Source organism: Mustelus asterias, unplaced genomic scaffold (assembly GCF_964213995.1).
Source record: "Mustelus asterias unplaced genomic scaffold, sMusAst1.hap1.1 HAP1_SCAFFOLD_782, whole genome shotgun sequence".
NCBI lineage: Eukaryota > Metazoa > Chordata > Chondrichthyes > Carcharhiniformes > Triakidae > Mustelus > Mustelus asterias.
This window is the reverse complement of record NW_027590729.1, coordinates 36,069-108,157: the sequence shown is the minus strand read 5'-3', so window position 1 is coordinate 108,157 and position 72,089 is coordinate 36,069. Positions and strand designations below refer to the sequence as shown.

Here is a 72,089-nt window from a genome sequence, read left to right as displayed (position 1 = left end):
TAACTCACTCACACAGCTCCCTCTCTCTATATTACAGTGTATAAGCTCTCTAACAGTCTGTATACAGTATATATAGTGTATCAGTGTAACTCACTCACACAGCTCCCTCTCTCTATATTACAGTGTATAAGCTCTCTAACAGTCTGTATACAGTATATATACACTGTGTATCAGTGTAACTCACTCACACAGCTCCCTCTCTCTCTATATTACAGTGTATAAGCTCTCTAACAGCCTATATACAGTATATATACACTGTGTATCAGTGTAACTCACTCACACAGCTCCCTCTCTCTCTATATTACAGTGTATAAGCTCTCTAACAGTCTATATACAGTATATATACACTGTTTATCAGTGTAACTCACTCACACAGCTCCCTCTCTCTATATTACAGTGTATAAGCTCTCTAACAGTCTGTATACAGTATATATAGTGTATCAGTGTAACTCACTCACACAGCCCCCTCTCTCTATATTACAGTGTATAAGCTCTCTAACAGTCTGTATACAGTATATATACACTGTGTATCAGTGTAACTCACTCACACAGCCCCCTCTCTCTATATTACAGTGTATAAGCTCTCTAACAGTCTATATACAGTATATATACACTGTGTATCAGTGTAACTCACTCACAGCTCCCTCTCTCTATATTACAGTGTATAAGCTCTCTAACAGCCTATATACAGTATATATACACTGTGTATCAGTGTAACTCACTCACACAGCCCCCTCTCTCTATATTACAGTGTATAAGCTCTCTAACAGTCTATATACAGTATATATACACTGTGTATCAGTGTAACTCACTCACACAGCTCCCTCTCTCTCTATATTACAGTGTATAAGCTCTCTAACAGTCTGTATACAGTATATATACACTGTGTATCAGTGTAACTCACTCACACAGCCCCCTCTCTCTATATTACAGTGTATAAGCTCTCTAACAGTCTATATACAGTATATATACACTGTTTATCAGTGTAACTCACTCACACAGCTCCCTCTCTCTCTATATTACAGTGTATAAGCTCTCTAACAGTCTGTATACAGCATATATACACTGTGTATCAGTATAACTCACTCACACAGCCCCCTCTCTCTCTATTACAGTGTATAAGCTCTCTAACAGCCTATATACAGTATATATACTGTGTATCAGTGTAACTCACTCACAGCTCCCTCTCTCTATATTACAGTGTATAAGCTCTCTAACAGTCTATATACAGTATATATACACTGTTTATCAGTGTAACTCACTCACACAGCTCCCTCTCTCTCTATATTACAGTGTATAAGCTCTCTAACAGTCTGTATACAGCATATATACACTGTGTATCAGTGTAACTCACTCACACAGCCCCTCTCTCTATATTACAGTGTATAAGCTCTCTAACAGTCTGTATACAGTATATATACACTGTGTATCAGTGTAACTCACTCACACAGCTCCCTCTCTCTATATTACAGTGTATAAGCTCTCTAACAGTCTGTATACAGTATATATACACTGTGTATCAGTGTAACCCACTCACACAGCCCCTCTCTCTATATTACAGTGTATAAGCTCTCTAACAGTCTGTATACAGTATATATACACTGTGTATCAGTGTAACTCACTCACAGCTCCCTCTCTCTCTATATTACAGTGTATAAGCTCTCTAACAGTCTGTATACAGTATATATACACTGTGTATCAGTGTAACTCACTCACAGCTCCCTCTCTCTCTATATTACAGTGTATAAGCTCTCTAACAGTCTGTATACAGTATATATACACTGTGTATCAGTGTAACTCACTCACACAGCCCCTCTCTCTATATTACAGTGTATAAGCTCTCTAACAGTCTGTATACAGTATATATACTGTGTATCAGTGTAACTCACTCACAGCTCCCTCTCTCTATATTACAGTGTATAAGCTCTCTAACAGTCTGTATACAGTATATATACTGTGTATCAGTGTAACTCACTCACACAGCCCCCTCTCTCTCTATATTAGTGTATAAGCTCTCTAACAGTCTGTATACAGTATATATACACTGTGTATCAGTGTAACTCACTCACACAGCCCTCTCTCTCTATATTACAGTGTATAAGCTCTCTAACAGTCTGTATACAGTATATATACACTGTGTATCAGTGTAACTCACTCACACAGCTCCCTCTCTCTATATTACAGTGTATAAGCTCTCTAACAGTCTATATACAGTATATATACACTGTGTATCAGTGTAACTCACTCACACAGCTCCCTCTCTCTATATTACAGTGTATAAGCTCTCTAACAGTCTATATACAGTATATATACACTGTGTATCAGTGTAACTCACTCACACAGCTCCCTCTCTCTATATTACAGTGAATAAGCTCTCTAACAGTCTGTATACAGTATATATACACTGTGTATCAGTGTAACTCACTCACACAGCTCCCTCTCTCTCTATATTACAGTGTATAAGCTCTCTAACAGTCTATATACAGTATATATACACTGTGTATCAGTGTAACTCACTCACACAGCCCCCTCCCTCTCTATATTACAGTGAATAAGCTCTCTAACAGTCTGTATACAGTATATATACACTGTGTATCAGTGTAACTCACTCACACAGCTCCCTCTCTCTATATTACAGTGAATAAGCTCTCTAACAGTCTATAATACAGTATATATACACTGTGTATCAGTGTAACTCACTCACACAGCTCCCTCTCTCTCTATTACAGTGAATAAGCTCTCTAACAGTCTATATACAGTATATATACACTGTGTATCAGTGTAACTCACTCACACAGCCCCCCTCTCTCTATATTAGTGTATAAGCTCTCTAACAGTCTATATACAGTATATATACACTGTATCAGTGTAACTCACTCACAGCTCCCTCTCTCTCTATATTACAGTGTATAAGCTCTCTAACAGCCTATATACAGTATATATACACTGTGTATCAGTGTAACTCACTCACACAGCTCCCTCTCTCTCTATATTACAGTGTATAAGCTCTCTAACAGTCTATATACAGCATATATACACTGTGTATCAGTGTAACTCACTCACACAGCTCCCCCTCTCTCTATATTACAGTGTATAAGCTCTCTAACAGTCTATATACAGTATATATACACTGTGTATCAGTGTAACTCACTCACACAGCCCTCTCTCTCTATATTACAGTGAATAAGCTCTCTAACAGTCTATATACAGTATATATACACTGTGTATCAGTGTAACTCACTCACACAGCTCCCTCTCTCTATATTACAGTGTATAAGCTCTCTAACAGTCTATATACAGTATATATACACTGTGTATCAGTGTAACTCACTCACACAGCTCCCCCTCTCTCTATATTACAGTGTATAAGCTCTCTAACAGTCTATATACAGTATATATACACTGTGTATCAGTGTAACTCACTCACACAGCCCTCTCTCTCTATATTACAGTGAATAAGCTCTCTAACAGTCTATATACAGTATATATACACTGTGTATCAGTGTAACTCACTCACACAGCTCCCTCTCTCTATATTACAGTGTATAAGCTCTCTAACAGTCTATATACAGTATATATACACTGTGTATCAGTGTAACTCACTCACACAGCTCCCTCTCTCTCTATATTACAGTGTATAAGCTCTCTAACAGTCTATATACAGTATATATACACTGTGTATCAGTGTAACTCACTCACACAGCCCTCTCTCTCTATATTACAGTGAATAAGCTCTCTAACAGTCTATATACAGTATATATACACTGTGTATCAGTGTAACTCACTCACACAGCTCCCTCTCTCTATATTACAGTGTATAAGCTCTCTAACAGTCTGTATACAGTATATATACACTGTGTATCAGTGTAACTCACGCACACAGCCCCCTCTCTCTCTATATTACAGTGCATAAGCTCTCTAACAGTCTATATACAGTATATATACACTGTGTATCAGTGTAACTCACTCACACAGCCCTCTCTCTCTATATTACAGTGAATAAGCTCTCTAACAGTCTATATACAGTATATATACACTGTGTATCAGTGTAACTCACTCACACAGCTCCCTCTCTCTATATTACAGTGTATAAGCTCTCTAACAGTCTATATACAGTATATATACACTGTGTATCAGTGTAACTCACTCACACAGCCCTCTCTCTCTATATTACAGTGAATAAGCTCTCTAACAGTCTATATACAGTATATATACACTGTGTATCAGTGTAACTCACTCACACAGCTCCCTCTCTCTATATTACAGTGTATAAGCTCTCTAACAGTCTGTATACAGTATATATACACTGTGTATCAGTGTAACTCACTCACACAGCTCCCTCTCTCTATATTAGTGAATAAGCTCTCTAACAGTCTATATACAGTATATATAGTATATCAGTGTAACTCACTCACACAGCCCTCTCTCTCTATATTACAGTGTATAAGCTCTCTAACAGTCTGTATACAGTATATATAGTGTATCAGTGTAACTCACTCACACAGCCCCCTCTCTCTCTATATTACAGTGTATAAGCTCTCTAACAGTCTGTATACAGTATATATACACTGTGTATCAGTGTAACTCACTCACACAGCCCCCTCTCTCTCTATCTTACAGTGTATAAGCTCTCTAACAGTCTATATACAGTATATATACACTGTGTATCAGTGTAACTCACTCACACAGCCCCCTCTCTCTCTATCTTACAGTGTATAAGCTCTCTCACAGCCTATATACAGTATATATACACTGTGTATCAGTGTAACTCACTCACAGCTCCCTCTCTCTATATTAGTGAATAAGCTCTCTAACAGCCTATATACAGTATATATAGTATATCAGTGTAACTCACTCACACAGCCCTCTCTCTCTATATTACAGTGTATAAGCTCTCTAACAGTCTGTATACAGTATATATACACTGTGTATCAGTGTAACTCACTCACACAGCTCCCTCTCTCTCTATATTACAGTGTATAAGCTCTCTAACAGTCTATATACAGTATATATAGTGTATCAGTGTAACTCACTCACACAGCCCCCTCTCTCTCTATATTACAGTGTATAAGCTCTCTAACAGTCTATATACAGTATATATACACTGTGTATCAGTGTAACTCACTCACAGCTCCCTCTCTCTCTATATTACAGTGTATAAGCTCTCTAACAGTCTGTATACAGTATATATACACTGTGTATCAGTGTAACTCACTCACACAGCCCCCTCTCTCTATATTACAGTGTATAAGCTCTCTAACAGTCTATATACAGTATATATACACTGTGTATCAGTGTAACTCACTCACAGCTCCCTCTCTCTCTATATTACAGTGTATAAGCTCTCTAACAGTCTATATACAGTATATATACACTGTGTATCAGTGTAACTCACTCACACAGCTCCCTCTCTCTCTATATTACAGTGTATAAGCTCTCTAACAGTCTATATACAGTATATATACACTGTATATCAGTGTAACTCACTCACACAGCTCCCTCTCTCTCTATATTACAGTGTATAAGCTCTCTAACAGTCTATATACAGTACATATACACTGTGTATCAGTGTAACTCACTCACACAGCTCCCTCTCTCTCTATATTAGTGTATAAGCTCTCTAACAGTCTATATACAGTATATATAGTGTATCAGTGTAACTCACTCACACAGCTCCCTCTCTCTATATTACAGTGTATAAGCTCTCTAACAGTCTATATACAGTATATATACACTGTGTATCAGTATAACTCACTCACACAGCTCCCTCTCTCTCTATATTACAGTGTATAAGCTCTCTAACAGTCTATATACAGTATATATACACTGTGTATCAGTGTAACTCACTCACACAGCTCCCTCTCTCTCTATATTACAGTGTATAAGCTCTCTAACAGTCTATATACAGTATATATACACTGTTTATCAGTGTAACTCACTCACACAGCTCCCTCTCTCTATATTACAGTGTATAAGCTCTCTAACAGTCTGTATACAGTATATATAGTGTATCAGTGTAACTCACTCACACAGCTCCCTCTCTCTATATTACAGTGTATAAGCTCTCTAACAGTCTGTATACAGTATATATACACTGTGTATCAGTGTAACTCACTCACACAGCCCCCTCTCTCTATATTACAGTGTATAAGCTCTCTAACAGTCTATATACAGTATATATACACTGTGTATCAGTGTAACTCACTCACAGCTCCCTCTCTCTATATTACAGTGTATAAGCTCTCTAACAGCCTATATACAGTATATATACACTGTGTATCAGTGTAACTCACTCACACAGCCCCCTCTCTCTATATTACAGTGTATAAGCTCTCTAACAGTCTATATACAGTATATATACACTGTGTATCAGTGTAACTCACTCACACAGCTCCCTCTCTCTCTATATTACAGTGTATAAGCTCTCTAACAGTCTGTATACAGTATATATACACTGTGTATCAGTGTAACTCACTCACACAGCCCCCTCTCTCTATATTACAGTGTATAAGCTCTCTAACAGTCTATATACAGTATATATACACTGTTTATCAGTGTAACTCACTCACACAGCTCCCTCTCTCTCTATATTACAGTGTATAAGCTCTCTAACAGTCTGTATACAGCATATATACACTGTGTATCAGTATAACTCACTCACACAGCCCCCTCTCTCTCTATTACAGTGTATAAGCTCTCTAACAGCCTATATACAGTATATATACTGTGTATCAGTGTAACTCACTCACAGCTCCCTCTCTCTATATTACAGTGTATAAGCTCTCTAACAGTCTATATACAGTATATATACACTGTTTATCAGTGTAACTCACTCACACAGCTCCCTCTCTCTCTATATTACAGTGTATAAGCTCTCTAACAGTCTGTATACAGTATATATACACTGTGTATCAGTGTAACCCACTCACACAGCCCCTCTCTCTATATTACAGTGTATAAGCTCTCTAACAGTCTGTATACAGTATATATACACTGTGTATCAGTGTAACTCACTCACAGCTCCCTCTCTCTCTATATTACAGTGTATAAGCTCTCTAACAGTCTGTATACAGTATATATACACTGTGTATCAGTGTAACTCACTCACAGCTCCCTCTCTCTCTATATTACAGTGTATAAGCTCTCTAACAGTCTGTATACAGTATATATACACTGTGTATCAGTGTAACCCACTCACACAGCTCCCTCTCTCTATATTACAGTGAATAAGCTCTCTAACAGTCTGTATACAGTATATATACACTGTGTATCAGTGTAACTCACTCACACAGCCCCTCTCTCTATATTACAGTGTATAAGCTCTCTAACAGTCTGTATACAGTATATATACTGTGTATCAGTGTAACTCACTCACACAGCCCCTCTCTCTATATTACAGTGTATAAGCTCTCTAACAGCCTATATACAGTATATATACTGTGTATCAGTGTAACTCACTCACAGCTCCCTCTCTCTATATTACAGTGTATAAGCTCTCTAACAGTCTATATACAGTATATATACACTGTTTATCAGTGTAACTCACTCACACAGCTCCCTCTCTCTCTATATTACAGTGTATAAGCTCTCTAACAGTCTGTATACAGTATATATACACTGTGTATCAGTGTAACCCACTCACACAGCTCCCTCTCTCTATATTACAGTGAATAAGCTCTCTAACAGTCTGTATACAGTATATATACACTGTGTATCAGTGTAACTCACTCACACAGCCCCTCTCTCTATATTACAGTGTATAAGCTCTCTAACAGTCTGTATACAGTATATATACTGTGTATCAGTGTAACTCACTCACAGCTCCCTCTCTCTCTATATTACAGTGTATAAGCTCTCTAACAGTCTGTATACAGTATATATACTGTGTATCAGTGTAACTCACTCACACAGCCCCCTCTCTCTCTCTATATTAGTGTATAAGCTCTCTAACAGTCTGTATACAGTATATATACTGTGTATCAGTGTAACTCACTCACAGCTCCCTCTCTCTATATTACAGTGTATAAGCTCTCTAACAGTCTATATACAGTATATATACACTGTGTATCAGTGTAACTCACTCACACAGCTCCCTCTCTCTATATTACAGTGTATAAGCTCTCTAACAGTCTGTATACAGTATATATACTGTGTATCAGTGTAACTCACTCACACAGCTCCCTCTCTCTATATTACAGTGTATAAGCTCTCTAACAGTCTGTATACAGTATATATACTGTGTATCAGTGTAACTCACTCACAGCTCCCTCTCTCTATATTACAGTGTATAAGCTCTCTAACAGCCTGTATACAGTATATATACACTGTGTATCAGTGTAACTCACTCACACAGCTCCCTCTCTCTCTCTATTACAGTGTATAAGCTCTCTAACAGTCTATATACAGTATATATACACTGTGTATCAGTGTAACTCACTCACACAGCTCCCTCTCTCTATATTACAGTGTATAAGCTCTCTAACAGTCTATATACAGTATATATACACTGTGTATCAGTGTAACTCACTCACACAGCTCCCTCTCTCTATATTAGTGAATAAGCTCTCTAACAGTCTATATACAGTATATATAGTATATCAGTGTAACTCACTCACACAGCCCTCTCTCTCTATATTACAGTGTATAAGCTCTCTAACAGTCTGTATACAGTATATATAGTGTATCAGTGTAACTCACTCACACAGCCCCCTCTCTCTCTATATTACAGTGTATAAGCTCTCTAACAGTCTGTATACAGTATATATACACTGTGTATCAGTGTAACTCACTCACACAGCCCCCTCTCTCTCTATCTTACAGTGTATAAGCTCTCTAACAGTCTATATACAGTATATATACACTGTGTATCAGTGTAACTCACTCACACAGCCCCCTCTCTCTCTATCTTACAGTGTATAAGCTCTCTCACAGCCTATATACAGTATATATACACTGTGTATCAGTGTAACTCACTCACAGCTCCCTCTCTCTATATTAGTGAATAAGCTCTCTAACAGCCTATATACAGTATATATAGTATATCAGTGTAACTCACTCACACAGCCCTCTCTCTCTATATTACAGTGTATAAGCTCTCTAACAGTCTGTATACAGTATATATACACTGTGTATCAGTGTAACTCACTCACACAGCTCCCTCTCTCTCTATATTACAGTGTATAAGCTCTCTAACAGTCTATATACAGTATATATAGTGTATCAGTGTAACTCACTCACACAGCCCCCTCTCTCTCTATATTACAGTGTATAAGCTCTCTAACAGTCTATATACAGTATATATACACTGTGTATCAGTGTAACTCACTCACAGCTCCCTCTCTCTCTATATTACAGTGTATAAGCTCTCTAACAGTCTGTATACAGTATATATACACTGTGTATCAGTGTAACTCACTCACACAGCTCCCTCTCTCTATATTACAGTGTATAAGCTCTCTAACAGTCTGTATACAGTATATATACACTGTGTATCAGTGTAACTCACTCACACAGCTCCCTCTCTCTCTATATTACAGTGTATAAGCTCTCTAACAGTCTATATACAGTATATATAGTGTATCAGTGTAACTCACTCACACAGCCCCCTCTCTCTATATTACAGTGTATAAGCTCTCTAACAGTCTGTATACAGTATATATACACTGTGTATCAGTGTAACTCACTCACACAGCTCCCTCTCTCTCTATATTACAGTGTATAAGCTCTCTAACAGTCTATATACAGTATATATAGTGTATCAGTGTAACTCACTCACACAGCCCCCTCTCTCTATATTACAGTGTATAAGCTCTCTAACAGTCTGTATACAGTATATATACACTGTGTATCAGTGTAACTCACTCACACAGCTCCCTCTCTCTCTATATTACAGTGTATAAGCTCTCTAACAGTCTATATACAGTATATACAGTGTATCAGTGTAACTCACTCACACAGCCCTCTCTCTCTATATTACAGTGTATAAGCTCTCTAACAGTCTGTATACAGTATATATACACTGTGTATCAGTGTAACTCACTCACACAGCTCCCTCTCTCTCTATATTACAGTGTATAAGCTCTCTAACAGTCTATATACAGTATATATAGTGTATCAGTGTAACTCACTCACACAGCCCCCTCTCTCTATATTACAGTGTATAAGCTCTCTAACAGTCTATATACAGTATATATACACTGTGTATCAGTGTAACTCACTCACAGCTCCCTCTCTCTCTATATTACAGTGTATAAGCTCTCTAACAGTCTATATACAGTATATATACACTGTGTATCAGTGTAACTCACTCACACAGCTCCCTCTCTCTCTATATTACAGTGTATAAGCTCTCTAACAGTCTATATACAGTATATATACACTGTATATCAGTGTAACTCACTCACACAGCTCCCTCTCTCTCTATATTACAGTGTATAAGCTCTCTAACAGTCTATATACAGTATATATACACTGTGTATCAGTGTAACTCACTCACACAGCTCCCTCTCTCTCTATATTAGTGTATAAGCTCTCTAACAGTCTATATACAGTATATATACACTGTATCAGTGTAACTCACTCACACAGCTCCCTCTCTCCATATTACAGTGTCTAAGCTCTCTCACAGTCTGTATACAGTATATATAGTGTATCAGTGTAACTCACTCACACAGCTCCCTCTCTCTATATTACAGTGTATAAGCTCTCTAACAGTCTATATACAGTATATATACACTGTGTATCAGTATAACTCACTCACACAGCTCCCTCTCTCTCTATATTACAGTGTATAAGCTCTCTAACAGTCTATATACAGTATATATACACTGTGTATCAGTGTAACTCACTCACACAGCTCCCTCTCTCTATATTACAGTGTATAAGCTCTCTAACAGTCTGTATACAGTATATATACACTGTGTATCAGTGTAACTCACTCACACAGCCCCCTCTCTCTATATTACAGTGTATAAGCTCTCTAACAGTCTATATACAGTATATATACACTGTGTATCAGTGTAACTCACTCACAGCTCCCTCTCTCTATATTACAGTGTATAAGCTCTCTAACAGCCTATATACAGTATATATACACTGTGTATCAGTGTAACTCACTCACACAGCCCCCTCTCTCTATATTACAGTGTATAAGCTCTCTAACAGTCTATATACAGTATATATACACTGTGTATCAGTGTAACTCACTCACACAGCTCCCTCTCTCTCTATATTACAGTGTATAAGCTCTCTAACAGTCTGTATACAGTATATATACACTGTGTATCAGTGTAACTCACTCACACAGCCCCCTCTCTCTATATTACAGTGTATAAGCTCTCTAACAGTCTATATACAGTATATATACACTGTTTATCAGTGTAACTCACTCACACAGCTCCCTCTCTCTCTATATTACAGTGTATAAGCTCTCTAACAGTCTGTATACAGCATATATACACTGTATCAGTATAACTCACTCACACAGCCCCCTCTCTCTCTATTACAGTGTATAAGCTCTCTAACAGCCTATATACAGTATATATACTGTGTATCAGTGTAACTCACTCACAGCTCCCTCTCTCTATATTACAGTGTATAAGCTCTCTAACAGTCTATATACAGTATATATACACTGTTTATCAGTGTAACTCACTCACACAGCTCCCTCTCTCTCTATATTACAGTGTATAAGCTCTCTAACAGTCTGTATACAGCATATATACACTGTGTATCAGTGTAACTCACTCACACAGCCCCTCTCTCTATATTACAGTGTATAAGCTCTCTAACAGTCTGTATACAGTATATATACACTGTGTATCAGTGTAACTCACTCACACAGCTCCCTCTCTCTATATTACAGTGTATAAGCTCTCTAACAGTCTGTATACAGTATATATACACTGTGTATCAGTGTAACCCACTCACACAGCCCCTCTCTCTATATTACAGTGTATAAGCTCTCTAACAGTCTGTATACAGTATATATACACTGTGTATCAGTGTAACTCACTCACAGCTCCCTCTCTCTCTATATTACAGTGTATAAGCTCTCTAACAGTCTGTATACAGCATATATACACTGTGTATCAGTATAACTCACTCACACAGCCCCCTCTCTCTCTATTACAGTGTATAAGCTCTCTAACAGCCTATATACAGTATATATACTGTGTATCAGTGTAACTCACTCACAGCTCCCTCTCTCTATATTACAGTGTATAAGCTCTCTAACAGTCTATATACAGTATATATACACTGTTTATCAGTGTAACTCACTCACACAGCTCCCTCTCTCTCTATATTACAGTGTATAAGCTCTCTAACAGTCTGTATACAGCATATATACACTGTGTATCAGTGTAACTCACTCACACAGCCCCTCTCTCTATATTACAGTGTATAAGCTCTCTAACAGTCTGTATACAGTATATATACACTGTGTATCAGTGTAACTCACTCACACAGCTCCCTCTCTCTATATTACAGTGTATAAGCTCTCTAACAGTCTGTATACAGTATATATACACTGTGTATCAGTGTAACCCACTCACACAGCCCCTCTCTCTATATTACAGTGTATAAGCTCTCTAACAGTCTGTATACAGTATATATACACTGTGTATCAGTGTAACTCACTCACAGCTCCCTCTCTCTCTATATTACAGTGTATAAGCTCTCTAACAGTCTGTATACAGTATATATACACTGTGTATCAGTGTAACTCACTCACAGCTCCCTCTCTCTCTATATTACAGTGTATAAGCTCTCTAACAGTCTGTATACAGTATATATACACTGTGTATCAGTGTAACTCACTCACACAGCCCCTCTCTCTATATTACAGTGTATAAGCTCTCTAACAGTCTGTATACAGTATATATACACTGTGTATCAGTGTAACTCACTCACACAGCTCCCTCTCTCTCTATATTACAGTGTATAAGCTCTCTAACAGTCTGTATACAGTATATATACTGTGTATCAGTGTAACTCACTCACAGCTCCCTCTCTCTCTATATTACAGTGTATAAGCTCTCTAACAGTCTGTATACAGTATATATACACTGTGTATCAGTGTAACTCACTCACACAGCCCCTCTCTCTCTATATTACAGTGTATAAGCTCTCTAACAGTCTGTATACAGTATATATACACTGTGTATCAGTGTAACTCACTCACACAGCTCCCTCTCTCTCTATATTACACTGTATAAGCTCTCTAACAGTCTATATACAGTATATATACACTGTGTATCAGTGTAACTCACTCACACAGCCCCTCTCTCTCTATATTACAGTGTATAAGCTCTCTAACAGTCTGTATACAGTATATATACACTGTGTATCAGTGTAACTCACTCACACAGCTCCCTCTCTCTCTATATTACTGTATAAGCTCTCTAACAGTCTATATACAGTATATATACACTGTGTATCAGTGTAACTCACTCACACAGCTCCCTCTCTCTCTATATTACACTGTATAAGCTCTCTAACAGTCTATATACAGTATATATACACTGTGTATCAGTGTAACTCACTCACACAGCTCCCTCTCTCTCTATATTACACTGTATAAGCTCTCTAACAGTCTATATACAGTATATATACACTGTGTATCAGTGTAACTCACTCACACAGCTCCCTCTCTCTCTATATTAGTGTATAAGCTCTCTCACAGCCTATATACAGTATATATGTTTATATATATATGTACACACTGTGTGTGTGTCAGTGTAACTCACACAGCTGCAGCTCCTGTCCCTCTCTGGCTCTCACCCATGACACTGGCAGCAAACTGGGGGGGAGGGGTCTTCACCCACTGCGCCTGCGCACTCTCCTCCCCAGAACGTCATTTCCCGTCTAAGGGGCGGGGCCTTCCCTTGCCAATCGCACTGGCGCCCCGCCCCCGAACGTCACGGAATACGTCACCCGATCCGCCATCTTGATCTCCCCGCTCCCCTCCCCCCCCCTTTGAGCAACGTTGTTTTAGGGGCGGAGTCCAAACGCCTGTGGCTCTCCGAGCGGGTCACGCCCCCTGAAGGCGTCAACCGTTGGGACTCTTGTCCTTGGCCCCGCCCCCCCACCCCGCAAACGTCATTCAATGGGCGGCGGCCAACGCCTGTCAGTCATAATGGTTCCCCCCCCTCGCCCACCCAACCGTCATTTAGTGGGCGGGGATAAGCGCCTGTCAGTCACCATCGCCCGCCCCGCCTCCTTATTAACGTCTTTAGTGGGCGGGGATAATCGCTTGTCGGTCACCATCGCCCGCCCCGCCCCCTCATAAACGTCATTTAGTGGGCGGGGTTAAGCGCCTGTCAGTCACAATCGCCCGCCCCCGCCTCCTTAAAAACGTCATTTAGTGGGCGGGGTTAAGCGCCTGTCAGTCACAATCGCCCGCCCCCGCCTCCTTAAAAACGTCATTTAGTGGGCGGGGTTACGCGCCTGTCAGTCACAATCGCCCGCCCCCGCCTCCTTAAAAACGTCATTTAGTGGGCTGGGTTAAGCGCCTGTCAGTCACCATCGGCCGCCCCGCCTCCTGGTAAACGTCATTTAGTGGGTGGGGATTAGCGCCTGTCAGTCACAATGATGTCCCACCCCCCCCAGCCTGCCATCTCATGGGCGTCGGCCAGCGCCTGTCAGTCAGCATGCACATTCTCCCCGTGTCTGCGTGGGTTTCCTCCCACAGTCTGAAAGACGTGCGGGTTCGGGTGGATTGGCCGTGCTAAAATTACCCCTTAGTGTCCCGGGATGTGTAGGTTCGAGGGATTAATGGGGTTACGGGGATAGAGCCTGGGTGGGATTGTGGTCGGTGCAGGCTCGATGGGCCGAATGGCCTCCTTCTGCACTGTCGGGATTCTATGAGCTTCACAACATTGTTCTCTTTCAGTTTGGCAGAAGCAGCTGGAGTCTAGACGGCCAGCCTCTCCCTGGTGTTGTAAATCCAGCTCTTGGTGGCTGGCCAGCTGGTCACGAGAGACAAGGTGATGCACCTCAATGAGCACCCGGAAACAAGGCTTTAGAACTGAAGGCTTTAATACATTAACAATGAAACTACTAACACAAATTCACCCGTTCAGACTGAAGGGGTCCTGCCGGAGCAGGGGGTCTTATACCCTGCCACCGGAGGCGGGACCCCACTGGAGTGTGCCATGATAACACTTAGGACAGGTAAACATAACACTTAGGACAGGTAAACACCCTATCCCAACAACATAGTACAACCCCCATAACAAGGATTGCCTCTGCCTCTTGCAGAGTGTTGAAAGTACCAGGGTCGGAAAGCCTCGGCGCTTTCAACTTAAGCTGCAAGATCCAGCATCACGTGAGCACACTGATTCGAACGGGGGTGTGCATTTATAGACGTTTATTTCGTTGAAACAGTACACCTCGCTGTTAAGATACATTCAATATCAAAGAACAAAGAAAATTACAGCACAGGAACAGGCCCTTTGGCCCTCCAAGCCTGCATTGACCATGCTGCCCCCGACTGAACTAAAACCCCCTACCCTTCCGGGGACCATATCCCTCTATTCCCATCCTATTCATGTATTTGTCCAGACGCCCCTTAAAAGTCACTACCGTATCTGCTTCCACTGCCTCCCCCGGCAGCGCGTTCCAGGCACCCACCACCCTCTGTGCAAAAGAATTGCCTCGTACATTTTTAAACCTTGCCCCTCACATCTTAAACCAATGCCCCCAAAAATTGACTCTTCCACCCTGGGAGAAAGCTTCTGACTATCCAATCTGTCCGTGTCCTTCAGCATCTTGTAGACTTCTATCATGGTTGTTTTATTTCTTCTTGGGTAATTGGTAGAAGTTATTGCGAATTTTCTTACGATGCATGTTAACTATATTCTTAAGTAAACTTTGTTTGGTAAAAGTTCCCTAATGGGTCATTTGAATCATACCTGGAGTGAAACATCTGATCCTTACCCACGCCAAATTCAAAGTGCAAAACGTACGATCCAGGCGGATTTCAGAAAAAACATTTGAGTTCCTGACCTGGATTCTGACCTGTGGTTAGCACTGCTGCTTCACAGCTCCAGGGTCCCGGGTTCGATTCCTGGCTCGGGTCACTGTCTGTGTGGAGTTTGCACATTCTCCTCGTGTCTGCGTGGGTTTCCTCCGGGTGCTCCGGTTTCCTCCCACAGTCCAAAGATGTGTGGGTTAGGTTGATTGGCCAGGTTAAAAAAAAAAAATTGCCCCTTAGAGTCCTGGGATGCGGAGGTTAGAGGGATTAGTGGGTAAAATATGTGGGGGTAGGGCCTGGGTGGGATTGTGGTCGGTGCAGACTCGATGGGCCGAATGGCCTCCTTCTGCACTGTAGGGTTTCTGTGATTTCTGTGATAACATCAACCCTTCCGCACAGGACAATCCTGCCATCCAGGAATCAGTCTGCTGAACCTTGCTTGCACACGCCTGCTATGGCCCCCTTCCTTAGGTCAGGAGGAAAATCTCGACATGTCGTTTCAAGATGCTAGATAACTGGGGCAGGACATCATCAGTCCCGTACTCAATGGGGCGGCACGGTGGCTAACAGGAGCACGGCAATGGGGGCAGGGCTTCAGGCTCCCAGTGACTCAGAGAGAAAATTATTGATTCATGAGCTAGGAGCATCACAGCGGGTTAGCACTGCTGCCTCACAGCGCCAGGGACCCGGGTTCGATTCCCGGCTCGGGTCACTGTCTGTGCGGAGTCTGCACCGACCACAATCCCACCCAGGCCCTGTCGCCATAACCCCACATATTTACCCTAGTAATTCCCTGACACTAAGGGGCAATTTAGCACGGCCAATCCACCTAACCTACACATCTTTGGACTTTAAGGGGCAATTTAGCATGGCCAATCCACCCAACCTGCACATCTTTGGACACTAAGGGGCAATTTAGCATGGCCAATCCACCTAACGTACGCATCTTTGGACACTAAGGGGCAATTTAGCATGGCCAATCCACCTAACCTGCACATCTTTGGACTTTAAGGGGCAATTTAGCATGGCCAATCCACCCAACCTGCACATCTTTGGACACTAAGGGGCAATTTAGCATGGCCAATCCACCTAACGTACACATCTTTGGACACTAAGGGGCAATTTAGCATGGCCAATCCACCTAACCTGCACATCTTTGGACTTTAAGGGGCAATTTGGCATGGCCAATCCACCCAACCTGCACATCTTTGGACACTAAGGGGCAATTTAGCATGGCCAATCCACCTAACGTACACATCTTTGGATACTAAGGGGCAATTTAGCATGGCAAATCCACCTAACCTACACATCTTTGGACACTAAGGGACAATTTAGCATGGCCAATCCCCCTAACCTACACATCTTTGGACACTAAGGGACAATTTAGCATGGCCAATCCACCTAACCTGCACATCTTTGGATACTAAGGGACAATTTAGCATGGCCAATCCCCCTAACCTACACATCTTTGGACACTAAGGGACAATTTAGCATGGCCAATCCACCTAACCTGCACATCTTTGGACACTAAGGGGCAATTTAGCATGGCCAATCCACCTAACGTACACATCTTTGGACACTAAGGGACAATTTAGCATGGCCAATCCCCCTAACCTACACATCTTTGGACTTTAAGGGGCAATTTAGCACGGCCAATCCACCTAACCTACACATCTTTGGACTTTAAAGGGCAATTTAGCACGGCCAATCCCCCTAACCTACACATCTTTGGACTTTAAGGGGCAATTTAGCACGGCCAATCCACCTAACCTGCCCATCTTTGGACATTAAGAGGCAATGTAGCATGGCCAATCCACCTAACCTGCACATCTTTGGACACTAAGGGGCAATTTAGCATGGCCAATCCACCTAACCTGCACATCTTTGGACACTAAGGGACAATTTAGCATGGCCAATCCCCCTAACCTACACATCTTTGGACACTAAGGGACAATTTAGCATGGCCAATCCCCCTAACCTACACATCTTTGGACACTAAGGGACAATTTAGCATGGCCAATCCACCTAACCTGCACATCTTTGGACACTAAGGGACAATTTAGCATGGCCAATCCACCTAACGTACACATCTTTGGACACTAAGGGACAATTTAGCATGGCCAATCCACCTAACCTACACATCTTTGGACTTTAAGGGGCAATTTAGCACGGCCAATCCACCTAACCTACACATCTTTGGACTTTAAAGGGCAATTTAGCACGGCCAATCCCCCTAACCTACACATCTTTGGACTTTAAGGGGCAGTTTAGCACGGCCAATCCACCTAACCTGCACATCTTTGGACACTAAGGGGTAGAGAGCACCTCTGCAGAGCTGCATTTGATTTGATTAATTATTGTCACGTGTACTGGGATGCAGTGAAAAGTATTGTTTCTTGCGCGCTAGACAGACAAAGCATACCGTTCATAGAGAAGGAAAGGAGAGGGTGCAGAATGTAGTGTTACAGTCATAGCTAGGGTGTAGAGAAAGATCAACTTAATGCGAGGTAGGTCCATTCAAAAGTCTGACGGCAGCAGGGAAGAAGCTGTTCTTGAGTCGGTCGGTGCGTGACTTCAGACTTTTGAACAAAGAACAATACAGCACAGGAACAGGCCCTTCGGCCCTCCAAGCCTGCGCTGCTCATGTGCCCAACTAGACCATTCTTTTGTATCCCTCTATTCCCAGTCTGTTCATGTGGTTATCTCGATAAGTCTTAAACGATCCCAGCGTGTCCGCCTCAATCACCTTGCTTGGCAGCGCATTCCAGGCCCCCACCACCCTCTGTGTAAAATACGTCCCCCTGAAGTATCCTTTTCCCGATGGAAGAAGGTGGAAGAGAGAATGTCCGGGGTGCGTGGGGGGGGTCCTTGATTATGCCGGCTGCTTTTCCCCGAGGCAGCGGGAAGTGTAGACAGAGTCAATGGATGGGAGGCTGGTTTGCGTGATGGGACTGGGCTACATTCACGACCCTTTTGTAGTTCCTTGCGGTCTTGGGCAGAGCAGGAGCCCCAGACCAAGCTGTGATACAACCAGAAAGGATGCTTTCTATGGGGCATCTGTAAAAGTTGGTGAGAGTCGTAGCGGACATGCCAAATTTCCTTAGTCTTCTGAGAAAGTAGAGGCGTTGGTGGGGCTTTCTTAACTATAGTGTCGGCGTGGGGGGGACCAGGACAGGTTGTTGGTGATCTGGACACCTAAAAACTTGAAGCTCTCGACCCTTTCTACTTCATCCCCGTTGATGTTCAGTAAGAAGTCTCACAACACCAGGTTAAAGTCCAACAGGTTTATTTGGTAGCAAATTCCGTTGATGTAGACAGGGGCATGTTCTCCTTTAGGCTTCCTGAAGTGGATGTCTATGGCAGAGGGATCATGGTATGAATGGTCACCTTCTGTGCTGCATTAGAGTCATAGAGCTTTTCCAGCACTGGAAGAGGCCCTTCAGCCCATCTAGTCCGTGACGGCCATCAAGTACCCTATCTATTCTAACCCTGTTTTCCAGCACTTGGTCTGTAGCCTTGTACGCTGCTGCGTTTCAAGCGCTCATCTCGATGTTGTGAAGGTTCCCGCCTCTTACCACCCATCCGGGCAGCGAGTCCCAGATTCCCACCATCCCCTGGGTGAAAAAGGTTCTCCTCAAATCCCCCCCTAAATCTCCTGCCTCTGATCTTAAATCTCTGCCCACTGGTTACTGGCCCCTGCAGAGGGTCACTGACCCCTGCAGAGGGTCACTGGCCCCTGCAGAGGGTCACTGGCCCCTGCAGAGGGTTACTGACCCCTGCAGAGGGTCACTGGCCCCTGGAGTGGGATACTGGCCCCTGCAGAGGGTCACTGGCCCCTGCAGAGGGTCACTGACCCCTGCAGAGGGTCACTGGTCCCTGCAGAGGGTCACTGGCCCTTCCAGAGGGTCACTGGCCCCTGCAGAGGGTTACTGGCCCCTGCAGAGGGTTACTGACCCCTGCAGAGGGTTACTGACCCCTGCAGAGGGTTACTGGCCCCTGCAGAGGGTCACTGACCCCTGCAGAGGGTTACTGACCCCTGCAGAGGGTCACTGGCCCCTGCAGAGGGTTACTGGCCCCTGCAGAGGGTTACTGGCCCCTGCAGAGGGTTACTGACCCCTGCAGAGGGTTACTGACCCCTGCAGAGGGTCACTGGCCCCTGGAGAGGGTCACTGACCCCTGGAGAGGGTCACTGACCCCTCTGCTCAGGGGAAAAGTTTCTTGCTATCAATTCTATGATTGGATGAGTGATCCGCCCTCCAGAACTGCCGACTGCCCTTTAATAAAGTTCGCAACAACTACTTAATTCCGTTTGGAGAGAATTTATAGACTGTTTCCGCAGTGTTTTGGCACAGATATTTACACTCTGATGACCCACTGCACAAAGACACTATTTCGAACTCTCCTTTAACTTATTTCTGTTAATTATAACACCTTCTACCATAGAACCATAGAACCATAGAAAATTACAGCTCAGAAACAGGCCTTTTGGCCCTTCTTGTCTGTGCCGAACCATTTTATGCCTAGTCCCACTGACCTGCACTTGGACCATATCCCTCCACACCCCTCTCATCCATCAACCCGTCCAAGTTTTTCTTAAATGTTAAAAGTGACCCCGCATTTACCACTTTATCCGGCAGCTCATTCCACACTCCCACCATTCTCTGCGTGAAGAAGCCCCCCCTAATATTCCCTTTAAACTTTTCTCCTTTCACCCTTAACCCATGCCCTCTGGTTTTTTTCTTCCCGAGCCTCAGCGGAAAAAGCCTGCTTGCATTCACTCTATCTATACCCATCAAAATCTTATACACCTCTATCAAATCTCCCCTCAATCTTCTACGCTCCAGGGAATAAAGTCCCAACCTATACCCTCTCATTAATGTCGCGTCTCGCTGACCAGAGCAAAAACTCCCAGCCCCATCGCAATGTCCTTCTCCCTGCCAGGCTCCTCAAGACACCCCCCCCCCCCCCCCCACCCCCCCGTTCAAATCATAGAATCCCTACAGTGCAGGAGGCGGCAGTTCGGCCCATTGAGTCTGCACCAATTCTCTGACAGAGCAGCCCACCCAGATCCTATCCCCGTGACCCCACACATTTCCCGTAGCCAATCCACCTAACCTGCACATCTTTGGACACTAAGGGGCAATTTAGCATGGCCAATCCACCTAACCTGCACATCTTTGGACACTAAGGGGCAATTTAGCATGGCCAATCCACCTAATCTGCACATCTTTGGACACTAAAGGACAATTTAGCATGGCCGATCCACCTAAGCTACACATCTTTGGACACTATCGGGCAATTTAGCACGGCCAATCCACCTAACCTACACATCTTTGGACACTAAGGGGCAATTTAGTATGGCCAATCCACCTAACCTGCACATCTTTGGACACTAAAGGACAATTTAGCATGGCCAATCCACCTAACCTACACATCTTTGTACACTAAGGGGCAATTTAGCATGGCCAATCCACTTAACCTACGCATCTTTGGACACAAAAGGACAATTGAGCATGGCAAATCCACCTAACCTGCACATCTTTGGACACTAAGGGCAATTTAGCATGGCCAGTCCACCTAACCTACACATCTTTGTACACTAAGGGGCAATTTAGCATGGCCAATCCACCTAACCTGCACATCTTTGTACACTAAGGGGCAATTTAGCATGGCCAATCCACCTAACCTACACATCTTTGTACACTAAGGGCAATTTAGCATGGCCAGTCCACCTAACCTGCACATCTTTGGACACTAAAGGACAATTTAGCATGGCCAATCCACCTAACCTACATATCTTTGTACACTAAGGGGCAATTTAGCATGGCCAATCCACCTAACCTACACATCTTTGAACACTAAGGGGCAATTTAGCATGGCCAATCCACCTAACCTACACATCTTTGTACACTAAGGGCAATTTAGCATGGCCAGTCCACCTAACCTACACATCTTTGTACACTAAGGGGCAATTTAGCATGGCCAATCCACCTAACCTGCACATCTTTGTACACTAAGGGGCAATTTAGCATGGCCAATCCACCTAACCTACACATCTTTGTACACTAAGGGCAATTTAGCATGGCCAGTCCACCGAACCTGCACATCTTTGGACACTAAAGGACAATTTAGCATGGCCAATCCACCTAACCTACATATCTTTGTACACTAAGGGGCAATTTAGCATGGCCAATCCACCTAACCTACACATCTTTGAACACTAAGGGGCAATTTAGCATGGCCAATCCACCTAACCTACACATCTTTGAACACTAAGGGCAATTTAGCATGGCCAGTCCAACTAACCTACACATCTTTGGACACTAAGGGGCAATTTAGCATGGCCAATCCACCTAACCTGCACATCTTTGGACACTAAAGGACAATTTAGCATGGCCAATCCACCTAACTGCACATCTTTGGACACTAAAGGACAATTTAGCATGGCCAATCCACCTAACTGCACATCTTTGGACACTAAAGGACAATTTAGCATGGCCAATCCACCTAACTGCACATCTTTGGACACTAAAGGACAATTTAGCATGGCCAATCCACCTAACCTACACATCTTTGGACACTAAGGGGCAATTTAGCACGGCCAATCCCCCTAACCTACACATCTTTGGACACTAAGGGGCAATTTAGCATGGCCAATCCACCTAACCTACACATCTTTGGAAACTAAGGGGCAATTTTGCACGGCCAATCCCCCTAACCTGCACATCTTTGGACACTAAGGGGCAATTTAGCACGGCCAATCCCCCTAACCTGCACATCTTTGGACACTAAGGGGCAATTTAGCACGGCCAATCCACCTAACCTGCACATCTTTGGACACTAAGGGACAATTTAGCATGGCCAATCCACCTAACCTGCACATCTTTGGAAACTAAGGGGCAATTTTGCACGGCCAATCCCCCTAACCTGCACATCTTTGGACACTAAGGGGCAATTTAGCACGGCCAATCCCCCTAACCTGCACATCTTTGGACACTAAGGGGCAATTTAGCACGGCCAATCCACCTAACCTGCACATCTTTGGACACTAAGGGACAATTTAGCATGGCCAATCCACCTAACCTGCACATCTTTGGACACTAAGGGGCAATTTAGCACGGCCAATCCACCTAACCTGCACATCTTTGGACACTAAGGGACAATGTAGCATGGCCAATCCACCTAACCTGCACATCTTTGGACACTAAGGGACAATTTAGCACGGCCAATCCCCCTAACCTGCACATCTTTGGACACTAAGGGACAATTTAGCATGGCCAATCCCCCTAACCTGCACATCTTTGGACACTAAGGGGCAATTTAGCACGGCCAATCCCCCTAACCTGCACATCTTTGGACACTAAGGGACAATTTAGCACGGCCAATCCCCCTAACCTGCACATCTTTGGACACTAAGGGGCAATTTAGCACGGCCAATCCACCTAACCTGCACATCTTTGGACACTAAGGGACAATTTAGCATGGCCAATCCACCTAACCTGCACATCTTTGGAAACTGAGGGGCAATTTAGCACGGCCAATCCACCTAACCTGCACATCTTTGGACACTAAGGGACAATTTAGCATGGCCAATCCACCTAACCTGCACATCTTTGGACACTAAGGGACAATTTAGCATGGCCAATCCACCTAACCTACACATCTTTGGACACTAAGGGACAATTTAGCATGGCCAATCCACCTAACCTACACATCTTTGGACACTAAGGGACAATTTAGCATGGCCAATCCACCTAACCTGCACATCTTTGGACACTAAGGGGCAATTTAGCACGGCCAATCCACCTAACCTGCACATCTTTGGACACTAAGGGACAATTTAGCATGGCCAATCCACCTAACCTGCACATCTTTGGACACTAAGGGACAATTTAGCATGGCCAATCCACCTAACCTACACATCTTTGGACACTAAGGGACAATTTAGCACGGCCAATCCCCCTAACCTGCACATCTTTGGACACTAAGGGACAATTTAGCATGGTCAATCCACCTAACCTGCACATCTTTGGACACTAAGGGACAATTTAGCACGGCCAATCCCCCTAACCTGCTCATCTTTGGACACTAAGGGACAATTTAGCATGGCCAATCCACCTAACCTGCACATCTTTGGACACTAAGGGACAATTTAGCATGGCCAATCCACCTAACCTGCACATCTTTGGACACTAAGGGACAATTTAGCATGGCCAATCCACCTAACCTGCACATCTTTGGACACTAAGGGACAATTTAGCACGGCCAATCCCCCTAACCTGCACATCTTTGGACACTAAGGGACAATTTAGCATGGCCAATCCACCTAACCTGCACATCTTTGGACACTAAGGGACAATTTAGCATGGCCAATCCACCTAACCTGCACATCTTTGGACACTAAGGGGCAATTTAGCACGGCCAATCCACCCTAACCTGCACATCTTTGGACACTAAGGGACAATTTAGCATGGCCAATCCACCCTAACCTGCACAGTGGCTCAGTGGGTTAGCACTGCTGCATCGCAGCACCAGGGACCCGGGTTCGATTCCCGGGCTTGGGTCACTGTCTGTGTGGAGTTTGCACATTCTCCCCATGTCTGTGTGGGTTTCCTCCGGGTGCTCCGGTTTCCTCCCACGTTCTGAACCAGCAAGTAGTCTCACAACACCAGATTAAAGTCCAGCAGGCTTATTTGGTAGCACAAGCTTTCAGAGTGTCACTCCTTCTTCAGGTGAGTGGCCCACGACTTGCCTGGGCTTGCAAAATCTCACTAACTGTCCTGTCTGGAGACAATACACATCTCTTTAACCTGTGCTTAACCCTCTCTCCACTCACATTGTCTGTACCTGTAAAGACTTTGTTATCTGTAAAGACTCGCATTCTAACCATTATTTTGTAATTGAGTTTGTGTCTTTATATGCCCTGTTTGTGAACAGAACTCCTACTCACTTGATGAAGGAACAGCGCTCCGAAAGCTCATGCTACCAAATAAACCTGTTGGGCTTTAACCTGGTGTTGTGAGACTTCTTACTGCCCAAAGTTGTGTAGGTGAGGTGGATTGGCCGTGCTAAATTGACCCTTAATGTCCAAAGATGTGTAGGTTAGGTGGATTGGCCATGCTAAATTGTCCCTTAGTGTCCAAAAATGTGTAGGTTAGGTGGATTGGTCATGCTAAATTGACCCTTAGTGTCCAAAGATGTGCAGGTTAGGTGGATTGGCCACACTAATTTGACCCTAGTTCAGAGGGGATTAGGAGGATAAATATTTGGGGTTATGGGGATAGGGTGGGATTGCTGTCAGTGCAGGCTCGATGGGCCGAATGGCCTCCTTCTGCACTGTAGGGATTCTATAATTCTTTACAGGAACCAGAACTACAGGGTTGGCCCAGGGGAGAGAGGAGGATATAAAAAATAGCTTAACGACTGAAAAATATGCACCAAGGTGGGCCAATAATTATTCACATGAGAATTAACTTTACTTAATTATTATCTCTTTTAAAAATTAGACGGTTCCAGTCTGGCTCAAAGGCTAATTTAGCACAGATTTTGGGATTGGAATCGGATCCCGGGTGTGTGATTCCATGGGGCGTTTCTTGTTTGATTTTTGAATGTTGGAACACCCTTTATTTAAAGAGTGTTTAAAAGTGGAGTTGCTGGTGGGGTGGGCTCGTACGGAACATGAGGTCATGGAAGACATCCCTTCACCTTTTTTTTGTCTAAATGTCAAAAGATAAGGCGGGAAATGCCATCAGGGCAGCTGAGGGGCAACACTCTGCTTTTCCCACCCCAGTTGTCACTGGATTGGAAAATTCGCCCTGCATAAATATTCAAAAAGGATTTTAGAACGGCCTCCTTCTGCGCTGTGGATTCTATGAAAACTTTTGAACAAAGATTTGAAAAAAGTTTTGCGAGGCTTTGAATAAACTTTGAGAAAGCAAAAAGTCTCAAACACCGTCTTCCTTCTTCAAGTTTTTAGGTGTCCAGACAACCTGTTCTGGTCCCTCCACTCTGACACTATAGTTAGGAAAGCCCCACCAACGCCTCTACTTTCTCAGAAGACTAAGGAAATTTGTCATGTCAGCTACGACTCTCACCAGCCTTTACAGATGCCCCATAGAAAGCATTCTTTCTGGTTGTATCACAGCTTGGTATGGGGCTCCTGCTCTGCCCAAGACCGCAAGGAACTACAAAAGGTCGTGAATGTAGCCCAGTCCCATCACGCAAACCAGCCTCTCATCCATTGACTCTGTCTACACTTCCCGCTGCCTCGGGGAAAAGCAGCCAGCGTAATCAAGGACCCCCACGCACCCCGGACATTCTCTCTTCCACCTTCTTCCGTCGGGAAAAAGATACAAAAGTCTGAGGTCACGTACCGACCGACTCAAGAACAGCTTCTTCCCTGCTGCCATTAGACTTAGATTTATTATTGTCACATGTATTGGGATACAGTGAAAAGTATTGTTTCTTGCGCACTACACCGACAAAGCATACCGTTCATAGAGAAGGAAAGGAGAGAGTGCAGAATGTAGTGTTACAGTCATAGCTAGGGTGGAGAGAAAGATCAGCTTAATGCGAGGTAGGTCCATTCAAAGGTCTGACAGCAGCAGGGAAGAAGCTGTTCTTGAGTCGGTCGGTACGTGACCTCAGACTTTTGTATCTTTTTCCCGACGGAAGAAGGTGGAAGAGAGAATGTCCGGGGTGCGTGGGGGGTCCTTGATTATGCCGGCTGCTTTTCCCGAGGCAGCGGGAAGTGTAGACAGAGTCAATGGATGGGAGGTTGGTTTGCGTGATGGATTGGGCTACATTCACGACCCTTTTGTAGTTCCTTGCGGTCTTGAGCAGAGCAGGAGCCATACCAAGCTGTGATACAACCAGAAAGAATGCTTTTGAATAAAAAGGAAAAAAGTCTTGTTTAAAAAGAGAGTTCAGAAGAAGTTGAACAGTTCTGACAAATTTTCAAAAAGTTTAGTAAAATGTTGAAAAAGATTCAAAAAGGTTTCGGTAAAGATTTTATAACATTGTGAATAGCTTTGAAACTTTTCTGAAGAAGTCTCAACAAAGTTTCAGAAAATGTTTTGATAAAGATTTTAAAAAGGTTCGGATAAAGCTTCGGATAAAGTTTGGCTAAAGTTTGGGAAAAGTTTGGGAAAAGTTTGGGAAATGTTTGGATAAAGTTTTTAAGTTTGGGAAAAGTTTTTAAGAAGTTTGGATAAAGTTTGGACAAAGGTTTTAAGATTGGGAAAAGTTTGGATAAAGGTTTCAAGATTGGGAAAAGTTTGGAAAAAGGTTTTAAGTTTGGGAAAAGTGTGGGAAACGTGTGGGAAATGTTTGGGAAAAGTGGGGGGAAAGTGGGGGGAAAGTGGGGGAAAGTGGGGGGAGCTTTTTAAGAAGTTTGGATAAAGTTTGGATAAAGGTTTTAAGATTGGGAAAAGTTTGGATAAAGGTTTCAAGATTGGGAAAAGTTTGGATAAAGGTTTTAAGTTTGGGAAAAGTGTGGGAAACGTGTGGGAAATGTTTGGGAAAAGTGGGGGGAAAGTGGGGGGAAAGTGGGGGGAAAGTGGGGGGAAGTGGGGAGAGCTTTTTAAGAAGTTTGGATAAAGTTTGGATAAAGGTTTTAAGATTGGGAAAAGTTTGGATAAAGGTTTCAAGATTGGGAAAAGTTTGGATAAAGGTTTTAAGTTTGGGAAAAGTTTGGGAAAAGTGTGGGAAATGTTTGGGGAAAGTGGGGGGAAAGTGGGGGGAAAGTGGGGGGTAGTTTTTAAGAAGTTTGGATAAAGTTTGGAAAAAGATTTTAGGTTTGGGAAAAGTTTGGAAAAAGATTTTAAGTTTGGGAAAAGTTTGGGGAAAGTTTTTAAGAAGTTTGGATAACGTTTGGATAAAGGCTTTAAGTTTGGGAAAAGTTTTTAAGAAGTTTGGATAAAGTTTGGATAAAGGTTTTAAGATTGGGAAAAGTTTGGATAAAGGTTTCAAGATTGGGAAAAATTTGGATAAAGGTTTTAAGTTTGGGAAAAGTGGGGGGAAACCTGGGGGGAAAAGTGGGGGAAAAGTGGGGGAAAAGTGGGGGAAAGTTTTAAAGAAGTTTGGATAAAGTTTGGGAAAAGATTTTAAGTTTGGAAAAGTTTGGGAAAAGTTTTTAAGAAGTTTGGATAAAGTTTGGATAAAGGTTTTAAGTTTGGGAAAAGTTTGGGAAAAGTGTGGGAAATGTTTGGGGAAAGTGGGGGGAAAGTGGGGGGTAGTTTTTAAGAAGATTGGATAAAGTTTGGAAAAAGATTTTAGGTTTGGGAAAAGTTTGCAAAAAGATTTTAAGTTTGGGAAAAGTTTGGGGAAAGTTTTTAAGAAGTTTGGATAAAGGTTTTAAGTTTTGGAAAAGTTTGGGAAAAGTTTTTAAGAAGTTTGGATAACGTTTGGATAAAGGCTTTAAGTTTGGGAAAAGTTTTTAAGAAGTTTGGATAAAGGTTTTAAGATTGGGAAAAATTTGGATAAAGGTTTTAAGTTTGGGAAAAGTGGGGGAAAAGTGGGGGGAAAAGTGGGGGAAAGTTTTAAAGAAGTTTGGATAAAGTTTGGGAAAAGATTTTAAGTTTGGAAAAGTTTGGGAAAAGTTTTTAAGAAGTTTGGATAAAGTTTGGATAAAGGTTTTAAGTTTGGGAAAAGTTTGGGGAAAGCGTGGGGAAAGCGGGGGAAAGTTTTTAAGAAGTTTGGATAAAGGTTTTAAGATTGGGAAAAGTTTGGATAAAGGTTTTAAGTTTGGGAAAAGTTTGGGAAAAGTTTTTAAGAAGTTTGGATAAAGGTTTTAAGATTGGGAAAAGTTTGGGAAAAGTGGGGGAAAAGTGGGAGAAAGTTTTTAAGAAGTTTGGATAAAGTTTGGGAAAAGATTTTAAGAAGTTTGGATAAAGGTTTTAAGTTTGGGAAAAGTTTTGAGATTGTTTCAAAAAAAGTTTGGAAAAGTTTGTTGATTTTGGGAAAGTTTTTGAGGGAAGGTTGCTGACACTGGAGGCAATGGGCAGCTGAGCCAATGGGAGCGAGGAGGGGACGGGCTGACCAATGGGGAGGCTTCACATACAGAGCCCCTGGCCAATAGGGGCTGGGGAAAGGGCACCAGCCAATGGGGGAGGAGGCTGGCTGGACAACAGGCCAATGGGAGCGGGGCAGTGTATAAACAGCAGCCAATGAGAGTGGAGGAGTGACGGGCTGGCGGGCCAATGGGAGCGGGAAGGGCAGCAGCCAATTGGGAGGTGGGGTGACAACTTGGCAGCCAATAGGAGCGGGTAAAGAGCGACCAATGGGAGCGCGCTGATCAGCAGCCAATGGGGGGGACGGCGGACAGGACGGTAGCCAATGGGAGCGGGACTGACAGCAGCCAATAGCGAGGTGGGATGAGCGGTTACACAGCCAATCGGAACAGGCGGTTATCAGCAGCCAATAGGCGGGCTGTGTCTCCCGGAGCCAATCAGGGGGGGGCCGAGTCTCAGCAGCCAATGGGAACGGAGGTCTCCCAGCAGCTTATAGGAGCGGGGGGGGAAGAGTGAGCAGCCAATGGGTGAGCTGCATCTCGAATGCTAAGCCAATGGAAGTGCAGGTTTCTTAGCAGCCAAAGTCTCGGGTCCTGAGCCAATTGGAGCGCAGCTCTGTCAGTAGCCAATGGGGGCGGGGTGTCAGAGTAGCCAATGGGAGAGGGAGACGGGGCAGCCAATGGGCGGGGTGTATCCCGGACCCGGGACCAATGGGCGGGCTGAGTGAGCAGCCAATGGGAGCGGGGCTGTGGGCAGCCAATGGGCGGGCCGGGTGAATGACCAGCCAATGGGGGCGGGAGGCCGCGCAGCCAATGGGCGGGCCGGGTGAGTGAGCAGCCAATGGGTGCGGGAGGCCGCGCAGCCAATGGGCGGGCCGGGTGAGTGAGCAGCCAATGGGGGCGGGAGGCCGCGCAGCCAATGGGCGGGCCGGGTGAGTGAGCAGCCAATGGGGGCGGGAGGCCGCGCAGCCAATGGGCGGGCCGGGTGAGTGAGCAGCCAATGGGCGGGCCGGGTGAGTGAGCAGCCAATGGGAGCGGGGCTGTGGGCAGCCAATGGGCGGGCCGGGTGAGTGCGCAGCCAATGGGAGCGGGGCTGTGGGCAGCCAATGGGCGGGCAGCGCGCGCGGGTTTGTCTGGAGCGGAGGCGGCGGTTGGCGCGATGGACAGAAACGAGATTTATTATTCGGAGCGATACCGGGACGGGGAGTTCGAGTACCGGTGAGAGCGGGGGTAACACAGCCCGGGGTCAGAGTCTGTCAGGCAGTGCCCTCACCCCGCCGCCGCCGCCCTGCCCGCGGCCCGCTCCGGGTTTAACCCCTCAGCCGCCGCTCCCGCCTCAAGGCAAAGCCCTGAACGCGCTGCTCCCGCCGCCGGATGTGGCTCTGGTGCCACCGGAAGTAGCACTGCTAAAACCGGAAGTAGCCCTGAACTAACCGGATGTGGACCCAGAATTGGCCCTCTATCCGGAAATGACCCTGGGGTGCCACCGGAAGTAGCCATCCTCTAATCGGAAGTGGCCCTCCCAGCGAGGGCCCCTTTCCCCATGATGCTGCCTGATGGGAGATTGAGGAGCGCCAATCCGCTCTGCCCCACCAATCAGCAAGGCTGGCCACCCAGGTGACCAGTGACCATCGCTGAATCCCCCCCGCTATCAACATCCTGGGGGTCACCATTGACCAGAAACTGAGCTGGACCCAGCCATATAAATACTGTGGCTCCCAGAGCAGGTCAGAGGCTGGGAATCCTGCGGAGAGTAACTCACCTCCTGACTCCCCCAAAGCCTGTCCACCATCTACAAGGCACAAGTCTTGGCTAACTCTTGGAGTGAGGGGGTTGTTCTATCAAGTCTGGAGATGTGCAGGTTAGGGGGATTGGCCGTGCTAAATTGCACCTTAGTGTCCAAAGATGTGCAGGCTGGGTGGATTGGCCATGCTAAATTGTCCCTTAGTGTCCAAAGATGTGCAGGCTGGGTGGATTGGCCATGTTAAATTGCACCTTAGTGTCCAAAGATGTGTAGGTTAGGTGGATTGGCCATGTTAAATTGCACCTTAGTGTCCAAAGATGTGTAGGTTAGGTGGATTGGCCATGTTAAATTGTCCCTTAGTGTCCAAAGATGTGCAGGTTAGGTGGATTGGCCATGCTAAATTGCCTCTTAGTGTCCAAAGATGTGCGGGTTAGGTGGATTGGCCGTGTTAAATTGCCCCTTAGTGTCCAAAGATGTGCAGGTTAGATGGATTGGCCGTGCTAAATTGCCCCTTAGTGTCCAAAGATATGCAGGTTAGGTGGATTGGCCATGCTAAATTGCCTCTTAGTGTCCAAAGATGTGCAGGTTAGATGGATTGGCCGTGCTAAATTGCCCCTTAGTGTCCAAAGATGTGCGGGTTAGGTGGATTGGCCATGCTAAATTGCCCCTTAGTGTCCAAAGATGTGCCATGGGAAATGTGTGGGGTTATTGGTATAGTGGGTACAGGACCTGGGTAAGATGCTCTGTCAGAGAGTTGGTGCAGGTTTGATGGATCGAATGGCCTCCTCCTGCACTGTCGGGTTTCTACGATGCATAGAAAACACGGTGTGTGAATCACAGTCACAGAATCCGTGCAGACTGGAGCAAGGGAGAGAAATCCGAGTGTTCGAATCGAAACCCCTCTCCCGGTCTTGGGCGATATGACGGCGATCGCAGTCAGGTTTCCAGCCAGACCGGGCTTTCCTCGCTCTGCAGGGTGAATGCCGTGACTCACCCCTTTTCCTTTCTCCTCTGTTTCCCCTCTTTCTGCCACCCTCCCCCACAGCCACGTCATGCTGCCAAAGAAGATCGCCAAGATGGTCCCCAAGACACACCTCATGTCCGAGACCGAATGGAGGAACCTGGGAGTCCAGCAGAGCCCCGGCTGGATTCACTACATGATTCACGAGCCAGGTAAGGCGGCCAGAGGAAGAGCGCCGCATGTTTCAGGCTTCAAAGTAGCAGCCAGCAGCGAGGGATCCATCTCCTCGCCAGAGGTCTGGGTGTCACAGTGGGTTAGCACAGCTGCCTCACAGCACCAGGAACCCGGGTTCGATTCCAACCTCGGGCCACTGTCTGTGTGGAGTTTCCACTTTCTCCCCCCATGTCTTTGTGGGTTTCCTCCGGATGCTCTGGTTTCCTCCCACAGTCTGAAAGATGTGCAGGTTAGGTGGATTGGCCGTGCTAAATTGCCCCTTAGTGTCCAAAGATGTGTAGGTTAGGTGGATTGGCCATGCTAAATTGCCCCTTAGTGTCCAAAGATGTGTAGGTTAGGTGGATTGGCCATGCTAAATTGCCCCTTAGTGTCCAAAGATGTGTAGGTTAGGTGGATTGGCCATGCTAAATTGCCCCTTAGTGTCCAACGATCTGTAGAGGAGGCAATAGCCTAGTGGTATTATCGCTAAACTATTAATCCAGAAACTCAGCTGATGTTCTGGGGGACCCGGGTTCGAATCCCGCCACGGCAGATGGTGGAATTTGAATTAAATAAAAAATACCTGGAATTAAGAATCTACTGATGACCCATTGTGGGAAAAACCCATCTGGTTCCCTTTAGGGAAGGAAATCTGCCGTCCTTACCCCGGTCTGGCCTACATGTGACTCCAGAGCCACAGCAATGTGGTTGACTCTCAACTGCCCTCCAAGGGGCAACTCGGGATGGGCAATAAATGCTGGGCCAGCCAGCGACACCCATGGCCCAGGAATGAATAAAAAATGGTTAAGTAGATTGGCCGTGCTAAATTGCCCCTTAGTGTCCAAAGATGTGCGGGTTCGGTGGATTGGCCATGCTAAATTGCCTCTTAGTGTCCAAAGATGTGTAGATTGGGTGGATTGGCCATGCTAAATTGCCCCTTAGTGTCCAAAGATGTGCAGGTTGGGTGGATTGGCCGTGCTAAATTGCCCCTTAGTGTCCAAAGATGTGCAGGTTGGGTGGATTGGCCGTGCTAAATTGCCCCTTAGTGTCCAAAGATGTGCAGGTTAGGGGGATTGGCCATGCTAAATTGCCCCTTAGTGTTTAAAGATGTGCAGGTTAAGTGGATTGGCCGTGCTAAATTGCCCCTTAGTGTCTAAAGATGTGCAGGTTAGGTGGATTGGCCGTGCTAAATTGCCCATTTGTGCAAGGGGTTTAGCAGGGTAAAAACGTGGGGTTATGGGGGTAGGGCCTGGGTGGGATTGTTGTCGGGGCAGACTCGATGGGCCGAATGGCCTCTTTCTGTACTGTAGGGATTCAGTGAAGAGCTAAGTCTCAGTCTGCACACTTGGACCCACTCTCCACAGTCACATCCTGACGTCCCGCTTGCCTCAAAAGTGCCTGGAGTTCAGCGAAGCCTTTTGTAGTTGAACGGCAAAGTGCCTCGCGAAGGTTTCGATTTTCAAACTGATGGTGACACAGCATCGCCGGGAGGACCTACCCGCTCCGCGCTGTTAGATTCACCAGCCCCACCCTCGGGTAGGCCACGTCTCCCACTCCTGGAGGCCGCAGACCCATTCCGATGGCCAGAGGTCGTGACATTGCTGCGAAGCCCTCTGCGGTCGAATAGTCCGTGGCACATCACCGCCTTGGGCTGTTACATGGGCTGGGGTCGGGAGGGCTGAGGAACTGGACTCTGGCTCGAGCTGTGAGACGGGAGAGAGGTGGACTTTATCTCGGAATAAGTCAGAGTTTGGGTTCCGCCCTCCTGATAGGTCGCGGAAACGGGGGCGGGAGGGGGTTTGTGTGGAGACGGGCTTGTAAACACAACATTCACTGCGTTCACTGACCCACACTGCCTCCCAGTCCATCTCCAATATTTCACCCATGTTTTCAACACCCCCTCCCTATCTCTGTACCCCCCCAGCCCCGACACCCCTTCCCTATCTCTGTACCCCCCCAGCCCCTACACCCCCTCCCTATCTCTGTAACCCCCTACACCCCCTCCCTATCTCTGTAACCCCCTACACCCCCTCCCTATCTCTGTAACCCCCTCCAGCCCCTACACCCCCCTCCCTATCTCTGTAACCTCCTCCAGCCCCTACACCCCCTCCCTATCTCTGTAACCCCCATCCAGCCCCTACACCCCCTCCCTATCTCTAACCTCCTCCAGTCCCTACACCCCCCTCCCTATCTCTGTAACCCCCTCCAGCCCCTACACCCCCCTCCCTATCTCTGTAACCCCCTCCAGCCCCTACACCCCCTCCCTATCTCTGTAACCTCCCCCAGCCCCTACACCTCCTCCCTATCTCTGTAACCCCCTACACCCCCTCCATATCTCTGTAACCTCCTACACCCCCTCCCTATCTCTGTAACCTCCTCCAGCCCCTACACCCCCTCCCTATCTCTGTAACCTCCTCCAGCCCCGACACCCCCTCCCTATCTCTGTAACCTCCTACACCCCCTCCATATCTCTGTAACCTCCTACATCCCCTCCCTATCTCTGTAACCTCCTCCAGCCCCTACACCCCTCTCCCTATCTCTGTAACCTCCTCCAGCCCCGACACCCCCTCCCTATCTCTGTAACCTCCTCCAGTCCCTGCACCCCCCTCCCTATCTCTGTAACCTCCTCCAGCCCCTACACCCCACTCCCTATCTCTGTAACCCCCTCCAGCCCCTACAACCCCTCCCTATCTCTGTAACCCCCTCCAGTCCCTACACCCCCTCCCTATCTCTGTAACCCCCTCCAGTCCCTACACCCCCCTCCCTATCTCTGTAACCTCCTCCAGCTCCTACACCCCCCTCCCTATCTCTGTAACCTCCTCCAGCCCCGACACCCCCTCCCTATCTCTGTAACCTCCTCCAGTCCCTGCACCCCCCTCCCTATCTCTGTAACCTCCTCCAGCCCCTACACCCCACTCCCTATCTCTGTAACCCCCTCCAGCCCCTACAACCCCTCCCTATCTCTGTAACCCCCTCCAGTCCCTACACCCCCTCCCTATCTCTGTAACCCCCTCCAGTCCCTACACCCCCCTCCCTATCTCTGTAACCTCCTCCAGCTCCTACACCCCCCTCCCTATCTCTGTAACCTCCTCCAGCTCCTACACCCCCCTCCCTATCTCTGTAACCCCCTCCTGCCCCTACACCCCCCTCCCTATCTCTGTAACCTCCTCCATCCCCTACACCCCCTCCCTATCTCTGTAACCCCCTCCAGCCCCTACACCCCCTCCCTATCTCTGTAACCTCCTCCAGTCCCTACACCCCCCTCCCTATCTCTGTAACCCCCTCCAGCCCCTACACCCCCTCCCTATCTCTGTAACCACCTCCAGTCCCTACACCCCCCTCCCTATCTTTGTAACCCCCTCCAGTCCCTACACCCCCTCCCTATCTCTGTAACCTCCTCCAGCCCCTACACCCCCTCCCTATCTCTGTAACCTCCTCCAGTCCCTACACCCCCGCCCTATCTCTGTAACCTCCTCCAGCCCCTACACCCCCTCCCTATCTCTGTAACCTCCTCCAGCCCCTACACCCCCTCCCTATCTCTGTAACCCCCTCCAGCCCCTACACCCCCTCCCTATCTCTGTAACCTCCTCCAACCCCGACACCCCCTCCCTATCTCTGTAACCTCCTCCAGCCCCTACACCCCCGCCCTATCTCTGTAACCTCCTCCAGCCCCTACACCCTCTCCCTATCTCTGTAACCTCCTCCAGCCCCGACACCCCCTCCCTATCTCTGTAACCTCCTCCAGTCCCTGCACCCCCCTCCCTATCTCTGTAACCTCCTCCAGCCCCTACATCCCACTCCCTATCTCTGTAACCCCCTCCAGCCCCTACAACCCCTCCCTATCTCTGTAACCCCCTCCAGTCCCTACACCCCCTCCCTATCTCTGTAACCCCCTCCAGTCCCTACACCCCCCTCCCTATCTCTGTAACCTCCTCCAGCTCCTACACCCCCCTCCCTATCTCTGTAACCTCCTCCAGCCCCGACACCCCCTCCCTATCTCTGTAACCTCCTCCAGTCCCTGCACCCCCCTCCCTATCTCTGTAACCTCCTCCAGCCCCTACACCCCACTCCCTATCTCTGTAACCCCCTCCAGCCCCTACAACCCCTCCCTATCTCTGTAACCCCCTCCAGTCCCTACACCCCCTCCCTATCTCTGTAACCCCCTCCAGTCCCTACACCCCCCTCCCTATCTCTGTAACCTCCTCCAGCTCCTACACCCCCCTCCCTATCTCTGTAACCTCCTCCAGCTCCTACACCCCCCTCCCTATCTCTGTAACCCCCTCCTGCCCCTACACCCCCCTCCCTATCTCTGTAACGTCCTCCATCCCCTACACCCCCTCCCTATCTCTGTAACCCCCTCCAGCCCCTCCACCCCCTCCCTATCTCTGTAACCTCCTCCAGTCCCTACACCCCCCTCCCTATCTCTGTAACCCCCTCCAGCCCCTACACCCCCTCCCTATCTCTGTAACCACCTCCAGTCCCTACACCCCCCTCCCTATCTTTGTAACCCCCTCCGGCCCCTACACCCCCTCCCTATCTCTGTAACCTCCTCCAGCCCCTACACCCCCGCCCTATCTCTGTAACCTCCTCCAGCCCCTACACCCCCTCCCTATCTCTGTAACCCCCTCCAGCCCCTACACCCCCTCCCTATCTCTGTAACCTCCTCCAGCCCCTACACCCCCTCCCTATCTCTGTAACCACCTCCAGCCCCTACAACCCTCCGAGATCTCTGCGCTCCTCCAATTCCGGCCTCTCGAGCATCCCCCGATTCCCATCGCTCCGCCATTGGCGGCCGTGCCTTCAGCTGCCTGGGGGGGCCCTAAACTCTGGAATTCCCTCCCTGAACCCCTCCACCTCTCTCTCTGTCTCCCTCCCATCCTCCCCCTCTCTCTCTCTCCTCCTTTATGACACTCCTTAAATCTGACCTCTTTGACCGAGCGTTTGGACGCCTGTCCCCTAATATGTCCCCGTGTGTTCGATATTGTCCCCGTGATGCACCGTGGGGCCCTGTACTGCAGGAAAGTTGCTGTCGAAAGGCGGGTTGTCACTGAGCTGTCCCGTTTCTTCCCCAGAGCCTCACATCTTATTGTTCAGGAGACCACTCCCCAAGAAAGAACTCGAAGGGATCTGACCGCGGGGAACTGGCCACCGACAGCCCCCTCCCAACACACCGCCCCCTTGTGTCTGCCGCGGCTCCCAGCTCTCCCCTGACAGCTGGCACTTGGGGAGCTTTCCCAGGGGAGCCGGGATTATCGACGTGGCTCCCTGCCCAACTCCAACTTTTACTTTCCCGATTTCACCGCACCGTTCGAAGACGACTGGGGAGCAAGGAAAAACAGCAATTCCCCGGATCGTTCCGCTTCCTCGCTGCTCCTGGATCCGGCGACCGATTCGTCTCCTTCCCGCCGCCATCACCGACCCGCGGGAAAGACTCTTCCGCGAGCTCCAGAAATTCCTGCCTTCCTCGCAGCCTGACGGAACGCCCGCAGCCAGGGGGGGGGGTTCCTGCTCGGGGAGCAGCGACCAGTTACCTGCCGCCTTCGCCATGCCAGCTCGGGCTGACTCCCAGTCCTGGCCGGGCGCGCGGCCTCCCGGCACCAGCGGCGGGGCTTGCGGGACGTTGGCGGAATGTCGCGCGCCGTCGACACGTACCCGCGGGGCACCACCGTCCAGCGCCCGACCGGATGGCCACGACACTCCCCTGGCGAGGTCCCTCGGCAAGGTCTCCCGCTTTCCGCGACCGTGTCCGCAACGAGTGGGGTCGCTCGCCGAGGTTTCCGCACTCCTGGATGCTAAATCCCACGCGGCAACGGGCTGAGCCTGAAGCTCGTCTTTTACCCTCAGCAAGTTTATTCTCACAGCAGCTCGGCAGAACCACATTCTCTGGCCGTTTTTCTCCACTGCCCCCTCCCTCTCCCCCCCCACCCCCCCACACACACACACACACACACACACACACACAAGCTGCGACCATTTCCGCTCTTTTTCAGGTTTAACCAATTAAGCAAACAGAGGACCATTGGAAAGAGCAGCCCCGACAGTGTCAAACGCAAACAAACCGCGTCAGAAACCTTAAAGAAAATTTGAGCCAAAATGTGATTATCGGATTCGATTAAACACCCCCCTCCCGAGTCCCCCCGTGGGGCCCACGGGATACGGTGCATCCATTTAGAGTCCCACCACCTGCCATTAACAATTCAATTGGCTTAACGAGGGCGGCACAATGGTTACCACCGCTGCCTCACAGCGCCAGGGACCCGGGTTCGATTCCCGGCTCGGGTCACTGTCTGTGTGGAGTCTGCACGTTCTCCCCGTGTCTCCGTGGGTTTCCTCCGGGTGCTCCGGTTTCCTCCCACAGTCCAAAGATGTGTAGGTTAGGTGGATTGGCCGTGCTAAATTGTCCCTTGGTGTCCAAAGATGTGCAGGTTAGGTGGATTGGCCATGCTAAATTGCCCCTTAGTGTCCAAAGATGTGCAGGTTAGGAGGATTGGCCATGCTAAATTGCCCCTTAGTGTCCAAAGATGTGCAGGTTAGGTGGATTGGCCATGCTAAATTGCCCCTTAGTGTCCAAAGATGTGCGGGTTAGGTGGATTGGCCACGCTAAATTGCCCCTTAGTGTCCAAAGATGTGCGGGTTAGGTGGATTGGCCGTGCTAAATTGCCCCTTAATCTCAGGGGGATTAGCTAGGGTAAATGTACTGTTCTCTCAAACCCTCCCCCCCCCAACCTTCAACCCAACAGAAATCACTCCAGAAAATGCTGGAAAATTTCAGCGGGTCTGACAGAGAAAGAGAGTAGAACCAACGTTCTGCTCCCTCTCCAAGGACCTGCTGAGATTTTCCAGCATTTTCTGTTTGTGGTTCAGATTCCAGCATCCGCAGTATCTTGCCTTTATTATAGAAATCTATCCCTCTCGGGTTAGACATTCCCAATCCCGCCCACCCCCTCCTCTGAGGAAGTGCTTCCTGGTGTCCTATAAGAAACTAGAAGCAGGAGGAGGCCATTCGGCCCTTCAAGCCTGCTGCACCATTCATTCTGGTCCTGGCTGATCATCGAATTCAATATCCTGATTCCCCCCCTTCCCCCCCCATATCCCTCGATCCCTTTAGCCCCAAGAGCGATATCTAATTCCTTCTTGAAATCACACAATGTTTTGGCCTCAACTACTTTCTGTGGGAGTGAATTCCACACATTCACCACCCTCTGGGTGAAGAAATTTCTCCTCACCTCAGTCCTAAAGGTTTACCCCTTATTCTCCCCAACGTCTCCTCCTGAACAGCCTGCCTCTCATAGAGTCAGAGAGGTTTACAGCATGGAAACAGGCCCTTCGGCCCAACTTGTCCATGCCGCCCCTTTTTCTTTAAACCACTAAGCTAGTCCCAATTGCCCGCATTTGGCCCATATCCCTCGATACCCATGTAACTGTCTAAACGCTTTTTAAAAGACAAAATTGTACCCGCCTCTACTACTGCCTCTGGCAGCTCGTTCCAGACACTCACCACCCTTGGTGTGAAAAAATTGCCCCTCTGGACACTTTTGTATCTCTCCCCTCTCACCTTAAACCTGTGCCCTCTAGTTTTAGACTCCCCTACCTTTGGGAAAAGATATTGACTATCTAGCTGATCTGTGCCCCTCATTATTTTATAGACCTCTATAAGATCACCCCTCAGCCTCCTACGCTCCAGGGAAGAAAAGTCCCAGTCTCTCTCTCATTTTCCATCAAATCTTTCGATTAAGTTAACCCATTCTCAATGAGATCACCTCCTTAAACTCCCACATTCGAGGGAGTGCGGAACTAAATTGCCAGAGAATGCGACCACAAGACATAGGAGCAGAATGAGGCCACTCAGCCCATCGGCGGGCGCCCCGCCATTCAATCATGACTGATATTTTTCTCATCCCCATTCTCCTGCCTTTTCCCCATAACCCCCGATCCCCTTATTAATCAAGAACCGATCTATCTCTGTCTTAAAGACACTCAATGACCCGGCCTCCACAGCCTTCTGCGGCAAAGAGTTCCACAGATTCATCACCCTCTGGCTGAAGAAATTCCTCCTCATCTCTGTTTTAAAGGATCGTCCTTTTAGCCTGAGGTTGTGCCTCTGGTTCTAGTTTTTCCTACTAGTGGAAACATCCTCTCCACGTCCACTCTATCCAGGCCTCGCAGTATCCTGTAAGTTTCAATAAGATCCCCCCCCTCATCCTTCTAAACTCCAACGAGTACAGACCCAGAGTCCTCAACCGTTCCTCATACGACAAGCTCTTCATTCCAGGGATCATTCTTGTGAACCTCCTCTGGACCCTTTCCAAGGCCGGCACATCCTTCCTTAGATACGGGGCCCAAAAACTGCTCACAATATCCAAATTAGCAGGGTAAATATGAGGGGTTGTGGGATTAGGACCTGGGTGGGATTGTGGTCGGTGCAGACTCGATGGGCCGAATGGCTTCCTTCTGCACTGTGGCGATTCTAAGGCCTCTGCAACCTGGTGTTGAGGTTAATGGCACGCTTTGACCTCTGTGATGGGGGCCTGACTGTCTCACAGGCCCGACAGGGCGTGTAGGACAGAGGGGACCTGCAAGGTCTCTCTCAGGAGGGTGGAGCTAGCTGGGCGGGGATCAGAGTCCCAGCACGCCCTCACACTCGGGAAAGGAATAAGGAAGTGGCAGAGCGAGGCTCCTGTGGTGGGCATGAGGGGAGGCAGAGACTGGCGACCCCAGGAGACTGGCTGGCAGAGTTGGAGCCTTTACTTTCTCTCCCTGGGGGGGGGGGGGCGGGTATACGGGAAAGAGAGGCTGGGACATCTCGAGGCTGCAAGGCAGATTCCGTAGAAGTTATTCCGACAACTGGGCTGGTGGGAGATCCGGGGTGTAGTCTCTCTCCCTGTCTGCGTGGTTCGGGGGCTCGGGAGGGATGGTTGTGTGTGTGAAAATTCCCCCTCATCTCTGTTTTAAAGGATCGTCCCTTTAGCCTGAGGTTGTGCCTCTGGTTCTAGTTTTTCCTACTAGTGGAAACATCCTCTCCACGTCCACTCTATCCAGGCCTCGCATTATCCTGTAAGTTTCAATAAGATCCCCCCCTCATCCTTCTAAACTCCCAACGAGTACAGACCCAGAGTCCTCAACCGTTCCTCATACGACAAGCTCTTCATTCCAGGGATCGTTCTGGTGAACCTCACGTTTGGGGTTTGACCTCTTCCCTCACCTGCCCGTTGGCCTGGAAAGGACACCCTATCCTGTGAGGGGGAATTAATGTGAGTGACAATCGGGACTCCAGCTCGAACCGGACTGCTGTGGATCGACTCCGCTAAATCTCAAAAAACAGAAGCATTTACCTCTTTCACCGACACCCACTTGGCCAGAAGCGAGAGTAATGTTTCGCAAGACCTTCCTGCAGCTGTCCTCTTGTTTCGGGGAGGGGGGGGAGAAAGTGGCGACTGTAAAACTCATTCATCTTCATTTCCCGTCGCGCTGCTATTCACGTATCAGACGCCACATCCGACCTGGTAAATTACTGATCGTGTACGCACTCGGAGCGTGAGCGTGTGCCTGTATCCAGCCGTGCCTGTATCCAGCCGTGCCTGTATCCAGCCGTGCCTGTATCCAGCCACCCCGTGTCCTGTCGGTCTGGGCCAGAGGCACAGATCCGATGTCAGGTCTCTCATGTTAAGGGGGGGGGGGGTTCAATTTTTAACCCTGTGTCGGCGGGCACGTGGTGGGGGGATTTCGGGGTGAGTTTGAAACTTCGCCCGCTCCCCTGCTTGCTCCCGAACACCGGGGGGTGGGGGGTGGGGCTGCGTCGCACCGGACTCCTCCTGTGCCGGATGTTTCTGAGTTTTAACGTCTCCTCTCGTGAGCTTTCAATAAATGTTTATTGCCATCTGTCATGTATCTGTGTTTTTAATAAATTTCTAATCAGTGTCACTACTTGCGACTGGTTTTTTTAATGTTCATTCGCGGGATGTGGGCATCGCTGCCCAGCCCTAATTGCCCCTCGACAAGGTGGCGGTAGAATCCCCACTGTGCAGAGGAGACCATTCGGCCCATTGAGTCTTCATCGATCTTCAAATGAACAGCTTACCCATGGCCAATCCATCCCTTAGTGTCCAAAGATGTGCGGGTTAGGTGGATTGGCCATGCTAGATTGCCCCTTAATATCCAAAGATGTGCAGGTTAGGTGGATTGGCCGTGCTAAATTGCCCCTTAGTGTCCAAAGATGTGCGGGTTAGGTGGATTGGACGTGCTAAATTGCCCCTTAATATCCAAAGGTGTGCAGGTTAGGTGGATTGGCCGTGCTAAATTGAGTTGATTTGATTTATTATTGTCACATGTATTGGGATACAGTGAAAAGTATTGTTTCTTGCGCGCTATACAGACAAAGCATACCGTTCATCGAGAAGGAAACGAGAGAGTGCAGAATGTAGTGTTACAGTCATAGCTAGGGTGTAGAGAAAGATCAGCTTAATGCAAGGTAGGTTCATTCAAATGTCTGACAGCAGCAGGGAAGAAGCTGTTCTTGAGTCGGTCGGTTTGTGTCCTCAGACGCCTGTATCTTTGTCCTGGTGGAAGAGAGAATGTCCGGGGTGTGTGGGGGGTCCTTGATTATGCCGGCTGCTTTTCCCCGAGGCAGTGGGAAGTGTAGACGGAGTCAATGGATGGGAGACTGGTTTGCGTGATGGATTCAGCTACATTCACGACCTTTTGTAGTTTCTTGCGGTCTTGGGCAGAGCAGGAGCCCAGACCAAGCTGTGATACAACCAGAAAGAATGCTTTCTATGGGGCATCTGTAAAAGTTGGTGAGAGTCGTAGTGGAGTCAGTTGGTACGTGTCCTCAGACTTTTGTATCTTTTTCCCGAAGGTAGAAGGTGGAAGAGAGAATGTCCGGGGTGCGTGGGGGGTCCTTGATTATGCCGGCTGCTTTTCCCCAAGGCAGCGGGAAGTGTAGACAGAGTCAATGGACGGGAGGCTGGTTTGCGTGATGGATTGGGCTACATTCACGACCTTTTGTAGTTCTTGGGCAGTGGATTAGTGGGTAAATGTATGGGGATAGCGTCTGGGTTGGATGCTGTGTTGGAAAGTCGGTGCAGACTCAGTGGGCCGAATGGCCTCCTGCTGCACTGTCCGGATTCTATGAATAATCCGCACAACAAACTCAAGATAAAAGGGGTCGTTTTATTCCACACATGCATACACACCTCGCTCCCGTGTTTTTGCAATGTCGGTTTATGAGCCTGTCGCTGGAATTCTACCGTCTCGGAATCGGAGCGTCCCGTTGACCTGGGGCGGGAATTTCCGGTCTCACTCAAGCGAGATCGTAAAACCCCGTCCCAAGACTATCTCGACCAGGACAATACAATCTAAATGTTTAAATATGTGTATTCCAGCATCGATGAAAGCTACTCTGTTCACAAAGGCTCCCAGGAATCGAGCATTTTTACAGCACAACTCCAGTCTTTGGAGACAGAGTCTTATCTTTTTGACTAAACGAATAAACTGAATCAAATAAACTGAGGGACAAATTAAAAGGGCAGCCCCCAAAAAGAAGGGAACCGCCCAAAACAAAAGACAAAGTAGAAAGGAAACTTAAATCATCCAGATCACCAACAACCTGTCCTGGTCTCCCCCACGTCAACACAACAGTCAAGAAAGTCCCGCCAAAAACCTCTACTTTCTCAGAAGACTAAGGAAATTCGACATGTCCGCTACGACTCTCACCAACTTTTACAGATGCACCATAGAAAGCATTCTTTCTGGTTGTATCACAGCTTGGTCTGGGCTCCTGCTCTGCCCAAGACCGCAAGAAACTACAAAAGGTCACGAATGTAGCCCAATCCATCACACAAACCAGCCTCCCATCCATTGACTGTCTAATTTCCCGCTGCCTCGGGGAAAAGCAGCCAACATGATCAAGGACCCCACGCACCCCGGACATTCTCTCTTCCGTCGGGAAAAAGATACAAAAGTCTGAGGTCACGTACCAACCGACTCAAGAACAGCTTCTTCCCTGCTGCCATCGGACTTTTGAATGGACCTACCTCACATTAAGTTGATCTTTCTCTACACCCTAGCTATGACTGTAACACTACATTCTGCACTCTCTCCTTTCCTTCTCTATGAACGGTATGCTTTGTCTGTATAGCGCGCAAGAAACAATACTTTTCACTGTATCCCAATACATGTGAGAAACTAAAATGTGATTAAAGAGGTTGATAATACACCCAGCCCCTGCTGTGCCCAACAAGTATGGATGGCCTCTATGGTGCCCTTGGACCCCCGGCTGCAAATATAGCCACGTTAGAGGGGCAGACAGTCGGGCTGGACGACCCCCCCTTGGTTGCCCGCTGCCTGGGCCTGTTGATGGCGAGTTTGGCCAGGTGGAGAGAGAGTCCAGGGGTACAAACATTTACAAATGATAAGGCTATCCCCTCCCCTTTATGGGAGAACCCAGGCCAACCCTTGCCAGGTTGGACAAAGCCCCGAGATCAGCACCTATGGGCGACACAGTGGGTTAGCACTGCTGCCTCACTGCGCCAGGGACCCGGGTTCGATTCCCGGCTTTGCACATTCTCCCCATGTCTGCGTGGGTTTCCTCCGGCTGCTCCGATTTCCCCTCTCACTCCAAAGATGTGCAGGTTAGGTGGATTGGCCATGCTAAATTGTCCCTTAGTGTCCAAAAATGTGTAGGTTAGATGATTGGCTGTGCTAAATTGCCCCTTAGTGTCCAAAGATGTGCAGGATAGGTGGATTGACCATGCTAAATTGTCCCTTAGTGTCCAAAGATGTGCAGGTTAGGTGGATTGGCCGTGCTAAATTGCCCCTTAGTGTCCAAAGATGTGCAGGTTAGGTGGATTGACCATGCTAAATTGCCCCTTAGTGTCCAAAGATGTGCAGGTTAGGTGGATTGGCTATGCTAAATTGCCCCTTAGTGTCCAAAGATGTGCAGGTTAGGTGGATTGACCGTGCTAAATTGCCCCTTAGTGTCCAAAGATGTGCAGGTTAGGTGAATTGGCCATGCTAAATTGTCCCTTAGTGTCCAAAGATGTGCAGGTTAGGTGGATTGACCGTGCTAAATTGCCCCTTAGTGTCCAAAGATGTGCAGGTTAGGTGAATTGGCCATGCTAAATTGCCCCTTAGTGTCCAAAGATGTGCAGGTTATTTATTTATTATTAATGTCACAAGTAAGGCTTACATTAATACTGGAATGAATTTATTGTGAAAATCCCCCGAGTCGCCACACTCCGGCGCTTGTTTGGGTAACACTGAGGGACAATTTAGCACGGCCAATGCACCCTAACCAGCACGTCTTTCAGACTGTGGGAGGAAACCGGAGCACTCGGAGGAAACCCACGCAGACACGGGGAGAACGTGCAAACTCCACACAGTCAGTCACCCGAGCCGGGAATCGAACCTGGGTCCCTGGCGCTGTGAGGCAGCAGTGCTAACCCACTGTGCTACCGTGTATCCAATTGGCTGTTCTTCCAGAATTCCACGTGATCTAACCTTACCGACCAGTCTACCATGCGGTACCTTGTCGAAGACCTTGTGGACAACGTCTACCACACTGCCCTCATCTATTTTCTTGTTCATCCTTTCAAAGATTCTTGCAAGACATGATGACCCGCGCACAAAGCCGTGCTGACTATCCCTAATCAGTCCTTTGCCTTTCCAAATGCACGTTCGTCCTGTCACTCAGAATCCCCTCCAACAACCAATCCACCTAACCCACACATGTTTGAACACTAAAGTGGCAATTTAGCACGGCCAGTGCACCCGAACCAGCACGTCTTTCAGACTGTGGGAGGAAACTGGAGCACCCGGAGGAAACCCACGCAGACACGGGGAGAATGTGCAGACTCCACACAGACAGTGACCCAAACCGGGAATCGAACCCGGGTCCCTGGCGCTGTGAGGCAGCTGTGCTAACCCGCTGTGCTGCTCTGGGTGGATTGTGCTAATTCTGTGGCTGTGCTAAATCCTCCCTCAGTGTACCAGAACAGGAGTGTGGCAACTGGAAGATTTTCATAGTAACTTCACTGCAGTGTTAATGTCAGCTTGTGACACGAATAAATAAACTTTAAAACTAAATGCCATTGAGATCACATCAGAACTTGAAGGGGGGGGGGGGGGGGGGGGGAAGTGACCCGGAACGAGGTATTGGAGGTCACAGCGCTCCACACGGACCCATTTTCCCGGCGGCGCCTGCCGGGTGGTGCAACCTAGGTTGACGTCTGCCCGCGTGGTGCCGTCAGACCAATGGGGACAGGGGAGGGCGGAAGTGGACAGGTGGCTAGGCCAATAGCAGTGGAGGGGGCGGGGCCTGCTGGCAGCAGGTTAGGTTGAGGAAGCAGTGCTCCAGGTGAGTTGAGCTGAGCTTTGGACAGGTAAAGCGGAAGCAAGTTAAAGCAAAATCACCCTTATTGTTCACATATAATCATTATAAACCTCCAATTAACCTGTTTTATAGATTTATTCCAACCTGAAAACCTAAGTTTAATTCACCATTTCCTTTTCTAAATGAAAAATTAATTCAATTATAATATTAGTGTCCAATATTAATTGGGATTAAATTCTCACCCCATTGAATTAATGTCCAGGTCCAAATACCAGAGTCGGTGCTGAGGGAGCTCCGCACTGTGGCAGGGTCAGTGCTGAGGGAGCGCCGCACTGTGGGAGGGTCAGTGCTGAGGGAGCGCCGCACTGTGGGAGGGTCAGTGCTGAGGGTGCGCCGCACTGTGGGAGGGTCAGTGCTGAGGGAGCGCCGCACTGTGGGAGGGTCAGTGCTGAGGGAGCGCCGCACTGTGGGAGGGTCAGTGCTGAGGGGGCGCCGCACTGTGGGAGGGTCAGTGCTGAGGGAGTGCCGCACTGTGGGAGGGTCAGTGCTGAGGGAGCGCCGCACTGTGGGAGGGTCAGTGCTGAGGGAGCGCCGCACTGTGGGAGGGTGAGTGCTGAGGGAGCGCCGCACTGTGGGAGGGTCAGTGCTGAGGGGGCGCCGCTCTGTGGGAGGGTCAGTGCTGAGGGAGCGCCGCACTGTGGGAGGGTCAGTGCTGAGGGTGCGCCGCACTGTGGGAGGGTCAGTGCTGAGGGAGCGCCGCACTGTGGGAGGGTCAGTGCTGAGGGAGCGCCACACTGTGGGAGGGTCAGTGCTGAGGGGGCGCCGCACTGTGGGAGGGTCAGTGCTGAGGGAGTGCCGCACTGTGGGAGGGTCAGTGCTGAGGGAGCGTGGCACTGTGGGAGGGTCAGTGCTGAGGGAGCGCCGCACTGTGGGAGGGTGAGTGCTGAGGGAGCGCCGCACTGTGGGAGGGTCAGTGCTGAGGGGGCACCGCTCTGTGGGAGGGTCAGTGCTGAGGGAGCGCCACACTGTGGGAGGGTCAGTGCTGAGGGGGCGCCGCACTGTGGGAGGGTCAGTGCTGAGGGAGTGCCGCACTGTGGGAGGGTCAGTGCTGAGGGAGTGCCGCACTGTGGGAGGGTCAGTGCTGAGGGAGCGTGGCACTGTGGGAGGGTCAGTGCTGAGGGAGCGCCGCACTGTGGGAGGGTGAGTGCTGAGGGAGCGCCGCACTGTGGGAGGGTCAGTGCTGAGGGGGCACCACTCTGTGGGAGGGTCAGTGCTGAGGGAGCGCCGCACTGTGGGAGGGTCAGTGCTGAGGGAGCGCCACACTGTGGGAGGGTCAGTGCTGAGGGGGCGCCGCACTGTGGGAGGGTCAGTGCTGAGGGAGTGCCGCACTGTGGGAGGGTCAGTGCTGAGGGAGCGCCGCACTGTGGGAGGGTCAGTGCTGAGGGAGCGCCGCACTGTGGGAGGGTCAGTGCTGAGGGAGCGCCGCACTGTGGGAGGGTCAGTGCTGAGGGAGCACCGCACTGTGGGAGGGTCGGTGCACGGCCAATCCACCCAACCCGCACATCTTTGGACCGTGGGAGGAAACCGGAGCACCCGGAGGAAACCCACGCAGACACGGGGAGAACGTGCAGACTCCATACAAACAGTGACCCAAGCCGGGAATCGAACCTGGGCCCCTGGCGCTGTGAAGCAGCAGTGCTAACCCACTGTGCCACCGTGCTGCCCATGTGGATTGCTTACTGTACCTGCATGCCAACCTTTTGTGACTCACGCACTGGGACACCCAGATCCCTCTGCACCTGGGAATTCTGGAACCATTTTCCATATTCTGCTTTTTTCATTCTTCCTGCCAAAGTCAACAACTTCACGTTTTCCCACATCATACGGCAGATTTTTGCCCACCTCTCAACCTATCCGTTTCCATCTGCGACCTCCTTATGTCCCCTTCAAGGCGTACAGTCTGACCTATCTTAGGGCTATCTGCAAATTTAACAACCACCCCTTCAACCCCGTCATCTTAAGTTGTTGATATAAATCGTGAAAAGTTGAGCCCCCGCCAGACTCCACTCCACATCCAGCCAATCTGAAAGAGACCCATTTATACATACTCTCCATCTTCTCCCAATCTCCTCTCCATACTACGGTGTTCCCCTGCCGTTCCATCAGCTGTTACAAACCAGCTGGCGCATGTGCCAGCAAAAGAAGGCTGCCTGTGGACGCGGGGTATAAACGGGACTCAAATTGCTGTGTGCCACCCCGCTGGGAAGCTACGAGTCCGCTGTGACCCTGCTTTATTGTGTCCCGCCAGATAAACTCTATCAACAAACCGTGGGTTAAATTGCAGTTCGTGAAAGCGATGACAATGGTTAGCATTGCTGCCTCCCAGCACCAGGAACCCGGCTTCGTGGGTCACTGTCTGTGTGGAGTCTCCACATTCTCCCCGTGTCTGCGTGGGTTTCCTCCCACACGCCAAAGATGTGTAGGTTAAATGGATAGGCCGTGCTAAATTGCCCCTTAGTGTCCAAAGGTGTGCAGGTTGGGTGGATTGGCCGTGCTAAATTGCCCCTAAGTGTCCAAAGATGTCCGGGTTCAGTGGATTGGCCATGCTAAATTGTCCCTTAGTGTCCAAAGATGTGCAGGTTAGGTGGATTGGCCGTGCTAAATTGCCCCTAAGTGTCCAAAGATGTGCAGGTTGGGTGGATTGGCCATGCTAAATTGCCCCTTAGTGTCCAAAGATGTGCAGGTTGGGTGGATTGGCCATGCTAAATTGCCCCTTCGTGTCCAAAGATGTCCGGGTTCAGTGGATTGGCCATGCTAAATTGTCCCTTAGTGTCCAAAGATGTGCAGGTTAGGTGGATTGGCCGTGCTAAATTGCCCCTAAGTGTCCAAAGATGTGCAGGTTGGGTGGATTGGCCATGCTAAATTGCCCCTTAGTGTCCAAAGATGTGCAGGTTGGGTGGATTGGCCATGCTAAATTGCCCCTTAGTGTCCAAAGATGTCCGGGTTCAGTAGATTGGCCATGCTAAATTGTCCCTTAGTGTCCAAAGATGTGCAGGTTAGGTGGATTGGCCGTGCTAAATTGCCCCTAAGTGTCCAAAGATGTGCAGGTTGGGTGGATTGGCCATGCTAAATTGCCCCTTAGTGTCCAAAGATGTGCAGGTTGGGTGGATTGGCCATGCTAAATTGCCCCTTAGTGTCCAAAGATGTGCGGGTTCAGTGGATTGGCCATGCTAAATTGTCCCTTAGTGTCCAAAGATGTGCAGGTTGGGTGGATTGGCCATGCTAAATTGCCCCTAAGTGTCCAAAGATGTGCAGGTTGGGTGGATTGGCCATGCTAAATTGCCCCTTAGTGTCCAAAGATGTGCAGGTTGGGTGGATTGGCCATGCTAAATTGCCCCTTAGTGTCCAAAGATGTGCGGGTTCAGTGGATTGGCCATGCTAAATTGTCCCTTTGTGTCCAAAGATGTGTGGGTTAGGTGGATTGGCCATGCTAAATTGCCCCTTAGTGTCCAAAGATGTGTGGGTTAGGTGGATTGGCCATGCTAAATTGCCCCTTAGTGTCCAAAGATGTGCAGGTTAGGTGGATTGGCCATGCTAAATTGCCCCTAAGTGTCCAAAGATGTGCGGGTTCAGTGGATTGGCCATGCTAAATTGTCCCTTAGTGTCCAAAGATGTGTGGGTTAGGTGGATTGGCCATGCTAAATTGCCCCTTAGTGTCCAAAGATGTGCAGGTTGGGTGGATTGGCCATGCTAAATTGCCCCTAAGTGTCCAAAGATGTGCGGGTTCAGTGGATTGGCCATGCTAAATTGCCCCTTAGTGTCCAAAGATGTGCGGGTTCAGTGGATTGGCCATGCTAAATTGTCCCTTAGTGTCCAAAGATGTGTGGGTTAGGTGGATTGGCCATGCTAAATTGCCCCTTAGTGTCCAAAGATGTGCGGGTTAGGGGGATTGGCCATGCTAAATTGCCCCTTAGTGTCCAAAGATGTGTAGGTTAGGTGGATCGGCCATGCTAAATTGCCCCTTAGTGTCCAAAGATGTGTAGGTTAGGTGGATCGGCCATGCTAAATTGTCCCTTAGTGTCCAAAGATGTGTAGGTTAGGTGGATTGGCCGTGCTAAATTGCTCCTTAGTGTCCAAAGATGTGCGGGTTAGGTGGATTGGCCGTGCTAAATGCTCGGGTTACGGGAATAGGGTCTGTGCGGGTGCTCTTTCAGAGTGTCAGTGTAGGCTCGATGGGCCGAATGGCCTCCTTCTGCACTGCGGGGATGAGAAACATAGAAAACTACAGCACAAAACAGGCCCTTCGGCCCCACAAGTTGTGCCGAACATATCTCTATGGTTCTAAATAAACAGGATCTCAAGTGAAACGTTAAACCCCTCAAAACAAAATGTGATTAAAGGGGTTGATGGGGCATCTCACCCCCTGCGGTGTCCAGCGGGTACGGAAGGCCCAGACTGGGAGAGCGGAATTCCCGTGCTCCCTTTCCCCAGGATCCCCTGGCAGCGAACACTGCCACGAGGCGGGGCTGAAGACCAGCCTCCCTCCTTCCCCACACGTGACTCACCGCTGCCCGGGCTCCCTCAGGCTCGGCCTGGCACAGTTGTAGGCCGCAGAGGCGGCCCTCCCTCCGCACACCTTAGCGTGGAGGTTTAAGTGGAATCGAAAACAAAGCGTCAGATTTCCCCAAAGACTAAATACCTGCCGCACAGACTCCTCAAGGCCGCAGGTGGAGGGTGAGCTGTGAGGAGGATGCAGAGATGCTTCAGCGTGATTTGGACAGGCCGAGTGTATGGGCATCGGCATGGCAGATGCAGCATAATGTGGGTAAATGTGAGGTTATCCACTTTGGTAGCAATACTCGGAAGACATTATTATATGAATGGGTGTAAATAGAGAGACTCAGCGAGACCTTGGAGTCCTCGAGCATCAGTCGCTGAGAGTAAGCGCGCAGGTACAGCAGGCAGTAAAGAAGGCAGATGGTATGTTGGCCTCCATAGCGAGAGGATTTGAGTATCGTGATAGGGATGTTTTGCTGCAATTGTATAGGGCATTGGTGAGGCCACTCCTGGAGTATTGTGTGCAGTTTTGATTTGATTTTTTATTGTCACGTGTATTGGGATACAGTGAAAAGTATTGTTTCTTGCGCGCTGTACAGGCAAAGCATACCGTTCATAGAGAAGGAAAGGAGAGAGTGCAGAATGTAGTGTTACAGTCATAGCTATGGTGTAGAGAAAGATCAACTTAATGCGAGGTAGGTCCATTCAAAAGTCTGACAGCAACAGGGAAGAAGCTGTTCTTGAGTCGGTTGATACGTGACCTCAGACTTTTGTATCTTTTTCCCGATGGAAGAAGGTGGAAGAGAGAATGTCCGGGGTGCGTGGGGATCCTTGATTATGCTGGCTGCTTTTCCCGAGGCAGCGGGAAGTGTAGACAGAGTCAATGGATGGGAGGCTGGTTTGCGTGATGGATTGGGCTACATTCATGACCTTTTGTAGTTCCTTGCGGTCTTGGGCAGAGCAGGAGTCAGACCAAGCTGTGATACAACCAGAAAGTTTTGGTGTCCTTATCTGAGGAAGGATGTCCTTGCTATAGAGTGAGTGCAGCGAAGGTTTACCAGGCTGATTCCTGGGATGGCAGGTCTGTCATATGAGGAGAGACTAAGTCGGTTAGAACATAGAACATTACAGCGCAGTACAGGCCCTTCGGCCCTCGATGTTGCGCCGACCAGTGAAACCAATCTAAATATTCACTGGAGTTTAGAAGAGTGAGAGGGGATCTCATAGAAACTTATAAAATTCTAACAGGGTAGATTCAGAAAGAATGTTCCCGATGGTGGGGGGAGTCCAGAACTAGGGGGTCACAGTTTGAGGATAAGGGGGTAAACCTTTTAGGACTGAGGTGAGGAGAAATTTCTTCACCCAGAGGGTGGTGAATGTGTGGAATTCACTCCCACAGAAAGTAGTTGAGGCCAAAACGTTGTGTGATTTCAAGAGGGAATTAGACAGAGTGATAGAGGTTTACAGCATGGAAACAGGCCCTTCGGCCCAACTTGTCCATGCCGCCCTTTTTTCTTAAACCCCTAAGCTAATCCCAATTGCCCACATTTATCCCATATCCCTCTGTACCCATCCTACCCATGTAACTGAATGCTTTTTAAAAGACAAAATTGTACCCGCCTCTACTACTACCTCTGGCAGCTCGTTCCAGACACTCATCACCCTCTGTGTGAATAGATATCGCTCTTGGGACTGAAGGGATCGAGGGATATGGGGGGGAAGGGGGGGAATCAGGATATTGAATTCGATGACCTGCCATGATGTAACTAACAGAAAGCAGAGTGGGGGTAAATGGGTGTTTTTCTGGTTGGCGATCAGTGACTAGTGGTGTGCCTCAGGGATCAGTGTTGGGACCGCAATTGTTTACGATTTAATTCGATGATTTGGAGTTGGGGACCAAGTGTAGTGTGTCAAAATTCGCAGATGACACTAAGATGAGTGGCAGAGCAAAGTGTGCAGAGGACGCTGAAAGTCTGCGAAGGGATATAGATAGTCTAAGTGAGTGGGCGAGGGTCTGGCAGATGGAGCTCAATGTTGGTAAATGTGAGGTCATCCATTTTGGTCGGAATAACAGCAAAATGGACTATTATTTAAATAGTAAAAAATTGCAGCATGCTGCTGTGCAGAGGGACCTGGGTGTCCTTGTGCAGGAATCTCAAGGAGTTGGTTTGCAGGTGCAGCAGGTAATTAAGAAGGCAAATGGAATTTTGTCCTTTATTGCTCGAGGGATGGAGTTTAAAAACAGCGAGGTTATGTTGCAGCTGTATAAGGTGCTGGTGAGGCCACACCTGGAGTACTGTGTACAGTTCTGGTCTCCTTACTTGAGAAAGGACATACTGGCACTGGAGGGGGCGCAGAGGAGATTCACTAGGTTGATTCCGGAGTTGAGAGGGTTGGTTTATGAGGAGAGACTGAGTAGACTGGGGCTATACTCATTGGAATTCAGAAGAATGAGGGGAGATCTTATTGAAACATATAAGATTATGAAGGGAATAGATAAGATAGAAGCAGGAAAGTTGTTTCCACTGGCGGGTGAAACTAGAACTAGGGGGCATGGCCTCAAAATGAGGGGAAGCAGATTTAGGACTGAGTTGAGGAGGAACTTCTTCACACAAAGGGTTGTGAATCTGTGGAATTCCCTGCCCAGTTGAGGCTCCCTCATTGAATACTTTTAAGCCCAGGAGATTTACCAGGATGTTGCCTGGTATGGTGGGAAAATCGTGTGAGGAAAGGCTGAGGGGCTTGAGGTTGTTTTCGTCAGAGAGAAGAAGGTTAAGAGGTGACTTACCAGAGGCATACAAGATGATCAGAGGATTAGATAGGGTGGATAGTGAGAGCCTTTTTCCTCGGATGGTGATGGCTAGCACGAGGGGACATAGCTTTAAATTGAGGGGTGAGAGATATAGGACAGATGTTAGAGGTAGGTTCTTTACTCAGAGAGTAGTAAGGGCGTGGAATGCCCTGCCTGCAGCAGTAGTGGACTCACCAACATTAAGAGCATTCAAATGGTTATTGGATAAACATATGGATGATATTGGAATAGTGTGGGTTAGAGGGGCTTTAGATTGGTTTCACTGGTCGGCACAACATCGAGGGCCGAAGGGCCTGTACTGCGCTGTTATGTTCTATGATAGATAGATTTTTGAACAGTAAAGGAATTAAGGGGAGCGGGCGGGTAAGTGGAGCTGAGTCCACGAAAAGATCAGCCATGATCTTATTGAATGGCGGGGCAGGCTCGAGGGGCCAGATGGCCAACTCCTGCTCCTACCTCTGATGTTCTTATGTTCCGATGGTCATAATGAAAGACGGAGCAGGCTTGAGGGGCCGAATGGCCTCCTCCTGTTTCTAGTTTCTGTGTTCCTATGATTTGATGGTTGGATTCACTGGAGTGGTGTCTCCCGGGAAGGAAGGGGATGATTATCGATCTCCAGACGGAATTTCAAATGTGTCCTGTTTGCTGTTTAAGTAAACTCTGTAGACTGTTTGCTGTTTAAATAGACTCTGTCGGCTGTTTGCTGTTTAAATAGACCCTGTAGACAGTTTGCTGTTTAAATAGACTCTGTAGACAGTTTGCTGTTTAAATAGACTCTGTAGACTGTTTGCTGTTTAAATAGACTCTGTAGACTGTTTGCTGTTTAAATAGACTCTGTCGGCTGTTTGCTGTTTAAATAGACCCTGTAGACAGTTTGCTGTTTAAATAGACTCTGTAGACAGTTTGCTGTTTAAATAGACTCTGTAGACTGTTTGCTGTTTAAATAGACTCTGTAGGCTGTTTGCTGTTTAAATAGACTCTGTAGACAGTTTGCTGTTTAAATAGACCCTGTAGACAGTTTGCTGTTTAAATAGACTCTGTAGACAGTTTGCTGTTTAAATAGACCCTGTAGACAGTTTGCTGTTTAAATAGACTCTGTAGACTGTTTGCTGTTTGAACAGACTCTGGAGACTGTTTGCTGTTTAAATAGACTCTGTAGACAGTTTGCTGTTTAAATAGACCCTGTAGACAGTTTGCTGTTTAAATAGACTCTGTAGACTGTTTGCTGTTTGAATAGACTCTGGAGACTGTTTGCTGTTGAAATAGACTCTGTAGACTGTTTGCTGTTTAAATAGACTCTGTAGACTGTTCCCCACGGCATGATCCTTATCTCTCCCGCAGCCCAGCGAGCGACAACGGCATTCTTGGGAAGAAAGATTGGCAGCCAGCGACAGAATCGGCCCCCCAAGGTCGGCAGCGGGTGCCAGCAAGGCTCTCCCCCTGGCCGTCGATGCATCGGACCCCCAGGATCTGGGGAGCTGCTTTCCGTGTGAACATACTGCGCTGCCAGCTACTGGCCATGGACAGCGGGAGCAGCAAGGGGCAAGCATGCGAGGAACAGGCAGGCCACACGGTCACTGCCGGAATCATCGTCATTGGCGATGAAATCCTGAAGGTGAGGGCGCTTCTCGCTCAGCGAGGTGGGCACAATGGGACCTCAAAGTGGTCCCCCCGGTACTGAGGGGGCACCGCGCGTTCGGAGGGTGAGCGACAGAGGAAGCGGCGCGCTGTGGGAGGGTCAGTGCTGAGGGAGCGCCGCACTGTGGGAGGGTCAGTGCTGAGGGAGCGCCGCACTGTGGGAGGGTCAGTGCTGAGGGAGCGCCGCACTGTGGGAGGGTCAGTGCTGAGGGAGTGCCGCACTGTGGGAGGGTCAGTGCTGAGGGAGCGCCGCACTGTGGAGGGTCGGTGCTGAGGGAGCGCCGCACTGTGGGAGGGTCAGTGCTGAGGGAGCGCCGCACTGTGGGAGGGTCAGTGCTGAGGGAGCGCCGCACTGTGGGAGGGTCAGTGCTGAGGGAACGCCGCACTATGGAGGGTCGGTGCTGAGGGAGCGCCGCACTGTGGGAGGGTCAGTGCTGAGGGAGCGCCGCACTGTGGGAGGGTCGGTGCTGAGGGAGCGCTGCACTGTGGGAGGGTCGGTGCTGAGGGAGCGCTGCACTGTGGGAGGGTCGGTGCTGAGGGAGCTCCTCACTGTGGGAGGGTCGGTGCTGAGGGAGCGCCGCACTGTGGGAGGGTTGGTGCTGAGGGAGCGCCGCACTGTGGGAGGGTCGGTGCTGAGGGAGCGCCGCACTGTGGGAGGGTCGGTGCTGAGGGAGCGCCGCACTGTGGGAGGGTCAGTGCTGAGGGAGCGCCGCACTGTGGGAGGGTCAGTGCTGAGGGAACGCCGCACTATGGAGGGTCGGTGCTGAGGGAGCGCCGCACTGTGGGAGGGTCAGTGCTGAGGGAGCGCCGCACTGTGGGAGGGTCGGTGCTGAGGGAGCGCTGCACTGTGGGAGGGTCGGTGCTGAGGGAGCGCTGCACTGTGGGAGGGTCGGTGCTGAGGGAGCTCCTCACTGTGGGAGGGTCGGTGCTGAGGGAGCGCCGCACTGTGGGAGGGTTGGTGCTGAGGGAGCGCCGCACTGTGGGAGGGTCGGTGCTGAGGGAGCGCCGCACTGTGGGAGGGTCGGTGCTGAGGGAGCGCCTCAGCACCAACCCTCCCACAGTGCGGCGCTCCCTCAGCACTGACCCTCCCACAGTGCAGCGCTCCCTCAGCACTGACCCTCCCACAGTGCGGCGCTCCCTCAGCACTGACCCTCCCACAGTGCGGCGGGGAAGGTGAGGGGCGGCGGTGTCCGATCTTTCTTGTTAACCCGTCGCGCCGTTCCTCCTCACAGGGCCACACGCAGGACACGAACTCCTACTTCATGTGCCGGAAGCTGCGCTCGCTGGGGGTGAAGGTGGAGCGGGTTTCCGTCATCCCGGACGAGGTCGGCTCCATCGCCGCGGAGGTGGCCACCTTCGCCGGACGCTACCACTACGTGCTGACCTCGGGGGGCATCGGACCCACCCACGACGATGTCACCTTCGAGGGGGTGGCACGGGCCTTCGGAGAGGGGACCTTCCCCCACCCGGAGTTGGCGGCCCTGGTGGGGCGCTTCTTCGGCAAGAGCGAGGCGGGCAGCCCGGAGATGAAGCTCGCCCGGGTGCCCCGCTCCTCCCGCCTGAATTACGGGCTGGACCGGCGCTCCGGCGAATCCCTCAAGTACCCCCTGGTCAGCGTCCGCAACGTCTACCTCTTCCCGGGCATCCCCGCCCTGCTGGAGCGGGCCCTGGACGGCTTCGAGCACCTCTTCCGCAACGAGGGGCTGCGCTATTCGACCCGGGAGGTCTTCGTCGACGCCGAGGAGGCGGCCATCACCCCGGTGCTGGACGAGGCCAACCTCCGCTTCGGCCGCCAGCTCAGCCTGGGCTCCTACCCCGACTGGACCAGCAACTACTACCGGGTCAAGCTGACCCTTGACTCGGACCGCGAGGGCCCACTGGAGGAGGCCCAGCGCTTCCTGCTGGAGCGCCTCCCCCTGGGCACCGTGGTCCCCCTGGAGAAGGACCCCGTGGCTGTCTCCGCCCGCGACGTGTACAGGCTGTCGCAGTCAGGTAAGGCCCCCCACAAACCGCCCCCAACACATTCCGGCACCTGTTTGCTGTTTAAATAGACTCTGTCGACTGCTGTTTAAATAGACTCTGTCGGCTGTTTGCTGTTTAAATAGACTCTGTAGACTGTTTGTTGTTTAAATAGACTCTGTAGACTGTTTGCTGTTTAAATAGACTCTGTAGACTGTTTGCTGTTTAAATAGACTCTGTAGACTGTTTGCTGTTTAAATAGACTCTGTAGACTGTTTGCTGTTGAAATAGACTCTGTAGACTGTTTGCTGTTTAAATAGACTCTGTAGACTGTTTGCTGTTTAAATAGACTGTAGACTGTTTGCTGTTTAAATAGACGCTGTCGGCTGTTTGCTGTTTAAATAGACTCTGTAGACTGTTTGTTGTTTAAATAGACTCTGTAGACTGTTTGCTGTTTAAATAGACTCTGTAGACTGTTTGCTGTTTAAATAGACTCTGTAGACTGTTTGCTGTTGAAATAGACTCTGTAGACTGTTTGCTGTTTAAATAGACTCTGTGGACTGTTTGCTGTTTAAATAGACTCTGTCGACTGTTTGCTGTTTAAATAGACTCTGTGGACTGTTTGCTGTTTAAATAGACTCTGTCGACTGCTGTTTAAATAGACTCTGTCGGCTGTTTGTTGTTTAAATAGACTCTGTAGACTGTTTGCTGTTTAAATAGACTCTGTCGACTGCTGTTTAAATAGACTCTGTCGGCTGTTTGTTGTTTAAATAGACTCTGTAGACTGTTTGCTGTTTAAATAGACTCTGTAGACTGTTTGCTGTTTAAATAGACTCTGTAGACTGTTTGCTGTTGAAATAGACTCTGTAGACTGTTTGCTGTTTAAATAGACTCTGTGGACTGTTTGCTGTTTAAATAGACTCTGTCGACTGTTTGCTGTTTAAATAGACTCTGTGGACTGTTTGCTGTTTAAATAGACTCTGTCGACTGCTGTTGAAATAGACTCTGTCGGCTGTTTGTTGTTTAAATAGACTCTGTAGACTGTTTGCTGTTTAAATAGACTCTGTCGACTGCTGTTTAAATAGACTCTGTCGGCTGTTTGCTGTTTAAATAGACCCTGTAGACTGTTTGTTGTTTAAATAGACTCTGTAGACTGTTTGCTGTTTAAATAGACTCTGTAGACTGTTTGCTGTTGAAATAGACTCTGTAGACTGTTTGCTGTTTAAATAGACTCTGTGGACTGTTTGCTGTTTAAATAGACTCTGTCGACTGTTTGCTGTTTAAATAGACTCTGTGGACTGTTTGCTGTTTAAATAGACTCTGTCGGCTGTTTGTTGTTTAAATAGACTCTGTCGACTGTTTGCTGTTTAAATAGACTCTGTCGGCTGTTTGCTGTTTAAATAGACTCTGTAGACTGTTTGCTGTTTAAATAGACTCTGGAGACTGTTTGCTGTTTAAATAGACTCTGTGGACTGTTTGCAGTTTAAATAGACTCTGTAGACTGTTTGCTGTTTAAATAGACTCTGTGGACTGTTTGCTGTTTAAATAGACTCTGTCGACTGTTTGCTGTTTAAATAGACTCTGTGGACTGTTTGCTGTTTAAATAGACTCTGTCGACTGCTGTTGAAATAGACTCTGTCGGCTGTTTGTTGTTTAAATAGACTCTGTAGACTGTTTGCTGTTTAAATAGACTCTGTCGACTGCTGTTTAAATAGACTCTGTCGGCTGTTTGCTGTTTAAATAGACCCTGTAGACTGTTTGTTGTTTAAATAGACTCTGTAGACTGTTTGCTGTTTAAATAGACTCTGTAGACTGTTTGCTGTTGAAATAGACTCTGTAGACTGTTTGCTGTTTAAATAGACTCTGTGGACTGTTTGCTGTTTAAATAGACTCTGTCGACTGTTTGCTGTTTAAATAGACTCTGTGGACTGTTTGCTGTTTAAATAGACTCTGTCGGCTGTTTGTTGTTTAAATAGACTCTGTCGACTGTTTGCTGTTTAAATAGACTCTGTCGGCTGTTTGCTGTTTAAATAGACTCTGTAGACTGTTTGCTGTTTAAATAGACTCTGGAGACTGTTTGCTGTTTAAATAGACTCTGTGGACTGTTTGCAGTTTAAATAGACTCTGTAGACTGTTTGCTGTTTAAATAGACTCTGTGGACTGTTTGCTGTTTAAATAGACTCTGTAGACTGTTTGCTGTTTAAATAGACTCTGTGGACTGTTTGCTGTTTAAATAGACTCTGTGGACTGTTTGCTGTTTAAATAGACTCTGTGGACTGTTTGCTGCGGGGTGCTGTTTAAATATTATTTGACAGTTAATTGCCATCCACCCTGCGACTGAAGACTCACACAGTGAAACGATGTTGTGTTTCCTGCAGAATCCCGATTTGGCCAGAAGGTGGCAGCAGCCCTGAGGACAGTAGAGGAAGCCCTTGTACTGTACAGTCTGTCGGAGATCTGTGTCGGTTTTAACGGGGGGAAGGATTGTACAGCTCTGGTCCACCTGTTCCACGGAGCGGTGAGCAGGTACGTGACTGAAACACACCCACCAACATCAGACACTTGGCAGCAGGTTAGATACAGAGTAAAACTCCCTCCACACTGTCCCCCATCAAACACTCCCAGGACAGGTACAGCACGGGGTTAGATACAGAGTAAAGCTCCCTCTACACTGTCCCCCATCAAACACTCCCAGGACAGGTACAGCACGGGGTTAGATACAGAGTAAAGCTCCCTCTACACTGTCCCCCATCAAACACTCCCAGGACAGGTACAGCACGGGGTTAGATACAGAGTAAAGCTTCCTCTACACTGTCCCCATCAAACACTCCCAGGACAGGTACAGCACGGGGTTAGATACAAAGTAAAGCTCCCTCTACACTGTCCCCATCAAACACTCCCAGGACAGGTACAGCACGGGGTTAGATACAGAGTAAAGCTCCCTCTACACTGTCCCCCATCAAGAGCAGCCTTGCTGTTGAGTAAGGAGATCTCAGTGTGTCTAACATGTAGAGCCCTCAATGGAACAATAGAGAAGGCCGGAAAGCCGTGTGGACACGCGTGTGTATTTACCAGTGATGCCCTCTGTAGTCGAGTAGCCAGCAACCTGCTCTTGCACTGGAGGGAATGGTTACCTGAAGTGAGCTGCCTGCAGGAACGGTCACCCACGATTACGGTGGTGCCTTGAGAATTGGGACGTGTACAAGAGACAGTGTTTGAAATTCCCACCTTTCATTCAGGATGTACCCGGATCGGGAAAACCAGCTGCAGGCTCTGTACGTCCGAATAATTTCACCTTTCCCGGAGATGGAGCAGTTTATTCAGGACACCAGGAAGAGGTAAATGTGGCAGCAAATTCCCGTCTGTAATTCACTCCCGGGTATCTGTTATTCTATATATAAACCACCCCGAACCCCTCGATTAGATTCCAGTCTGTAACTCACTCCCGGGTATCTGTTATTCTATATATAAACCACCCCGAACCCCTCGATTAGATTCCCGTCTGTAACTCACTCCCGGGTATCTGTTATTCTATATATAAACCACCCCGAACCCCTCGATTAGATTCCAGTCTGAAACTCACTCCCGGGTATCAGTTATTCTATATATAAACCACCCCGAACCCCTCGATTAGATTCCAGTCTGTAACTCACTCCCGGGTATCTGTTATTCTATATATAAACCATCCCGAATCCTTTGATTAGATTCCAGTCTGTAACTCACTCCTGGCTATCTGTTATTCTATATATAAACCCCCCGAACCCCTCGATTAGATTCCAGTCTGTAACTCACTCCCGGGTATCTGTTATTCTGTATATAAACCCCCCCGAACCCCTCGATTAGATTCCAGTCTGTAACTCACTCCCGGGTATCTGTTATTCTATATATAAACCACCCCGAACCCCTCGATTAGACTCCAGTCTGTAACTCACTCCCGGGTATCTGTGATTCTATATATAAACCACCCCGAACCCCTCGATCAGATTCCAGTCTGTAACTCACTCCCGGGTATCTGTTATTCTATATATAAACCACCCCGAACCCCTCGATTAGATTCCAGTCTGTAACTCACTCCCGGGTATCTGTTATTCTATATATAAACCACCCCGAACCCCTCGATTAGATTCCAGTCTGTAACTCACTCCCGGGTATCTGTTATTCTGTATATAAACCACCCCGAACCCCTCGATTAGATTCCAGTCTGTAACTCACTCCCGGGTATCTGTTATTCTGTATATAAACCATCCCGAACCCCTCGATTAGATTCCAGTCTGTAACTCACTCCCGGGTATCTGTTATTCTATTTATAAACCACCCCGAACCCCTCGATTAGATTACAGTCTGTAACTCACTCCCGGGTATCTGTTATTCTATATATAAACCACCCCGAACCCCTCAATTAGATTCCAGTCGGTAACTCACTCCCGGGCATCTGTTATTCTATATATAAACCACCCCGAACCCCTCAATTAGATTCCAGTCTGTAACTCACTCCCAGGGGGTATCGGTTATTCTATATATAAACCCCCCGAACCCCTCGATTAGATTCCAGTCTGTAACTCACTCCCAGGTATCTGTTATTCTATATATAAACCCCCCGAACCCCTCGAATAGATTCCAGTCTGTAACTCACTCCCGGGTATCTGTTATTCTATATATAAACCACCCCGATTCCCTCGATTAGATTCCAGTCTGTAACTCACTCCCGGGTATCTGTTATTCTATATATAAACCACCCCGAACCCCTCGATTAGATTCCAGTCTGTAACTCACTCCCGGGTATCTGTTATTCTATATATAAACCACCCCGAACCCCTCGATTAGATTCCAGTCTGTAACTCACTCCCGGGTATCTGTTATTCTATATATAAACCACCCCGATTCCCTCGATTAGATTCCAGTCTGTAACTCACTCCCGGGTATCTGTTATTCTATATATAAACCACCCCGAACGCCTCGATTAGATTCCAGTCTGTAACTCACTCCCGGGTATCTGTTATTCTATATATAAACCACCCCGAACCCCTCGATTAGATTCCAGTCTGTAACTCACTCCCGGGTATCTGTTATTCTATATATAAACCACCCCGATTCCCTCGATTAGATTCCAGTCTGTAACTCACTCCCGGGTATCTGTTATTCTATATGTAAACCACCCCGATTCCCTCGATTAGATTCCAGTCTGTAACTCACTCCCGGGTATCTGTTATTCTATATATAAACCACCCCGAACGCCTCGATTATATTCCAGTCTGTAACTCACTCCGGGGTATCTGTTATTCTATATATAAACCACCCCGATTCCCTCGATTAGATTCCAGTCTGTAACTCACTCCCGGGTATCTGTTATTCTATATATAAACCACCCCGATTCCCTCGATTAGATTCCAGTCTGTAACTCACTCCCGGGTATCTGTTATTCTATATATAAACCACCCCGAACGCCTCGATTATATTCCAGTCTGTAACTCACTCCCGGGTATCTGTTATTCTATATATAAACCACCCCGAACCCCTCGATTAGATTCCAGTCTGTAACTCACTCCCGGGTATCTGTTATTCTATATATAAACCACCCCGAACCCCTCGATTAGATTCCAGTCTGTAACTCACTTCCGGGTATCTGTTATTCTATATATAAACCATCCCGAACCCCTCGATTAGATTCCAGTCTGTAACTCACTCCCGGGTATCTGTTATTCTATATATAAACCACCCCGATTCCCTCGATTAGATTCCAGTCTGTAACTCACTCCCGGGTATCTGTTATTCTATATATAAACCACCCCGAACACCTCGATTAGATTCCAGTCTGTAACTCACTCCCGGGTATCTGTTATTCTATATATAATCCACCCCGAACCCCCCGATTAGATTCCAGTCTGTAACTCACTCCCAGGGGGTATCGGTTATTCTATATATAAACCACCCCGAACGCCTCGATTATATTCCAGTCTGTAACTCACTCCCGGGTATCTGTTATTCTATATATAAACCACCCCGAACCCCTCGATTAGATTCCAGTCTGTAACTCACTCCCGGGTATCTGTTATTCTATATATAAACCACCCCGAACCCCTCGATTAGATTCCAGTCTGTAACTCACTCCCGGGTATCTGTTATTCTGTATATAAACCCCCCGAACCCCTCGATTAGATTCCAGTCTGTAACTCACTCCCAGGGGGTATCGGTTATTCTATATATAAACCCCCCGAACCCCTCGATTAGATTCCAGTCTGTAACTCACTCCCAGGTATCTGTTATTCTATATATAAACCCCCCGAACCCCTCGATTAGATTCCAGTCTGTAACTCACTCCCGGGTATCTGTTATTCTGTATATAAACCACACCGAACCCCTCGATTAGATTCCAGTCTGTAACTCACTCCCGGGTATCTGTTATTCTGTATATAAACCATCCCGAACCCCTCGATTAGATTCCAGTCTGTAACTCACTCCCGGGTATCTGTTATTCTATTTATAAACCACCCCGAACCCCTCGATTAGATTACAGTCTGTAACTCACTCCCGGGTATCTGTTATTCTATATATAAACCACCCCGAACCCCTCAATTAGATTCCAGTCTGTAACTCACTCCCGGGTATCTGTTATTCTATATATAAACCACCCCGAACCCCTCAATTAGATTCCAGTCTGTAACTCACTCCCAGGGGGTATCGGTTATTCTATATATAAACCCCCCGAACCCCTCGATTAGATTCCAGTCTGTAACTCACTCCCAGGTATCTGTTATTCTATATATAAACCCCCCGAACCCCTCGATTAGATTCCAGTCTGTAACTCACTCCCGGGTATCTGTTATTCTATATATAAACCCCCCGAACCCCTCGATTAGATTCCAGTCTGTAACTCACTCCCGGGTATCTGTTATTCTATATATAAACCACCCCGAACCCCTCGATTAGATTCCAGTCTGTAACTCACTCCCGGGTATCTGTTATTCTATATATAAACCACCCCGAACCCCTCGATTAGATTCCAGTCTGTAACTCACTCCCGGGTATCTGTTATTCTATATATAAACCACCCCGATTCCCTCGATTAGATTCCAGTCTGTAACTCACTCCCGGGTATCTGTTATTCTATATATAAACCACCCCGATTCCCTCGATTAGATTCCAGTCTGTAACTCACTCCCGGGTATCTGTTATTCTATATATAAACCACCCCGAACGCCTCGATTATATTCCAGTCTGTAACTCACTCCGGGGTATCTGTTATTCTATATATAAACCACCCCGATTCCCTCGATTAGATTCCAGTCTGTAACTCACTCCCGGGTATCTGTTATTCTATATATAAACCACCCCGATTCCCTCGATTAGATTCCAGTCTGTAACTCACTCCCGGGTATCTGTTATTCTATATATAAACCACCCCGAACGCCTCGATTATATTCCAGTCTGTAACTCACTCCCGGGTATCTGTTATTCTATATATAAACCACCCCGAACCCCTCGATTAGATTCCAGTCTGTAACTCACTCCCGGGTATCTGTTATTCTATATATAAACCACCCCGAACCCCTCGATTAGATTCCAGTCTGTAACTCACTCCCGGGTATCTGTTATTCTATATATAAACCATCCCGAACCCCTCGATTAGATTCCAGTCTGTAACTCACTCCCGGGTATCTGTTATTCTATATATAAATCACCCCGATTCCCTCGATTAGATTCCAGTCTGTAACTCACTCCCGGGTATCTGTTATTCTATATATAAACCACCCCGAACACCTCGATTAGATTCCAGTCTGTAACTCACTCCCGGGTATCTGTTATTCTATATATAATCCACCCCGAACCCCCCGATTAGATTCCAGTCTGTAACTCACTCCCAGGGGGTATCGGTTATTCTATATATAAACCACCCCGATTCCCTCGATTAGATTCCCGTCTGTAACTCACTCCCGGGTATCTGTTATTCTATATATAAACCACCCTGAACCTCTCGATTAGATTCCAGTCTGTAACTCACTCCCGGGTATCTGTTATTCTATATATAAACCACCCTGAACCTCTCGATTAGATTCCAGTCTGTAACTCACTCCCGGGTATCTGTGATTCTATATATAAACCACCCCGAACCCCTCGATTAGATTCCAGTCTGTAACTCACTCCCGGGTATCTGTTATTCTGTATATAAACCCCCCAAACCCCTCGATTAGATTCCAGTCTGTAACTCACTCCCGGGTATCTGTTATTCTATATATAAACCACCCCGAACCCCTCGATTAGATTCCAGTCTGTAACTCACTCCCGGGTATCTGTTATTCTATATATAAACCACCCCGATTCCCTCGATTAGATTCCAGTCTGTAACTCACTCCCGGGTATCTGTTATTCTATATATAAACCACCCCGATTCCCTCGATTAGATTCCAGTCTGTAACTCACTCCCGGGTATCTGTTATTCTATATATAAACCACCCCGAACGCCTCGATTATATTCCAGTCTGTAACTCACTCCGGGGTATCTGTTATTCTATATATAAACCACCCCGATTCCCACGATTAGATTCCAGTCTGTAACTCACTCCCGGGTATCTGTTATTCTATATATAAACCACCCCGATTCCCTCGATTAGATTCCAGTCTGTAACTCACTCCCGGGTATCTGTTATTCTATATATAAACCACCCCGAACGCCTCGATTATATTCCAGTCTGTAACTCACTCCCGGGTATCTGTTATTCTATATATAAACCACCCCGAACCCCTCGATTAGATTCCAGTCTGTAACTCACTCCCGGGTATCTGTTATTCTATATATAAACCACCCCGAACCCCTCGATTAGATTCCAGTCTGTAACTCACTCCCGGGTATCTGTTATTCTATATATAAACCATCCCGAACCCCTCGATTAGATTCCAGTCTGTAACTCACTCCCGGGTATCTGTTATTCTATATATAAACCACCCCGATTCCCTCGATTAGATTCCAGTCTGTAACTCACTCCCGGGTATCTGTTATTCTACATATAAACCACCCCGAACACCTCGATTAGATTCCAGTCTGTAACTCACTCCCGGGTATCTGTTATTCTATATATAATCCACCCCGAACCCCCCGATTAGATTCCAGTCTGTAACTCACTCCCAGGGGGTATCGGTTATTCTATATATAAACCACCCCGATTCCCTCGATTAGATTCCCGTCTGTAACTCACTCCCGGGTATCTGTTATTCTATATATAAACCACCCCGAACCCCTCGATTAGATTCCAGTCTGTAACTCACTCCCGGGTATCTGTTATTCTGTATATAAACCCCCCAAACCCCTCGATTAGATTCCAGTCTGTAACTCACTCCCGGGTATCTGTTATTCTGTATATAAACCCCCCGAACCCCTCGATTAGATTCCAGTCTGTAACTCACTCCCAGGGGGTATCGGTTATTCTATATATAAACCCCCCGAACCCCTCGATTAGATTCCAGTCTGTAACTCACTCCCAGGTATCTGTTATTCTATATATAAACCCCCCGAACCCCTCGATTAGATTCCAGTCTGTAACTCACTCCCGGGTATCTGTTATTCTGTATATAAACCACCCCGAACCCCTCGATTAGATTCCAGTCTGTAACTCACTCCCGGGTATCTGTTATTCTGTATATAAACCATCCCGAACCCCTCGATTAGATTCCAGTCTGTAACTCACTCCCGGGTATCTGTTATTCTATTTATAAACCACCCCGAACCCCTCGATTAGATTCCAGTCTGTAACTCACTCCCGGGTATCTGTTATTCTATATATAAACCACCCCGAACCCCTCAATTAGATTCCAGTCTGTAACTCACTCCCGGGTATCTGTTATTCTATATATAAACCACCCCGAACCCCTCAATTAGATTCCAGTCTGTAACTCACTCCCAGGGGGTATCGGTTATTCTATATATAAACCCCCCGAACCCCTCGATTAGATTCCAGTCTGTAACTCACTCCCAGGTATCTGTTATTCTATATATAAACCCCCCGAACCCCTCGATTAGATTCCAGTCTGTAACTCACTCCCGGGTATCTGTTATTCTATATATAAACCCCCCGAACCCCTCGATTAGATTCCAGTCTGTAACTCACTCCCGGGTATCTGTTATTCTATATATAAACCACCCCGAACCCCTCGATTAGATTCCAGTCTGTAACTCACTCCCGGGTATCTGTTATTCTATATATAAACCACCCCGAACCCCTCGATTAGATTCCAGTCTGTAACTCACTCCCGGGTATCTGTTATTCTATATATAAACCACCCCGATTCCCTCGATTAGATTCCAGTCTGTAACTCACTCCCGGGTATCTGTTATTCTGTAGATAAACCCCCCAAACCCCTCGATTAGATTCCAGTCTGTAACTCACTCCCGGGTATCTGTTATTCTGTATATAAACCCCCCGAACCCCTCGATTAGATTCCAGTCTGTAACTCACTCCCAGGGGGTATCGCTTATTCTATATATAAACCCCCCGAACCCCTCGATTAGATTCCAGTCTGTAACTCACTCCCAGGTATCTGTTATTCTATATATAAACCCCCCGAACCCCTCGATTAGATTCCAGTCTGTAACTCACTCCCGGGTATCTGTTATTCTATATATAAACCACCCCGATTCCCTCGATTAGATTCCAGTCTGTAACTCACTCCCGGGTATCTGTTATTCTATATATAAACCACCCCGAACCCCTCGATTAGATTTTAGTCTGTAACTCACTCCCGGGTATCTGTTATTCTATATATAAACCACCCCGAACCCCTCGATGAGATTCCAGTCTGTAACTCACTCCCGGGTATCTGTTATTCTATATATAAACCACCCCGAACCCCTCGATTAGATTCCAGTCTGTAACTCACTCCCGGGTATCTGTTATTCTATATATAAACCACCCCGATTCCCTCGATTAGATTCCCGTCTGTAACTCACTCCCGGGTATCTGTTATTCTTTCTATAAACCACCCCGATTCCCTCGATTAGATTCCAGTCTGTAACTCACTCCCGGGTATCTGTTATTCTATATATAAACCTCCCTGAACCCCTCCATTAGATTCCAGTCTGTAACTCACTCCCGGGTATCTGTGATTCTATATATAAACCACCCCGAACCCCTCGATTAGATTCCAGTCTGTAACTCACTCCCAGGGGGTATCGGTTATTCTATATATAAACCCCCCGAACCCCTCGATTAGATTCCAGTCTGTAACTCACTCCCAGGTATCTGTTATTCTATATATAAACCCCCCGAACCCCTCGATTAGATTCCAGTCTGTAACTCACTCCCGGGTATCTGTTATTCTATATATAAACCCCCCGAACCCCTCGATTAGATTCCAGTCTGTAACTCACTCCCGGGTATCTGTTATTCTATATATAAACCACCCCGAACCCCTCGATTAGATTCCAGTCTGTAACTCACTCCCGGGTATCTGTTATTCTATATATAAACCACCCCGAACCCCTCGATTAGATTCCAGTCTGTAACTCACTCCCGGGTATCTGTTATTCTATATATAAACCACCCCGATTCCCTCGATTAGATTCCAGTCTGTAACTCACTCCCGGGTATCTGTTATTCTGTAGATAAACCCCCCAAACCCCTCGATTAGATTCCAGTCTGTAACTCACTCCCGGGTATCTGTTATTCTGTATATAAACCCCCCGAACCCCTCGATTAGATTCCAGTCTGTAACTCACTCCCAGGGGGTATCGCTTATTCTATATATAAACCCCCCGAACCCCTCGATTAGATTCCAGTCTGTAACTCACTCCCAGGTACCTGTTATTCTATATATAAACCCCCCGAACCCCTCGATTAGATTCCAGTCTGTAACTCACTCCCGGGTATCTGTTATTCTATATATAAACCACCCCGATTCCCTCGATTAGATTCCAGTCTGTAACTCACTCCCGGGTATCTGTTATTCTATATATAAACCACCCCGAACCCCTCGATTAGATTCCAGTCTGTAACTCACTCCCGGGTATCTGTTATTCTATATATAAACCACCCCGAACCCCTCGATGAGATTCCAGTCTGTAACTCACTCCCGGGTATCTGTTATTCTATATATAAACCACCCCGAACCCCTCGATTAGATTCCAGTCTGTAACTCACTCCCGGGTATCTGTTATTCTATATATAAACCACCCCGATTCCCTCGATTAGATTCCCGTCTGTAACTCACTCCCGGGTATCTGTTATTCTTTCTATAAACCACCCCGATTCCCTCGATTAGATTCCAGTCTGTAACTCACTCCCGGGTATCTGTTATTCTATATATAAACCTCCCTGAACCCCTCCATTAGATTCCAGTCGGTAACTCACTCCCGGGTATCTGTGATTCTATATATAAACCACCCCGAACCCCTCGATTAGATTCCAGTCTGTAACTCACTCCCGGGTATCTGTTATTCTATATATAAACCACCCCGAACCCCTCGATTAGATTCCAGTCTGTAACTCACTCCCGGGTATCTGTTATTCTATATATGAACCACCCCGAACCCCTCGATTAGATTTTAGTCTGTAACTCACTCCCGGGTATCTGTTATTCTATATATAAACCACCCCGAACCCCTCGATTAGATTCCAGTCTGTAACTCACTCCCGGGTATCTGTTATTCTATATATAAACCACCCCGAACCCCTCGATTCGATTCCAGTCTGTAACTCACTCCCGGGTATCTGTTATTCTATATATAAACCACCCCGATTCCCTCGATTAGATTCCCGTCTGTAACTCACTCCCGGGTATCTGTTATTCTATATATAAACCACCCCGATTCCCTCGATGAGATTCCAGTCTGTAACTCACTCCCGGGTATCTGTTATTCTATATATAAACCTCCCTGAACCCCTCCATTAGATTCCAGTCTGTAACTCACTCCCGGGTATCTGTGATTCTATATATAAACCACCCCGAACCCCTCGAATCGATTCCAGTCTGTAACTCACTCCCGGGTATCTGTTATTCTATATATAAACCACCCCGAACCCCTCGATTAGATTCCAGTCTGTAACTCACTCCCGGGTATCTGTTATTCTATATATGAACCACCCCGAACCCCTCGATTATATTCCAGTCTGTAACTCACTCCCGGGTATCTGTTATTCTATATATAAACCACCCCGAACCCCTCGATTAGATTCCAGTCTGTAACTCACTCCCGGGTATCTGTTATTCTATATATAAACCCCCCGAACCCCTCGATTAGATTCCAGTCTGTAACTCACTCCCGGGTATCTGTTATTCTATATATAAACCCCCCGAACCCCTCGATTAGATTCCAGTCTGTAACTCACTCCCGGGTATCTGTTATTCTATATATAAACCACCCCGAACCCCTCGATTAGATTCCAGTCTGTAACTCACTCCCGGGTATCTGTTATTCTATATATAAACCACCCCGAACCCCTCGATTAGATTCCAGTCTGTAACTCACTCCCGGGTATCTGTTATTCTATATATAAACCACCCCGAACCCCTCGATTAGATTCCAGTCTGTAACTCACTCCCGGGTATCTGTTATTCTATATATAAACCACCCCGAACCCCTCGATTAGATTCCAGTCTGTAACTCACTCCCGGGTATCTGTTATTCTATATATAAACCATCCCGAACCCCTCGATTAGATTCCAGTCTGTAACTCACTCCCGGGTATCTGTTATTCTATATATAAACCACCCCGAACCCCTCGATTAGATTCCAGTCTGTAACTCACTCCCAGGTATCTGTTATTCTATATATAAACCACCCCGAACCCCTCGATTAGATTCCAGTCTGTAACTCACTCCCAGGTATCTGTTATTCTATATATAAACCACCCCGAACCCCTCGAATAGATTCCAGTCTGTAACTCACTCCCAGGTATCTGTTATTCTGTATATAAACCACCCTGAACCCCTCGATTAGATTCCAGTCTGTAACTCACTCCCGGGTATCTGTTATTCTATATATAAACCACCCCGAACCCCTCGATTAGATTCCAGTCTGTAACTCACTCCCAGGTATCTGTTATTCTGTATATAAACCACCCTGAACCCCTCGATTAGATTCCAGTCTGTAACTCACTCCCGGGTATCTGTTATTCTATATTTAAACCACCCTGAACCCCTCGATTAGATTCCAGTCTGTAACTCACTCCCGGGTATCTGTTATTCTATATATAAACCACCCCGAACCCCTCGATGAGATTCCAGTCTGTAACTCATTCCCGGGTATCTGTTATTCTGTATATAAACCACCCCGAACCCCTCGATTGGATTCCAGTCTGTAACTCACTCCCGGGTATCTGTTATTCTATATATAAACCACCCCGATTCCCTCGATTAGATTCCAGTCTGTAACTCACTCCCGGGTATCTGTTATTCGAAATATAAACCCCCCGAACCCCTCGATTAGATTCCAGTCTGTAACTCACTCCCGGGTATCTGTTATTCTATATGTAAACCATCCCGAACCCCTCGATTAGATTCCAGTCTGTAACTCACTCCCGGGTATCTGTTATTCTATATATAAACCCCCCGAACCCGTCGATTTGATTCCAGTCTGTAACTCACTCCCGGGTGTCTGTTATTCTATATATAAACCACCCCGAACCCCTCGATTAGATTCCAGTCTGTAACTCACTCCCGGGTATCTGTTATTCTATATATAAACCACCCCGAGCCCCTCGATTAGATTCCAGTCTGTAACTCACTCCCGGGGTATCTGTTATTCTGTATATAAACCACCCCGAACCCCTCGATTAGATTCCAGTCTGTAACTCACTCCCGGGTATCTGTTATTCTATATTTAAACCACCCTGAACCCCTCGATTAGATTCCAGTCTGTAACTCACTCCCGGGTATCTGTTATTCTATATATAAACCACCCC

The 72,089-nt window shown here is 47.7% G+C and overlaps 2 protein-coding genes across 3 annotated transcripts; both read left to right on the top strand.

Moving 5' to 3' along the window:
• Positions 1-30,122: 30,122 nt before the first annotated feature.
• Positions 30,123-41,820, top strand: LOC144487414 (cyclin-dependent kinases regulatory subunit 1-like). 2 transcript variants are annotated; one of them, XM_078205506.1, is made up of 3 exons: positions 30,123-30,203; positions 31,775-31,902; positions 36,976-41,820. In XM_078205506.1, exons 1-3 carry the CDS (start codon positions 30,145-30,147, stop codon positions 37,032-37,034), a joined length of 246 nt encoding a protein of 81 aa, XP_078061632.1. In that variant the 5' UTR covers positions 30,123-30,144; the 3' UTR covers positions 37,035-41,820. The 2 variants fall into 2 exon arrangements, with proteins under 2 accessions (XP_078061632.1, XP_078061631.1); XM_078205505.1 differs by lacking the exon at positions 30,123-30,203 and adding an exon at positions 30,514-30,602.
• A 4,419-nt stretch (positions 41,821-46,239) lies between these two features.
• Positions 46,240-60,549, top strand: flad1 (flavin adenine dinucleotide synthetase 1). Its single transcript, XM_078205507.1, has 5 exons — positions 46,240-46,256; positions 54,943-55,216; positions 56,472-57,231; positions 59,577-59,724; positions 60,438-60,549. The coding sequence occupies exons 2-5, from the start codon at positions 55,052-55,054 to the stop codon at positions 60,538-60,540; spliced, it is 1,176 nt and encodes a 391-aa protein (XP_078061633.1). The 5' UTR covers positions 46,240-46,256; positions 54,943-55,051; the 3' UTR covers positions 60,541-60,549.
• Positions 60,550-72,089: the final 11,540 nt, after the last annotated feature.

Coding starts and splice junctions, on each gene's coding strand:
- LOC144487414 (XM_078205505.1), top strand. CDS start 30,529: ATGATGCTGCCTGATGGGAGATTGAGGAGCGCCAATCCGCTCTGCCCC. Junction 30,603..31,774: donor CAGCAAGGCTGGCCACCCAG/GTGACCAGTGAC, acceptor CCTCCCCCACAG/CCACGTCATGCTGCCAAAGA. Junction 31,903..36,975: donor CTACATGATTCACGAGCCAG/GTAAGGCGGCCA, acceptor TTTCTTCCCCAG/AGCCTCACATCTTATTGTTC.
- flad1 (XM_078205507.1), top strand. CDS start 55,052: ATGCATCGGACCCCCAGGATCTGGGGAGCTGCTTTCCGTGTGAACATA. Junction 55,217..56,471: donor TTGGCGATGAAATCCTGAAG/GTGAGGGCGCTT, acceptor TCCTCCTCACAG/GGCCACACGCAGGACACGAA. Junction 59,725..60,437: donor TTCCACGGAGCGGTGAGCAG/GTACGTGACTGA, acceptor CCTTTCATTCAG/GATGTACCCGGATCGGGAAA.